The 72,089-nt window shown below is 45.1% G+C and overlaps 2 long non-coding RNA genes across 9 annotated transcripts; both read right to left on the bottom strand.

Annotated features, from left to right (window-relative positions):
* Positions 1–5,253: 5,253 nt before the first annotated feature.
* On the bottom strand, positions 5,254–6,774 carry LOC118239565. The gene is made up of 2 exons (XR_004772046.1): positions 5,887–6,774; positions 5,254–5,508 (listed from the first exon to the last, which is right to left on the bottom strand). It is a non-coding gene; the product is annotated as an uncharacterized LOC118239565 (long non-coding RNA).
* Positions 6,775–13,115: 6,341 nt separating this feature from the next.
* LOC103163417 lies at positions 13,116–54,747 on the bottom strand. Of its 8 annotated transcripts, none has more exons than XR_004771641.1 (6): positions 50,532–54,747; positions 28,435–28,666; positions 22,579–25,709; positions 15,816–15,930; positions 14,122–14,425; positions 13,116–13,826 (listed from the first exon to the last, which is right to left on the bottom strand). It is a non-coding gene; the product is annotated as an uncharacterized LOC103163417 (long non-coding RNA). The 8 variants fall into 8 exon arrangements; XR_003480641.2 differs by lacking the exon at positions 22,579–25,709 and having other exon boundaries at positions 15,816–15,933; positions 50,532–50,822; positions 50,977–54,747; XR_004771642.1 differs by lacking the exon at positions 22,579–25,709 and having other exon boundaries at positions 15,816–15,933; positions 50,532–51,054; positions 52,208–54,747.
* Positions 54,748–72,089: the final 17,342 nt, after the last annotated feature.

Genomic DNA, 72,089 nt, shown 5'->3' with positions numbered 1-72,089 from the left:
CTCATAACCTCCTACAAGTCCGGCTGCAGGGTGTCTGATGCTGCCCTCTTCTGGACTCTGAGTGCAGTACTCTCATCTGTGCATACACGCACATTCACATAACTTACAAAATAAATCTTAGCAAAAAGAAAGTGTACTTGAATATATGTGGCATGAGAGCAGAGAGGAGGCTATTTGAGGGAGGGAAGGGGTCCCACAAGCAGGAAAGAGGCAGAGTGGGGAGATGGAGGGGGAATAAGAACAAGCATGGTGACAGGTATGTATGAGGATACCGAAATGAGCCTATCACTTTGTTTAAAAAAAAAATGTTCTGATTTGAAAATAAGCACATGATTTTTCTCCCTCTTCAGTTGCCTATCTCAGATACTTTTGTCTCAGCAGCAGAAAGATGACTAATAGTTTAAGCTTGACTTAGTGACATAGAGCCAGGGACAAGTAGTCTGATGAGCAGGCAGTGGCCCTGTTAAGAGATTGGCAAGGGTGGGGGTTCTCAGTGGTGGGTGCTGGGCAGGGCTTGGGCTGAGCCCTTTGGCTCCAGTTTCTCTGTCTTTCCAGGTCTGCCAGCTCTCTGGAATCTATTTCATTCAGTGTTCGTGCCTGAATCACCCAGATGCTGCCGACTTGTGTGAGGACTCCAGGTGACTCCCGCTGCTGCAGAGGGAAAGCTTGTACTTAGAAGCAACCTGCTGTAGCTTTGAAGCAGATAAAGTCAGGAATTTCAAAGACTCCTTTGGATTGGTGCAGAGACACTGATAAGACTTTGGCTCTTCATGCTCCAACATCAGCATCTCTAGGAGCCACCAAATGTGGGTGAAAAGCATTTGAAAACTAAAATCCCATCTGTACTAACATGTACACATGCTTTTCCTGTCATCACTCCCCAGGCAGCACAGCACAGTCACTACTTGCTTATCATTATGTTGAGAATTGTAAGTGACTCAGAGGTGATTAAAGTACATGAGGGAATTGCATAGGTTTTTAGGCAAATATATACTGTTACATATGGGACTGAACACCTGTAGGTTTGGGTCTCAGAGTGGCTCCTGGAACCCAGCATCCATAGATGCACATAGGGCACCAGCACTCTTAGAAGCAGCACAAACTTCTGACTCAGCACTTTCTGTAGGAGGAGTTCATCTCCGGCAACAATACCATAGGATGAAGTTACATGGTGGCCCTGAGAGATGTTGAAATGGAGACAGGTGCACCGTCCTGAAGAGGGAGTTTTTCTGAGTTGAGGGGTGGGGATCAAAGGTAATATTAAGGATAATATCAAGGATAATGTTAAGTATGAATTGCTTCTGAAGCAATGGAGGTACCAAACCCGTATTTGGATGGTTTGCAAGTTGGGAGGTCAGAGATATCCAACTGAAGGAGTAGATTATCAAGTCTTCAGCAAGTGGATGCCCTTTCAATCCGGGGACATAAACTCCAAGAAAAATAAATGACTAGGGAAGAATGTGGGTTGGTGTGGAGATTATGGGGAGGGTGACCCCCATGACAATGGCTGGTTACAAGTGTTTGCTGGGATAGGAGGGAAATCATGACATTTGTTGAATCACAGACCAGTGAGGAGAAAGACTGGAGGAAAGGGAGTGGGGAGATGTATTTCACCTTACAGGTGGAGACCACGAGTGACATCGGGTTTGACCACACGGAAGTCATAGATAACCACGACAAAGGAACTTGAGATGGACGGTGAAGCCAGAAGCCAGACATGGAACCGAAGAGCAGATGAAAAGAGTGGGACGTAGGTACAGGAGAGAGGCAATGATAGCATGCTCTAGACTAGCCTGGAGAACTTTGCTCTGAAGCAGTGTAGAGCATGGGAGGAGGGGCAGGGGCTGGGGCAAGCATAGGCAGACTTTGTTTACATGGACGATTCCGCATATAGATAATGTTAGTAACGATAGCCCCATAGAGGAGATATCGAAGACAGAATGAAGAGACATAAATGGAAGAAGAAAATTCTTAATTTGGTAAACATTTCATGCTTACCCTGTAGGGGGCATCGTTGTGGGCATGAATCCAGAGCATCAATGGCCCCCATGGCCCTCGAGTGGTTGCCACTCACCTGGGCTATCATTTTGAGGGATGGGTTTTTCAAGGAGCAGATGCTTGTAGTGTGACAAGACAGGTAGCGATGGGAATTTGGCAGTGGGAGTGCAGGTGGGAAGGGAATTGAGTTGCACCTTGATGGCATGCATTTTCTCAACTGTGTGTGAAGCAGAACAGCAGTCATCTTTGTGGGGGATTGGAAGGAAAAGTACAAAACCTCTGACGGGAAAAGAGACTCATAATGGAAATGCCTGAGTAGCGAGGTCACATCCATTGGAGACTTGTGGTTGTGAACTGGAAGTGAAGTCGCTCACCCAACCATGTGACTTGTTGGGGACAATTACCTCAAGGGCAGCTGGAGGCACTTTCCCCAATATCACTGCTCCACCACAGGCTGAGTAAGCAATGGGCCAAGAGAACGGGCACTGAAAACTCCAAGGCTGAGTCCAGATCAGTCTTTGCACCTTCTGCAGTTAATTCTCTCAGGCGTTTTTGTCAGTAACCAGAAACAGTTAGAAAGTGTTTAAATCAGAGTTTTAAATTATGACAAAATTAGAAATGTGCCCTTTGCATTAAAAAAAAATTAGACTCTTAGCTGTGAATGGTTGTGTTCATGTTTGTGTGTATGGGGGTACACACGTGAATTTGTACATGTACAGGCCAGAGGCCAACCTTGGGCTTCATCCACCTAGTTTTCTGAGACAGGGTTTCTCTCTAGCCTGGAACTCACCGATTAGTCTCGTCTGGTTGGCCAGCAAGTTGTAGGGATCTACCCGTCTATATCCCCACTACTGCGATCACAGTCATGCATCTCTGGCTGCCCTTTAAAAAATAAAGTATGAGAGCTAAACACTGTTCTCCGTGCTTACAAGGCAAGTGATTTAGAAATAGAGCCATTTCCTGGATCCTCCAACACAATGGTTTTGCTGTTGTTTATGGGTTTTGACAGGGTCTCACTACGTATATGTGATTGGTTGACCTTCAGTGATAATGACTTCAGGAAGCCAGGGAGTGAGGAAACCTATCAGGCAGTAGCCACAGAAGTGGATCTGGTAGTCAGAATGGGTAAAGAGTACACTGACAAGGGAGGAGGAGATGGATTCACCGAAGAGAGCGACATGGCCCATCGGAGGAGCTCTTGGGATAGGGTCTTAGAGTACAGGAGAACTGGTGTGGTGGTTTGAAAGAAAAGGGCCCCCAAAGGGTGTGGCACTATTAGGAGTTGTGGCCTTATTGGAGTAGGTGTGGTCTCATTGGAAGAAGTGTGTCACTGTGGGCACCGACTTTGAGGTCTCATATAGTTCAAGCTATGTCCAGTGAGACAGTCCACTTCCTGTTGCCTTCTGATGAAGATGTGGCCAGCACCACGTCTGCCTGCACACCAGCATGCTCCCTGCCACGATGATAATGACTAAACCTCTAAAACCTCAAGCCACCACCTCAATTAAATGTTTTCCTTTATAAGTGTTGCCATGGTCATGGTGTCTCTTCACAGCAGTAGGAACCCTGACTAAGACAGGGGAGATGATAATTGTGACAGGATCCATGATGGCATGACACTGGAGTGGCAGAGGAAGGAAGCTGGATAAAGCACACAGCGGGCCAAAAAGTTCCACCTTGGAACTGTGACTATGATCTTTACTCGGAGAAAGGAATATTTGCAGATAGAATTAGGCGAAAGATCTGGAAATGTCATCGGCCTGGACTGTCCAGGTGGGCCTTTGCTACAGTTTGCATCTTGAGTGTTCCTTAGAGACCTGTGTGCTACAGATTTGTTCTCTAGCTTGGGGCACTATCAGAAGGTGGTCAAATCTCAGGCAGGGTAAGGTGGGAGTTAGGTCACTTGAGTTATTCCCTTGAAGGGGACACTGGTACCCTCGTTCCTTTCTCTCTCTTTTAATCCCAGCTGCCACACGAGACCAGGCCTCCTCCACGCACTCCATCCATGGTGTGCTGCCTCAGCACAGGCCTGAAGCAGTAGGCTAAGACACAGGGACTGAAGCCCCACCTCAGTTAAGGTGATTGTCTCATGTAGCCTGTCACGTAGCAGAAAGCTAGCCAACAATTTCTAAATTAAACAGTTATAAATCTGGCCCCCCTCCACCCCCACAACACACACCCAGTCTTTGGAGATGAAGTATCTTGATTGGCCTTGAAGTCATCATCCTTCTACTTCAGCTTCCTACACGCTAATATCATACCATCATATTGTATATTAAAGTCCTTAGGTTAAAAAAGCAAGGCCCATAAGAGAAGGCCCCTGAAGAGACAGGCATTTCTCAGCCACAGCCCAGGCTGGGTGGATGAGACAGACAGGATTTTCCCCAAGTTGCCAGCAGGACTGCGCATGTCTTGATTATGGCCTTCCAGTGTATGCAACTGAGAGAGAACAGATTTTTAAGGCACCCAATTTGAAGGAATTTCTTATAGTAGCCTCTAAGAAACCAACTCAGGAACAGAGAAGTGCTGGTGTGGACTGGCCTCTTCACGTGGCTGTGAAATGTGCCAGCCGGACCAGTCAGATCCAGGCTTATTTGTTTTTAATAAGCTGTTGGTAAAGGAGGAAGGCTGGGGCTGGTAGACCAGAGCTAGACCACACAGCTTCAATAAGCTGTGGGTGTTAAAAAGGGAAAAGGCCGAGATAGCCAAGTGGTAAGGCACGTGTTTCACATATAGAAGGGCCTCGGTTCCACTCTGGGTCCCCAAAATAAGAAAATGAAATAATAAAGCAAGAAAAAATAGAATTTGGAAACAGCAGCCGGAGAGGGTGTGCCTAGGCAAGCACCGTCCTGGGGTGAGTTTGTTCCTGTCACCACAAACATGGAAGGGGTGTGCAGAGAAGACACCAAAGGCATGGCATTCTTTTGAGGACTCGGCGTGGGGGGGGGGCAGTGGTACCCCTGGGGACAATCTAAGCATGAGGACAACTGCCAAGAAATTCAGATGGAACTGAGGGGTTGAGTGGCTCAGCACACAGCCTCAATGTTGATGGCCTCAGGGGACCGCTCCTCCTGACAGCTGAGCAAGCTGTTGGAGACCTGTCACCTGGCACACCTGCTCTGGCGCCTGGGGACTGCTCCTGCATGCAGCTGGCTCCTGACAGAGTACCTCAGGGCAGAGGTTTGTCTAGAATAATGTCCAGATTGAATCTCAGGATTTATATTCATATGTGTTGAACGACACGGGTCTGCTATATAAATTATAAAACAACTTGTAGTGGAACGCTGAACAGCCATGACACCTTATAAGGCTGAGGAATGTGGGTGAATCTCCACAAGACACAATGTCTGGCTCACTCAAACTACTATAATAAGGCACCATGGGCTGAGAGGCTTCAGAACAACTGGAATTTTTTTCTCAGCTTTGAGAACTGAAGAAATCCAAGGTCCACATATCCAGTACCTGGTGAGAGCTACTTCCTGGTTTGGGCAGCCATCATCCTCTGGAGTCCTGCTGTGGCAGAAGAGAAACACTGAGGGTACCAACCCATGGAACTCCCAAAGGGTACTTCCACAGGGCCACCTTGCTGTTGGGTTTCCGTGTGTGTTAAGGGATCACCCAAGCATCCGGGCAACAGCAGATCAAAAACACCCACTACATGGTGTGGACACACATGAACAATCTTCATTTTCTTCCTTCTCTGCTATATTTTCCCAAAATGACAACAAACACTTGTCACTTTTGTGACTTGAAGGCAACAAGAAGGAAAATCGGCTCTGGCACACTTCTCCAACCCTTCTTTCCCCCTCCCTGTGTGAGGGTTAGTTAGGAAATTTCCATGGCTTTCTTTGGCTTAGAGTAAGTGGGAAAATCTTCCCTTGGCCTCACCTTTAGGGGCTCATCCTTTCCAGGCTCTCACCACCTTGCCTCCTGTGTGACTTTGTGCTTCTGTGACACCATCCTTGAGTGTCCTTCTGACATGTAGTGAAAGGGAATTGGGATAAAATTATAGAAGTGTTAGTCAGCCCAGCCTGAGTTTGGATGTTCTCTACTCTGTCCTATACAAGGGGACGCTGGACAAGTCTGTCCTGGTAAACATGGGGCATCTTCTGAGTGCAGTGACCAACCCAGCTTCCCTTTCCAGGGGCTCCTCTTCCCTCCAGCTCCCCAGATCTTGCTAGCCTTGAACATGTATGCTCCTCTGGCCCTGTACCTGGCCTGGTCAGCTTCTGTCTCCCTCTGTGCCGCCCCTTCCAACCCCCATTGGGTACCCAGCGTTTCCTGAGACTCTTAGGGCTGCCTGTCTCTCTCACCTCCTCCTTAGTGGGATTGGGGAGGGAGGTTGGTTCATGGGGAAGGGGAGATGAGGCAATAAATTAGACCCTTTTGATGTAGCTCCAGAAATTTGCTTTAGGTTAAATCTAGGTTACAAATATTCTCGAATTTCCTTTCAAGCCATTTACACATATGATTTGCGTGTCACCTCTGTCCCTTTTAGAGAAATCAATGAGCCTGTTGAATGGGTCAGTACCCAGTCCTAGAGTAAGCCTCCAGAAAATTCCTGTGAGACTCATAGGACACAGCAGTAGTCGTAACTGATTTATCTAATGTCTACAATTCAACATTTCCTCTATAGCAAGGCCAAGCTTATGGTCTCACTGAAATCCCACCACAACACCTCAGCTCCCACCCTGCAGCCCAGGACCCTCCACAGTCACTGCTGAGCCAGCCAGTGCCATTCCTGTGCTCCGCCAGTGAGGGTGGTGACCATGCCAGTCTCCCAGGCTGCATGGATGATGTATGTGCGGCACTGTGTGGCTCGTAATTCATGCGTGTCACCCAAATGGTGGTGGCAAGCAATTGAAGCCTTTCCAAGACAAGCTGGAGAGTCTGGAATGACTTGTTTTTGGTAATCTATATTCCTCCCAGTGATCACGACTTCATACTCAGTTGTCACAAATCATCCACATACTGACCTGTTCTAGAATCTCCCTAGAAGTTTACATCACACTCAATAACCTCTAGTTCATAACAGGGACCTTCCTTCCTCTTTTGAAAATTGAAGAAAAAAAAAAAAGACTGATATAGGAAATGCATCCTTAAAAATCAGTAAGCAAGGGGACAACCCAATAGGAAAAAAAAAAAAAAAACTGACAAAGACATGAATAATGGATTCAGAAAAGAGGAACTCTGAAAAGCCTATAAAGAGATGCTCCGCCTCTTTTGTAATCAGTGACATGTACATTTAATTCCCAGCCTGAGACCATTTCCAGCTATTCAGATTAGGAGACATGCTAACCTTCCAATTCTAAGCCCTATGATGCTGTGGAGGAGACAGGCAAACCTTCCCTTTCAGAGCCCCATGAGGCTGTGGAGGAGAGCAACTTTCACATCCTGCTTTGCAGGCAGAACAGGGCTCTGGTGAGCCACAGGGTAAGGCTGTGCTAGGCCAGAGATGGTGCACTCACCCTCAGTGAGCCTCTGGTCTGCAGTCCTGCAGCACTGTGAAGAATGTGCAAACTACTCCAAGGTTCACCAGCAAGTAAAGTGAGTAAAATTGCAATGTGCTCATACAGTGGGATACTGTTTTGCAATGAAAATGAATGATCATGGGATAGGCTATGAGGGAGGCATCTAAATCCTGGCATTGGTCTGTTGGTGAATATCCATTTCATTTCATTAGAGTTGCAAAGTTGTTTTAGAATAGCATTCAGTTTAGATTTACTCCTATTTTTATTTTTTTGGTCTTGGTTTTCAGACAGGGTGTCGTGTAGCCCAGGTTAGTCTCCAACTTGCAATGTAGTCAAGGATTATTATGTTAGGGATCTTGATGAGTTTCATTTTCTCTACCAGTTCAAGAACTAAAAGGCGCTCAAAAAACAAAACAAACAAAAAAAGAATTAAAAGGCAGGGGAAATCTCCAGGAAACAGGTAAAGGAGGGGTGGGGGCAGGGGCAGGGGGTGGGGCATAGGGGGCAGGAAGTTTGGAGAGAAACCTGAATTAGAGGTGAAGAAACTTACAGCAAAGCAAACACAGAGAAAGACCCTCTGTGGAGCAGGGTGGGGATGCAGGAAGCCAAGCCTGCTCTCTCCTCGAGGGACTGAGTTTTTAAGGGACTTCTTCCCCCAGGTTAGTGGGGTGGGGGTTGGTGTGTCCACAACTTTTGTAGATATGTTCTTGTCACCAGCAGGGGACTGGGGACAAGAGCCCACCAGTCCTTCGTTTTAAGCTGTCAGGTTTTTGTCTCATGTCAGGAAGATATTGAAGAAGCCAGCCGCCTTGGAAGTGCTCTGTTCGCTATCTGTCTGCCTATCAGGGAACCTACCTTCTAGTCCCTCAGGGTGACACTGAACTTCCTATCCTCCTGCCTCTGTCGTCTGAGTTTTGGGATTACAGGCATACTCATTGACTCCCAGTTTGTACAAAGCTGGAGGAACTAAACCCAGGCCTTGGCGAGTCCAGGAAAACACACTCTCAACAGAGCCCCATCTTCACCCCCAGTTATTTTCCTTGGGCTGTGAGATGGTTATACTAGCTGAGCACTCCACAGAGTCCTTGAGCTGAACTTGCAGATCTGTGGGCCTTCTTGATTAGATATTATGCTTCAATAATACGGGCAGGGCTGGACATGAAGCTCAGTGGTAGAAGGCTTGCCAAGCATGCTTGCACAAGGCCCCGGGCTCCATCCCTTGCACTAAACAAATAAAAAGATGAATGGCAGGAGGCAGGAGTTGAGTATAGCAGTGCACACTGCCAGCTCGCTGGGAGCTGAGGCTGGAATGAATGGAGCTTGTGTGCTCTGGACTCTGAGCACATTCTATTAAATTCCCTTGTCTCAAAACCCAAAACCTCCACAACAACAAAAACAAAATAAAAATAATGAATATGAGCTATGTGTATCAACAGAGATCTCTCCCTCAGGCTCAGACACAAGGTTAAAAAGAAAATGACAGATGTTTCTGAGGGTCACGTAAGTATAGTGCTGTTTAAATTAAGTTTTAGAACTCACCCATCTGTATGATATGGTACACACAGATAACATGGATGTGACAACAAAAATATATATCCACACAGGTGAGGAGGAAATGAAGAGCCAAGTAGGGCATACCTGAGGGGTGTGTGTGTGGGGTCTCTGCTTGGTTAGTCAGGTGGAGAGTATGTAGGTGAATCACTGTATTATAGTTTCTACTTATGTATTAACACACACACACACTTGCACACATTTGGTTTTTTGAGACAAGATTTTTCTGGAACTCACTCTGTAGACTGGGCTGCCCTCGAACTCGAGATCCTCATGCCTCTGCCTCCTGAGTGCTAGGTTTAAAAGAATGCTCCACCACAGTCCCACTTGCACTAGAATAGTTTAGTATAAACTTTTTGTTTAAAAGATCAGGACATGTTACATCTCTCTCCAACCTTCTGGTTCCTCTTTCTCCAGGGCTCCCACAGTTAACATCCAAAGCTGAGAGCCCAGTTTTCCTCAGGGTTAGCTCAGAGTCCCTTCTTCCCTCTTTAAATGCTAGCCTTTGTAGGGAGTGTCTGCCCATGAGGGTTCAAAGAAGCCACTTGATGAAGTTTAATTATTCATCTAAAATCCCCTGTGAACCCTGGCCCTTGTGATTCGGACAGGCCAGAGCCACCACTCCCACCTTGGTAAGGACAGGTCCTGCTAATCATTCTAGAGGCCCAGGGAGACTTGCAGGAGGACCTGAGCTGGAGGATTGCCAGCTAGTATTGTGTGAGGTGTGAGCATGGCTGCTCTCCTCCTGAGGTATTTGGAGCCTCATACTTTTTCATCTGCGTGTGTGTGTGTGTGTGTGTGTGTGTGTGTGTGTGTGTGTGTGTGTGTGTGTGTGTAGGGAGACACCCTAGCTCCGCCCCAGGTAACCTGGACAGGTGCCAGGTGTATCAGGACATGCCCATGAGGGTGGGGTGAAGGGAAGTCAGGTTGACATAAGGGAAGTTTCTTAAGGGCTGCACATGGAGATCCCGGCCCTTCTCTCTTCTGCTCCCCCAGCTACCTGCGCTGGTTCCAGCTCCCTCCCTCTCGCTTGATTGGTGTATCTCATAAAGAAAACCTTAGCACTATCTGCTGCGGGCTGTTAACTCTTCGTGTGTGTGTGTGTGTGTGTGTGTGTGTGTGTGTGTGTGTGTGTGTGAGAGAGAGAGAGAGAGAGAGAGAGAGAGAGAGAGAGAGAGAGAGAGAGAGCCTTGTCTAGTTTCTATATTTTTTTGCTGTGATTTTTAATAAAAATCACAAGGGTTTCAAATATAGGCTTGTAGTGGTGGTAAGAAAAAAGATGAGCCAGGTATACTGGCTGGTTTGAAGTCAATTTGACACAGCTAGTATCATTTGAGAGGAGGGAATCTCAATTGAGAAAATGCCTCCATACAATCAGGCTGTAGGCACAAGCCTGTAGTACATTTTCTTATTTAGTGATTTATGTGGGAAGGTCCAGAACATTGTGGGTAGGTCATCCCTGGGCTGGTGGTCCTGGGTTCTATAAGAAAGCAGGCTGAGCAAGCCATGGGTAGCAAGCCAGGAAACAGTACCTCTCCATGGCCTTTGTATCAGCTCCTACTTCCAGTTTCTGCCCTGTTTGAGCTCCTACCTTGGCTTCCCTTGGTTGAGTGTGATGTGAAAGTGAAATATCCCTTTCCTCCCCAAGCTGCTTTTGATCATGGTGTTTCCTCACAGTGATAAAAACCCTAACTGTGACACCAGGTATTGTAGCATGCTAATAGCCTGAGGTAGGTAAATCACTTGAACACAGGAACATAGTGAATGGAACCCTGTCTCAAAGACAGAAATAGCTTTTTAAGGTTTTGTTTGTTTGTTTTTGAGTAGGGGTCAATGAGATGATTGAAAGCCAGAGTGTAATGATTTCACTAGACCCAAGATGAATGATAAATGGGTATATATTGGGGGAACACTTACACAGAAAAACACAAAGAACCACAGGAGCTTCTCTGCCCTTCCTACCGGATCAGCTGACCCAAGAGAAAGACCCTTGCAAGCAAGACCACGCCTTATGTTTCTCTCTTTCCTCTTCCTTACACCTGAAGCCACACCCAAAGGGGTGTGTAGGCAGACAAGATGCCTACAGATGATTTAGCAGGTAAAAGTGTTTGCAGGGTGGTCTTGGGGACATGAGTTGGACTCTGGAAGCCACATAAAAGTGAAGAGTGTGAAAGACCCTCAGAGGCTCAGGCCCCCAGTCTCTCAGCCCAGGACTGCAGCGACCCCAATCACTCACGGAGGTGGAAAGCTTGATGCAAACAGCAAAAGGATTTATTGCAGTTGTTTAAGGAGCTAACCCCATTAGCTCAGGCCTTTCACCCATCCAACACGGCGGATGGCTGGGAAAAGACCCTGAGAAACCATGGGACAGAGATCTTATAGGAAAGCATAAGGGGAGTGTCTAAGGGTACGCACAGGCTCAGGATTGGTGTGCCTTCAGGATTGGAGGACTTGCCCTGTGTTGATTGGCCAGTTGGCTGTCATGGCACATAGGCCCTCCCAGGGCTATGCTCTGCACGTCATTGCTGCGCACTTGTCTGTAAAGCACACCCATAGCCGTAAAGCATAGCACCACCATCTAACTTCTGTTTGGTTCCTTGCCATGAGGCAGGCATCTGACCTCCTAGTGACCAAGGCAAGGTCAGGCAAGCACTTGTTAGGCTGTTATGGCTGCCAAAACGGGGAGCTGATCCCTTCATTCCCCCATTTTCTTTTTGGAGATTCCAATTATGGAATTGCTGTCTCTCCAGCGTCCCCATCAGAGAGTGAGTGATATTGGCATCCCCTATGTAAGGGAGTTTATTTTGATTTAGTATTTCAACTAGAGAAAATGGGCTATGTATTCTTTCCCATGCTACTTCCTGCCGACTTTGGGATGAAGTTAGGGACCCAAAAAGGCTGAAATGCTAGTCAAAAGCAAAAAGGGAATTCAGGCAATGGGGAAGCAGCTGGTTGGCAGACTCTGTTGAAGAGATAGGGGGTGTCCACCTCAGCTGGACTGGTTCACATCCACAGCAAGTCCAGGGCTCGCAGTTCTTTAGGGGCAGGCTGTAGTCAACAACTGATACTCAGTTGTGTCTGCCAGAAGTAGAAACCTGTTTAAGACATGTTGAAACTGGGAACAGAAGTTAAAACTTATTTATTGAAACCCACAGTGCAAAAAAAACCAGTTATCTGTTCAAACAGCAGGAACATATATTTTGAGTCCTGGCAAAAACTATAAATTTGGGCTAGAAACGTGTACATTTGTCTTCTGTCCAGAGAGCCAGGTATGGATTGGACAGAGGTACCTTTGGCCTGATGAAAAGCCCTTTAAGTTTATACTTAGATGACAACCAAAATAAACCTAAAAACCTTGAGCTTGTGCCTGAACAGTAGGCAGTCATTACTTTATCAGCTACCAAGCCAACTATAGTCTGTAGTGGATCTGACTGCCTGACGCTGTCAAGCTGACAACCATTAATACTTTCAGAGATCTGAGAAGGGTAAATTTTATACAGTTTCAGAGTCTATTAAAAAGTGACAGGGGCCAGTCCATATACAGTTAGCCAAGTCTCCACCAGCATTGGAGGCAGGAGTCTCAAAGAACAGCAGTCTTCACCAGGCCTATAAGGTGAGAGTTTTTTTCTCTCTGTGGAAGAGGGACATGGAAAAGACTGACCTTGTTTTGTCTAGGCATAGGGGCTGCAATCAATTTTTCAGTGTCTAGCAGTTTTGTCCACAGTCTTGGTCAAGTCCTGGCAGGCAGTAGGTATTGCATCTGAGCATCTTGCTCACTGGTCAGCGTCGTTGTCATCATCCAGGTGCAGGAACTGGGGTGCCTCATAATCTTCTTTGGAGACTATGGGTCATTGTCAGGATTTGTTGGTCTGTCTGATATTATAAACTTTTAAAACAACTTTTAAATGCCATATTCTGCAGGTCTCTGAAGCATTAGAGGTCTGTCTGTTTAGTTACTTGCCTTAAGCACATAGATGGCTAGGTAAGGCCTTATTTCTGTAATTAATTAATTTTCAGTCTGACCGTAACTGGTTTTAACTTAGTAAAATATCTGAAACCTAGCACAGTTGAATTTAAATTGCATATAGAGTTACCTTATATTCTTTAAACAGTAGCTACATGTACACATTTTAGTTGCTTGCTTAAGCTTAACTTCTGAAAACATAAAAACTGTATTAATTTATATTTTTAACATCTTACAATAGGTTAGCAGATTTTATAAAACTAGAACTTTACATTGTCAGGTTTAGCTTTAAAAATAATGCCATTAGCATCTTGAATCAAACTAGCCCAGCCCCAAAGGGGCGCACTAGGGCAATGCATGACGGTCCTTCTCTAGAATTGCTATAGACGTGTCAACCCCCGCACATTCACACAGCAAAGTTTTAAGTCCCATTTTATTTCCTAGCTTTGTTTTCTTTGTCCTGGTCTAATTGAAGAAATTCCCAAGAGTCTTCAGAATTTTTCACCTTGAAGTAATCTGTTGTGACTTCTGTTCTGAAAATTAGATGCAAATGAGGTTTGACTTGCAAATCTTCACTGGGCTGCAGAGTGTATCACACAGAGAGCCCCTGCTTCTTCACCACGGCTCCTTCCTGTAAAGCTCTACAAACTCCAAAGGCATTTTTTAAAAACCCAGCAACACTCACTTCAAAAGCAGTAACCTTGAGTTTCTTTCATTACAATCATCCAGTAACCACTGTTAAATCTCTCTACAACAGCACTCCGTTGCACAGTTACCAGTCTAAGACAGCCTGTTTTGATGTTCAGTTTCTCCTCCAATGCTTTTTACATGTTTTCTACTTCCTGCAAGGAAATTTACATTACATTTAAGCTATTTCATTGTCTGGTTTTAAAAAACTAGATACTGTCAGAATTCTCAGCTATATGCTTTAATCTTACCATTGGCAACTGCAAAGCAGGCTTTGCAGGGTGAGAGGCCTGAGCCAGCCTCTCTGTTCACCTGCGGCGGGGGGTGGGGGGGGTGGGGGTGGGGATGGGGGGGTGTGAGGGGTGGCTCCAGAGTCCAGACTGTAGCTACCCCACCTGAGACTTATTATTTGGAGAAAATTTCCAGAAGGAAATGACAACAGTCACAAACCTGGTGGGGAAAGGGCCTTCCTGTCAATGGAGGAAGTCCTGTCAGTGGAGGAGGTGACGTCTCACACAGGCAGCCAGTCGGAAGGAAACCAGGTGAGCTTGCTGAGTGGGTTTGCGGAGCATGTTTTACTTCAGCCTGTTCCACATCAGCTCCCAGGAAGAATGTGACAACACAGTCATCTCATCAGAGGTGGAAGGTGGAGAAACAATGGAGCCAGAGCCCCCTTCACCTGAGTGAGGCTCAGACTGAGAAGCATCAGAAGCCAGGTGTAGTGGTGCATGCCCCAGGTAGTAGCAGGTGGAACCTGAAGCAGAAGAATTGTAAGTTCGAGACCAGCCTGGGCAACTCAGAAAGAGCTTGTCTTAAAATAAAATTCTTTCATTTGCCTTTTTTTTTTTTTTTTTTGAACACTATCCCAGCAAGCGTTTGGCCATGAATTCAACCCCCAGTATAACAAATCAATAGAAAAGGCACCTAGACCTATGGACTATCCTATTGAAACACCTTGCAGATCCCACCTTAGACCCTGAGAGCACGTCTTCCCATGGCGCTGCAGCTACAGTGTATTCCAACACACTCTGATGGCATTCAGGGTTGCTGAGAACACCCCCGCTCCAAGACCACAGTTGCTCTCCAATACCAATTATGAATTGGTGCACAGAGAGAAGCTCAGTGCTCTGGAGCAAATGTCCACTGAGAGGGAGCTCTTGCCCTGCCTACACTGAATTAGCACAGTGCAAATTGAAAAATCTAGTGACCTGGGGCAGATGCTGAAAGTGACATTCCTGGATGCCATCTTCCCTAGACCTCACTTTAGGGAAGGTGGCATCCCTTGTATCTCATCTGTGATTGACACCAAGTCAGGCCTTTGTCACTGATCTTGCAACTTACTGAAAGAAACCCCTGCTCCTTTTCTCAGCCACCAGGTAGGTATCTTACTATCACTATGGCTAATCTAAGCTATGACTGTGCTAAAAGCTGCTGTTGCTGGAGATGGCTCAGCAGTTAAGCATACTTGTTGCTTTTGTAGAGGACCCAGGTTCAACTCTCAGCACTACATAGTGGCTCACGATCACCCATCTCCACTTCCACAGGTGCCAGGCAGGCACGTGGTGCATATACATGCAGGCAAAACTCATATACATAAAAATAAAACATAAAAATCTTGGTGTTTTTTAGGTTTCTTCTTCATGGAAATATGACACACTTTAGAGTAAGGTAAAGAGCTGCTATCTGCCCCTATGTCCTTCCAAGTGTGGTACTGCCTGCTTCTCCCAGCCTCCTGCATATGCCTTGCCTTGACCCCCAGAATCAGACCCTGGGTCCTCCTATTTCAAGATTTTCCCAAGAAGCCTTTTGGCTGACTCCATCTCACCTTCCTCGTCTACCTCATCTAGTTGTCTTCCAACTGTGTTTCTGAATCAGTACATGCCGAACCATTCCTAAATTTTCAGAACCCTACTTTGGCCAGGACAGGCCTCTGCCAGGAAGCTGGTGTCACTGTGGGGAGTGAACTGCTTGGTGTAGACGGTACCAGGATGTCGATGGCACAGATTGTGGAACTCCTTAGGCAAGCCTATGCGCTGTTTGTCAGCATTTGGCATAGTGCCTGGTACAGATGGTATTCTCAACAAATACTAATGGATTAAATGAGTGCATCCATGGCCTAGGAAAAAGAGAGTGAAGAAAACTACCCATGCTGCTGCTGTAGGCCATGGAGCTGTCTTCTTGCCCTCTCTGCACACCCATTTCACCTTCATTTTCTTCTCTTCTTCCTCAGTGCTCTACAGATCCAGCATAGAAGGATGTCTGCTGAAAAACATGGTGGTGGGGGCAGGGGGGTGTTCTCAAAGGCACAATTGTTTGTCTCCCCATTCATTCCCCCTAAGTGTCTAAAACTCCAAGCATGTTGGATACTGTGTCATACACACCCTAAGAACAAGGAGAAGGATTTTTTTTTAATGTGTGCATGTGTGTGACAGTTAAAAAATAGTGCCAAATTGGGTATGATAGTGCATGTCTATAACTGCCAGGATTCTGAAGGCAGAGGCAAAGAGATCAGGAGTTCAAGGCTAACCTCAGCTATATAGAAAATTTGTGACCAGCTTGGGCTACATGAGACCCCATCCTCCAAACCCGAAACAAATAAAAGAAAATAGTACCAGAAAAATACAAGCATCGCAGGAGGCCATAAAGAACATCTCCAACCTGAGTACAGATAGTATTTGTCTGCCAGCTTCCTCTGCACACCCACACAGAGCTATCAGATCTGCGAGATTGTCTGCATTTCCTCTCAGACCCATTTTGCCCTGATCTGTGCCCTGTGAGGCTGGCATCTACTGATGCTTGGTTTAGGCTCTTACTCCTTGACCTGGACCAGACACTCAGAATGTCTCAACTAGCGAACAGGAGAAGAGGTGGAATAGAGTGTTTGCTTCCAGACTTCAGGTCAACAGAGTTCCTGGCCAGATCACAAAGGATTGGAAATATTCAAGCCTCCTTGAAGGCTATAGTCTTTATAGCTCTGAGAAAGTGGTCTTTCTAAATGTCAATATTACAAAACCAGAGGAAGCTGCAGAAGAGTCTAGACTGTGGGGGTTCCAGTGGGTCTCTTGGGAGCCAGGTGAGACTTTCTGTCTGCCCCCACCAGCCTCTTTACTCTGGGACACAAGTCCCATGCTCAGGTCCCCTTCCTCTTTCACTCAGCCTGTTTAGTCCATGGCAATGAATTTGACCCATGATGGCTCCCAAAACCCCTTTCATTAACGCCAAACACCTGTCTGCCTGCTGTTTTCTTCTTCCATGCTGTCTGGGGTGCTTCACTCTCTTATTTTGAAACCTAAACAACTAATTTGAATACTGTCGTCCCTAAGAAAAATTGTCAATACAAATCATCAGCTGCCGGATAAAGAATGTTCTAGCAGTATGCTTCATACGGGGGTCAGACAAAGTGCTAAGCACTTCCACATGCACTGCCTCATTTAATCTTCTTTAAAAACCCTGAGGTGGTGAGCATTATGCTCCTTATTTGATAGATAAGGAAACTGATTAGTGAGAAGTTTCGAAATTTGCCCAAGGTTACACTCATTCTTGCCTGCCAAGGCGGGATTTAGACTAGAAGACGCCAAGATACTTGCTCTTAACCTCCAGACTCTACTACTGTGAGAACTCAGTCAAATCTGTCATCCCCTTTAATTCTGAATTTCTTTCAAAGAAAATCAGAGGGCAAGATGAAATCCTTGAAAAGTCCTTGTTGCCCTAAAGGTGCACCCGTCTCCTAAAGAGTCGGTTTACCTCCACCTACCAGCAGATGGCGCACAGCCAGTCGTACCATCAGCTTGCAGGCGCTCCAGGGGGAAGCCCAATTTCCCCGCAGCCCTGCCTGACTGGCGTGGGAATGAAATGGAAAAGTGTTCCCAGTGGTAAAATGGTGCAAACCCTTACAGCTTCCACGTGGCAAAGCTAAGAGCTTAGCCGGTAGGTTTGACTCCTAAGGGCACAGTATTGCCATAGCCACTGCTCAATTGATAGGAGACCCTGGGTCTACTCAGCGGTTCTAATCAGTTCTTTCCTTGAAAAGAGACAGAACGGGCACCCAAAACAATTATAAGAAGTAGATACTTGCCACACCAGTATGGATTTTTTTTTCCGAGACAGGGCTTCTCTGTATAGTTTTGGAGCCTGTCTTGGCACTCACTCTGTAGACCAGGCAGGCCTCGAACTCACAAAGATCTGTCTGCCTCTGCCTCCTGAGGGCCGGGATTAAAGGCGTGCACCACCAACGCCCAGCCAGCATGGATTTTTTTAAATCAATGCCAGAGACAGTTGTTACCCATTCAAACCCCCTTTTAAAGACTCTGGGGGAAGCCTTGGATAGACAGCCTCATGCCCATTACTGAAAATAAACTGGGCGTGGCTTGTTCAGATAGACTCCTAATTGTGACAGCTGCCTTCCTACAGACTCAGGCTTTGGGCTTCCACATAGGCTTTTCAAGGAGAACCAGTCGGAAGCACAGATGAGCTCACAACAGGCATGTCGGGAAATCCCGGGGCCCTGAGAAGTCACAGAGTTGTCCTCAGTGAATGACTCTTAGCTATAGCTAGCTTAAGAGACATGCTGGTCACACTAACGATGCCTGCCACATCTCCATGCTTTGAGACAAACCCTGGAGAGTGGAAATGGGACTCTGATGCCTGGAGACTTGGGAAGTGAAGGGGAAGTAGTGGAGACAAAAATTCTTCCATCTTAACGTCTAAGGGGCATGTGAGTGCAGGTAAGAAAGCAGTGTAACATTTACACATCATCGACTTCCAAGGAGGAAAAGCCGAGTCCAAGGAGGCAAATGGAACTGTTTCACCAGAGAACAGAATCTCAAACTGCAAGGTCATTGTTAACCCTGCCCCCACTGCACTTAGAGACTCATATTCATCTGGAAGCATCTGGGAGCAGGTCTGCTCACTCTCTCCAGTAACACCACCCCTGCAATAACACAGATTCCCCCTCCTTCAGTAACACCACCCCCCTTCAGGAACACCACTCCGCCCCCTTCAGTCAGAGTTCCCCAACTCTCCCTCCCCCATAGGCAGAGTAAGAAATTGAGCCTGTAATCTGGGCCAGCTTCTGTCTTTGAGAAAAACAGTAAGAAGTACATTGTCCCAGTCACCAAGCTCTTTTGTAAGTCTTCCAACTTAAATTCCTGCTTTATACTGAAAGAGAAACAAGTCCTATCAGCTGTTGAAAAGCAATTTTAAAACTCAAATGATTCATCAGGGCATTGTGGCACATGCCTAAAACCCCAATACTTGGGAGGCTGAGACAGGGGGACTGCTAGGAGTTCAAATAGGTGAAATCCTGTCTTAAGAGAAAAAGGGAGAAGAGAAATAAAAACGTGTTTTGAAAGTCATTGAGGTTTATGTAAGATTGAGGAGTTCTCGGTCCCTCTTCAGCGACTTTGCCCAGACGCTCTGAATCCAGCATCGACATGCCAGTGGGGAGCAATTAGCCCTGAGTCAGGTTTGCATGTCGGGAGCCGATAGGGCTTTAATGGCTGCATCCCACTGTGTGAAGAAATCTGCTCTTCCATTAACTCCTGGCCAATGGCTGTGTCTTTCCTGTGTTTATGAGCCTGGAGTCTTGTCAGACTGATTAAATAAAATGATAACTTGTGGCTCCTGGGGTCCCACCATCTCCCCTGGAATTGACTGTTCTTCCCAAAGAAATGTTATAATGTCTGCTCTCAACAAGAGAGTAAAGCCGAGCAGAATATAGCTTGAGGAGAACCAAGACACCATCTGGTGGCCATCTCCTATAAATCTTCACCTCAGATGCAAATGCCTTGCACACAGGAAACTGGTTTTGTGATTTGGAGACTGCAGGGAACCAGGCTGTGTGACCACATCCTAGTCAAGTCTCAGAATATGCAGATTTATGGAGTGCCTTATTATTGGTTGATTTAAAGTCCTCACTCATGTTTGTTTCATTTCGGGGGTGATGGTATTTTAATTCAGGGCCTTGTGTATGCTAAGTAGGGCTTTACCAGGGACCTACACCCCTGAATTTTGTATCAGCAGCTGAAACAGAAAGCACTAAGTTAACTCCCCTCGGAGGACTTTCTCAGAATGAAACAAAGACTCTTTGGATGGCCACGTGTCACCCTCAGGTCGTGAGGCTTCTTAGAAGGCAAATGTACCCAGGAAATCCTGATACACACACATTTTTCTTTCCATGACTGTGTTGCGGTAAAGCAGAGAAGACATTAAGACCCTTTGCACCAGGTTCCTCTTCTCAGGGAAAGCCGGTTCCACTCACTGAAGTCCGTTTTTATGGGAGCATCATCACAGACATCCCTCCTCCACACCCAGCCTCTTGCCTTGGGCTCCCTGGCCACAGAATGGCCTTTGTCCTTGTTGGCAGACGGCAGTGACTAAAGTGACCTCAAGTTGACATTTTTTGATCAGTAGCCACAGAGCAAGGCTGTCCTCGGGGCAGAATTCCCAAGCAAGTGAAGTCCCTCTCTGGGGGTCCCTTTGTCCCTCATCCCAGCTGCCTGACCCTTCCCTCTGCCCACTCCTCTCTAGCTCCACACTGCTCCTGTGTCCACACAAGGTGTGAAGGGCATACCCTCTGGAAAGCCCTGCTTGCTACGAGAGAATGCTGTCTTGGTGACTGTTCTGTAAAACCTACATGAGCAAAGGCTAGAACTTGTGTGGGTGATTCAGGAAGCGAATGAGAAGCTGGGACAAGCGACAAAGGGCAGGTGATACTTCTAGAAGCCCTTCTCTCTAATGTTGGAGCCCCTGGATCCATGAGCCAAGTCTCCCCTCCAATCCTTTTTCCTCCTGTAGTTGGTAGGCCTGTGTTTAGACTTGTCTGCTCTGAACTAAATAGCCGGGCACTTCTCAGCACCAGGTACTTCGTGTTAATTAACAGGAAGAAGATGAAACAGGAACTAGCTCAAAAAGTTTACTCATGGCTGGGGGAGGGGTGGGGAATAGGGGTGCAAAGTGGGGCGCTGTGGAGCAGGGAGAAGGCTTCTCAGCACACATAGACTTGGTTTTTCTTGTCTGGGGCCATGAAGGGGAGAAGAGAGGGAGGCTCCCCATCGCTCACTTGCTTGGGGGATGTAATTAAAGCAAGCAGGGTCATCCATATACCCCAGTTGCAAAGCCCAAGTCAGGAGCATCAGTTCACTGCTTCAAAAAGTGAAAGTCACCTGAATCCAGCGAGACGGTGTCACAGTCTCATGATGCTCTTTTTAACTAAAATAAGCAGGGAACATCCAAAGGAGAGTCATGCTCAGAGACACCAGCCGCCCTACAGCTGTGCTGTGGTTCAGGCCTGGAATGTTCCCCGAGTTCCATGTGTTAGAAGCTTGGCCCCAGCCTATGGTGCTATCAGATGACAGTGAAACTTCTGGGAGATGGGACCTAATGTAAGGATTCAGGCATTATGCTGGCCTGCCCCTGTCACCTGGCAGAATGCACTCAGGCAGTACCCTGGTCAGCCCAGGGTTCCATGATTGTGTAGTCTGCACGAAGGTGCAAAGGACCTTTTAAAAGAAAGACCCCCACCCACTTATGCTCTCTTTCCCTCTCTTTCTGCTCTCTTCTCTTTCCTGCTCTCTCTTCCCTGTGGTTCCCTTGGGGCAGACAGGACTTTTCCTGTCTCCCCCTTCTCTTCTGTCCTCTCTCTGTCTCTGTGTCTCTTTACCTCTTTTCTCTTTCCTTCCCCCTCCCTCCCCTTTCTAATAAAACTTTTCACTTAAGCTCTGTCTGCCTGGGGTGTTTGTCCCCCATGGAATCCACCAAGGTCCCCCTCAAGATTTATCATAATACCTAGTAGAAGAAAGATAGGTCATCAAAGACATGGCCTTGAGAGGGATATTAGGACCCTGGGGCTACTCTCTCTCTCTCTCTCTCTCTCTCTCTCTCTCTCTCTCTCTCTCTCTCTCTCCTTTCAGCCTCCTGCACCATTGCAGTTCACCACGATATTCTGTCTTGCTATAGGACCAAGAGCATGGGACTGTAGATTGAAACCACAAGCCAAACAAACTTTCCTCCTTGTAAGTTGCTTATTTGGGGGTATTTTGTCATAGTGACAGAAAGTCGCCAAAACAAACATCCTTGTGGGACAGTTGTCATAGCCACAAACTACTCAGAGTTCAGCTGAGGAGACCTGAAGAAAGAAGACCTCTACTGGGGCACTTCATAGCCTTGAGGGGCTCAGAACTCCTTCCGGCCTTCAGCAGCCAGTAGCTTTAAGATCTTGAGGGAGAGAAAGCCCAGGTCTTTGGTCTCATGATGCCTCCCATTTCAAGATCTTCCCATAAGCTATAGATGGCAGTCTGTCGGATGTATTCAGACACTGAAAAGACTTGAAGGAAAAGTGATGATGTGTCAGTACCAGGTTGGGAAACCAGAGCATCATGGCCGGATCTGTGCCATACCCACACCCCCTTGATCTGGATTGATGTCCACTGTGCCTCAGTACCTCAGAAAGCGAGTTTATTTGGATATCTGGTCTTTACAGATGTGATCGAATCACAATGAAGTCACCAGGGTAGGCCCTAATCAGATTAGGCTGGGTATCTGTATCCAAGGGGGTAGTTGGGACACAGAGACACACCTAGGAAATGTCACATGAACATTAAGATGTCCACCCTGAGCCAATGAGAGAAGACATCTTCGAAGGCACTGTTTTCTGGGGCAGGCAAACCGGGGGGTGGGGGGGAGGTGAGAGCTGCTACCCGGCTCTGAAGTGTTGTTTAATATAGGACATAGCTGCACTTTGAAACATGTTTTGAGACTAAGCCAGTAAACAGATTAAAGAGACTTTCTACCATCCCCTCTAATCCTTGATCTTCCTCCTGCCCTGCTTGCCTTCCAGTTCAGTCTGTGTTATTCTTTCATGTTATTATTGGATTGTAGCAATGAAGAAGCCCACGCCTCAGAACCCACCTTGTTAACCACATTCTCTCTTCATGCCTCTTTCCCACAGTTTCTGCCATCAATTTTGTTGGGTTTGCATGGGAATGTGCGTGTGTCGGGTGAACTTTGAGTGTGTTTGCCTTGCAGGTGGAGGCTTGTTGGAGGAGGAGGCGTAGGAGGGGTGTGTCCAGGGTGGAGATCATGGTTGGCTTCATGTGAGCAAGCTGGGGAGGGTCTATGGACTCTTGAAAGAGCCTCGACCTAAGAACATTGTGTTTTCTCCTTTGCAATCCTTGTGTGAAACACACAGCACTTGTGGAAGACCAGTCTGAAGTTTACAGGTCAGTGGAATAGCTTTGGACCACTGAACACCAGCATTGGAAGGACCATTCCAAGAACAGGTCTAATTGGAAGGCATCTCAACAGGGGTCTCATGTGTGACTGCTCACACCTGTGGAAGGAACACAGAAGGTAGATCCTGGGCACAGAAAGGCACACTGGAGGTTGACCTAATGTGATGTCACATTCTTGTTGGGTGTGTAGGGGAAGGGTGGCCTCTCATGGAGGGGGGGGCAGTCTCCTTTGAGGTCCCATTTGTGCTGAGTGACTAAAGTGAGGGTGATGTAATGTAGACTTGCAGCTGCTGTAACACTGTGTGAATAATTCTGATAATGGCCCTTTACTCAGTGAGGGTGGCAGCCAGATAAGCAGATTGCCACAGCTCTCTGTCAGCTTAAGTTAACAGCTCCTTCGATTGCCATCTGACATGACGTAACACAGCACTGTGACAGACACGTCCCTGTGGGACCTGCCAGGCAGAGGAGAAAATGATGAAACAGGAGCCCGTCTTGATGGAAAGCTTCCTTAGGAAGAAGGGCTGGACCTATTTTCATCCTCTCTCTGGCAGTTCTGTCATCTGTCCCCAGGCCAGCAGCAAGGACAGATGGACAGGGGCTTCAATCTCCAAGGGTGCTTCAGGGGCTTCTTTCTTATAAGGGGTCTTGTGCAGAGGGAGGAAGGGCTGTCCTGACAAAATGGCTACACCTTGGTTTATCAGCCAATCTCACAGTCATCATGCCCGGTGTTCCCCACACAATGCATGAGATTTTTTCAGTCAGGTTTCCAAATTTTCCTTTCTCATTGTGGTAAGTGCACTCCAGAGTTCTTGGGTGAGCTGGCCATCTCTGTGCTTCCAGCCTGTGTGTTTTGGCAGGCTTCACCCACACTTCCTGTTCTACAGGAGAGTTCATAGCCCAGGCCTGGCTCAGGAGAGTGCTACCCAACCAGGTGTAGAAAGGCTCTGAGCTAGTCACAGACACTGAAGGACTTTTGTCCCAGCCATGGCAAAGAGGCTTCTTTTTGTTGGTTAATATAGAATTGCTCAGGAGGGACTCTTGCTTCCTTGGGAGAAGAGGCTAGCCAAAACAAGGTCAACACAGTAAAAAGTCGAGCAGAGCTGGGGGTGGAGGGCATACGAAGAATGAAAATATACATTAGACCAAATATATGTGTGTGTGATATACTTGTATAATATATATTATATGCATATATTTTTATGTGTATACTATATACAGACATGTATATACAATTGAAAAATATGGAATCATTTCAAATAAAGTTGTGTCTAGATGCTTGAATGGATGCCAAAAACTGAGGATCATTCCCCTCTCCACTCCCCAGTCCCTCTTGGGTTGTGCCTGCATCATTTATAACTGTCAAGAATGGTGTCAGAGTGCAGGAGCCACCAATGCCTCTCATATGCAGCACTCTGGCCTTTAAGTCATGGTGGACGGGCCGCTTCTCACAGAAGGCCCCTAGTCTGCCCCTGTGCTGTCAATCTCCTCACATAGCCCCTCTTTGTCTCTCTCTACCTCTCCCATGGCTTTCTCTTTTTTTCCTTTCTTTGGCTAAATGTTGTTTTGTCATACACTGAGTGAGAACTTTAAACATGATAGGGGGCAAGTACAAGAACAGAGGAGGGGGCTTCTACCAGCCAGTCCTGGAGCAACTTAAGCACCAACATGGGGAGGGAAGAAGTGAATTCTAAGCCATTGAAAAAACATGTCTAGAATTGTGGTGGCACCTGTGGCAGATCAGGACTCAGTGCAAGCACCACAGGACACTGGTCTTCTGAGGCTCTGAGGGCTCTCCACTGTCCTTTGCTGGGCTGTCTCTGAGCACTTGTTGAGGAACATTTGTGTGATGGCAGTAGTATTTAATAAGGAAATTGTTCCTGTAGAGAAACTCATCACTGATGGGGTAAGAGAGTCCGTATCAAAGCCAGACATTAGGGAACCTGCTGCTACTGCCCCAGAGTAGTAGCAAGAGCTGAGCAGAGCTTCTCCTACCTTCAAATTTGAAAACTTAAAGTTTGAAGTCACTGAGAAACGGTAGTCTTAAAGAAATAATATAAAATCTGCCCGGTAACTTACCATGAGTTAATTGTACAACTAATTTGAAAAATTCCAATAAACATTTGTTTCACAATTTAAAAAAAAATCTGTGAGTTCATACTCCAGAAGTGGATGAATTAACAATGCAGCAAACAGGAGAAGAAAGGTTTTTACTGACAGAGACGTGTGGGACATCGGCTAGTAAATGTGTGGGAAATCATTGTTGAAAATTTGGCGGCTAGGAAGGTGGCTCGTGGGTAAGAGTTTTGGATCCTTAGAACCCACATGTACCAGCTGGATTCAGTAGCACGCATGTGTGACCCGGCACTCCTATGGTGAGGTGGGGGGCTGAGACAGGGGAACCACCCCCTCTGAAAGCTCAATGGCCAGTTAGCCTGAAGTAGTCACTACAGTTCACAAACAGAAGAGTTTCTGCCTCCAACAAGGTGGGTTATGAGAACTGACCCCTGAAAGTTGACCTCTGATCTTTATAAAACCTTTATAAAACCTGAAGCAAGCAGGTGCTCACACACACAAGCACATGCATACATACACACCCAAAATATTTTTAATTAAATTAAATAAAAAATAAAAAATAACTAGAGCCTGAAGGGATGACTCAGCGGTTAAGAGTTTGTGCTGCTCTTCCAGAGGACCTGAGTTTAGTTCTTGACATCGACATCAGGTGGCTCACAACTGTAACTCCAGCTCCAGGGGACCCAAAGTCTCTGGCTGCATGCTCACATACCCGCATGTAGACATAGACACCTACACAAAATTAAAACTCATAAAACAGCAAATTAAAGAAAGAAAGAAAAACCATCATTTTTAAACCACGATAGTAAGGATTTTTGTCAGCAACGACACTGTTTGTAGATCACTTTGTGTAGTATGGACATTTTAATAGCATCGATGCTTTCGACTCAATAGCAGCGTTACCTTCCTGCTGTGTCTTCTTTAATTTCTCACAGCGATATTTGGATTATAAATTAGGCACCATCTAAATATACTGAATCTCTAATGGCTTGGGGGGAAATCAAGAGTGGAAAAGAGATGGAGGGAGGTGGACAAGGAGTCAATGAAACACACAAGGAAATAAAGTTGCTTGTTAATTGAGGTTAAGGGTGGGTTCCTCTCCATCATCCCAGTAGGCCTGCCATGATGCCCAGCTTCTTGTGATTGGTTTTAAGAGCCTGACTTCAGGAGCAGGGCTGTTTTCACTGGTCCGGGGACAGCAGTTCCCCCAGCCGTGGCCTCCCTGAGCCCCTGGTGTAGTGTAATTGGCACATGAGACTTCTTTCCACATGCATCAATGATTTTGTCAAATGAAATTTAATCCTTCCAAAGCAGGAGGGTTATTTGGGGTTAGCCATTAAAGTTGTTAATTAAAACGTTAATGTCCCATTGTTGTTACTCTGTTTAAAGGAATTCTCCAGGAGCCTGGTATTTGGTGCCTCTTTGCTCTGCTCCTGTCTAACTCAGGTAAAACCCAGGACTACAGCTTTGCTTGCATTTCTTTTCAGCCATGAGGGACCCTCCAATGTGGGTGCAAGTCTTAAGAAAAGAAACGTCGTTTAAAGGCACGTCCATGTTCATAAGACATTGGATAATATGGACTAAATATTTCTGATTACTTCTAACATGTGCAAAGTAGCTTTGGCAAAATATAAACTATGACTACTGTATCATCCAGAAATGAAAACACCAGAAAACGTTACAAAATCCTAGAAGGTATGTTTTCATATTTCCACAAAAAAACATGTCACTACACAATGAAAATTGTGAATTGGTGGAATGGGAGGTGAGGACCACACCTGTTCACACAGTAAAGGTCCTTGGGGACAGAGCAGACTATGGGGACTTCATATGTCCTGCATATGCTAGAAGGTGTAGCCACAACCCTGGCTCCAACACACTAGGTAGTGCTTCCCACTGTACTAGCCAGAATGATTGCTAAATGTGCCCTGGAGGGCAACCTTGATGGAGAAATGCAGCCCCTATCTGAGAGGCCTGTGTGAGAATGTGAGTGTTTGGGGAATAAAGAGGTGTCTGTGTTTGTTCATCTAAAAATGTGTTCCTTGGAACAGTGGCATCTTGTGAGATAAGTGGTGGCCCCTTAAATGGGATTCATATTCAAACAGTGTTGAGAAATAGCATATAATTTTCCTCTCAATTGAAGGCTCTCACACACACACACACACACACACACACACACACACACACACACACACACACACACACATATATTTCAGAATAGTAAAGGCTTTGAGAGGTTGTGCAAGAGAACTACTTGCCTTTGGTTAAATTCAATTACCACAGTACATTTTTATCAAGGGACAGTATTCACTTCCTGAAGGTCACTATTGTGTTGCAGGACACAGCTTGAAAAATGGCAGTGTGTGTAACTGAGACACAGGGTATGTGATTGAATTAAAGCCAGGGAGTACAGAATCTCAAGCCAGAGTCAAAGGACTTGGATTCAGATAAGAGCTCTGAATTTCACAGTCAACAATCTCAAAGTAACCAGCAGGTAGTTTTACTAAATCTGGCTTAGTTCTTCTGTTGGTAGATACTAAGCAACATTAGCCTAGTGTCAGTGAGGCAAACAAATTAAAGGGTGTAGAAACAAAAACCCAAGGGCCAACAAGATGATAACATGGGTAAAGGTACTAAGCACTACAAATAAGACAAAAATAAAAGAAAAAATATCTATGCAAGTGTACATGGCGGTGGTGTTCAGTCAATGATGAGTCCTAACAGTTGCTGTGGGCCTATATTACCCAGGTATAATAATATGGTGATCTTTGTCAAGAGCATTCAGAATGAAAGAAAAACAAGTGTGAAGAGAGAGATGTTAGCATCACTTAGGTTAGACACTGGTGACCAGAGATGGGACAAGTAATGACATCATTAAAACAGAATCTACAGAAGAAGTAACAAACTCAAGTTTAAAAGTTGAAGATGAAAGGGGGAGGGGTTGGTGGCACAAACACTTTACTGCTGGCATTCCAGAGGCAGGGGCAGGTGGAACTTTGTGAGTTTCAGATCAGCCAGCCAGGGCTATATCTTGAGAACTTAGATAGATAGACAGACAGACAGACAGACAGACAGACAGACAGACAGATAGACAGATGATAGATAGACAGACAGACAGATAGATGAGTAAAATAAGATGGACTCTTATTTGAAGATATCAAAGAGCTACAAAGTCATAAAATCAGGAAATGCAGAAGTCAGATCAAGAGGTTTGATGAACTCAGCATTCCCTTAAGTTTCCCTCTCAATGGATATTGCTGGTCAGAGGGAGTGTGAACAATTGGAAGACAGACTAGCTGGGTTTAGCTTTCAGCACCTCATGGGCTGAGAAAGCAGAAATTGGTGTTCAAGGGTCCTTTGGAAGACAGAACTTGAAGCCATATCGAAAGCTAATAAAAAAAAAAAAAAAAAAAAAAAAGGAAGAGAATTCAGCCTGAAAGTCTGAGTGGCTTTTTACCTGCAGATGTTTGTGACATTTTAAGCAGTATAAACCTTGAAGGTAGGGAGGCTTAGTAGTAAGTGGCAGTTGGGGGCAGGAGCAGAGTCACTGACAGCCTCATTGGGTCTTGATGTTGGAGAGCTGTGTGAAGATCCTGGGTTCTCACTGGACCGCTGGGAGGCTTCAACTTTGGATTAGGACAAATCAGAAGTGGGCAAGATTTTGCAAAGACTAGAACCCAACCTGAAACCTGAAACAGATTGATCTTGAATTAGATTATCAAGAGGTTGTATTGCTTCCTTGTCCATTGTGTGATAAAAACACCACGACCAAAGGCAACTCTAGGAAGAAAGGGTTTATTTCTGTTTACAGTCCTAGAGGAATAGAGATCATTATGGCAGGGAAGAGGAGGAAGCATGGAGGCAGCAGGAAGCTGACAGGAAGTAGAGAAAAAGAACCGGAAGTGGGGCCAGACTATGAACTTCAAAGCCAGTTCCTTAGTAATATGCTTCCCTCAGCAAGGCTCCACCTCTTCAAGGTTCTACAACCTCCCCAAATAGCACCGCCAGCAGAAACCAATTGTTCAAATATGTGAGCCTAAGGGGGACATTCTTATTCAAACCGCATTAAAGCCTTTTTCCCTTTACCCAGAAGAAGCTAAGCAAATCATCTTTGGAAACACTGACATCACTAAGAGCTTGCACCATTTTGCACACACAAGGTGTGGTTGTAAACTTGATTACATCTGGAGTCAACTAGAACTCAAGCAGTTGGGCATGCTTTTGAGGGAGTCTCTTGATTGGATCTTTCGAGGTGGGAAGTCCCACCCTAAGTCTGGGAAACAATAAGATTCTTGCTATGAAGTCAATCATTTTTCTTTCATAATAGTCACAACAAATCATTGGGAAATTAAATTTGAAAGTTGATAACATTTTAGATAGACTTAAATAAAATAAAATATTATCAAGCAATGTAGAAAGCAACAAACTATTTGAAAACAATAAAGAAAATTTGAAATCCAAGGATTATCTGAATCATTGCAGGATATAATATGGGAAAAATATCAGTTTCTCCCCAAACCATTCCGCAGATTCAATGCAGATCACAAACATCATCCCTATCAGGTGATCTGGGCTTTGTTCTCCTTTGTTTGCACATGAAAATGACAGGCTGACCCTCAGAAAGTTGTCTGTGGGAACAGTCTGAGGCATGAACACTCCTGAGAAAGAGGACTGGAACAGAATGGAGACTGTAGAAACCAGCCAGGCCCCTTGGCTGATGACAAACAAGGTGCTGTGGAAAAACTATATGGTAAAAGAGCCAAAATAAACAAAAATAAACAAATGAACCCTCTTCATCTCTTCTCCAAAATCATTAAAGACAAACAAACACAGCAAGCCCCAAACTGGTCATGTTGTACACCTGTAATATGATCTACCACAGAGATGAAAGCAAGAGGATCACTACAGTCCAGAAGTTAGAGGCCAGCCTGGCCAATGTAGCAAGACCCTGTCTCAACAACATTTCCCCCCCCCCCAATTCATCTAGGGCCAGAAAGATGCCTTAGTGGGTAAAGGCTCTGGGGGCCAGGCCTGAAGCCCTGGGTTAGGTCACCAGGCCTCACAGGGTGGAAGGAGGGAGCTGACTCTGGGTAGTTGTCCTCTGACCTCCACAACTGCACACCATGGTATGCACCTGTGCACACAAGCATGCATATAGACTAATAAATACATGTAAAATAAATATCCACATGGGTTTGTCGATGTAAAACAGGAAAAGGAGGTTGATTATGTTTTCAAACAGAACACAGGAGTGTCTCAGCAATAGTGGAGGCTATGAGACTCTTAAATGTATGTGAGAACCATAACAAAAATTCATAAATTAGAATCCATTAAGAAGAAGAATGTCTGCCTACTGGAAGAAGCCATTGTAAGAGTGGAGAGCCAGCCATGATGACAGAAACTCATGGTTCTGACAAAGGACTCATTCACACAGAGGAGAGGAGAGGCCCTTTAAGTTGCCAAGGAAAAAATGGGGAACACTATTTAAAACAACAACAACAACAACAACAACTTAGCACACACCGCCAGAGAATATACAAATAGCCAACACGCAACTGAAATAGGGTCAGCTCCACTCCAGTGCAAAGTGCCCACCCGCAGAAGAGTTCATTGTGGATGAGTATATAGGATTCCCATACAGTCTGGGAAGCTGTGCAAAGCCTGTGACTTCAGAAAACTACATATACATACCTATGACTGAGTAATTATATTCCAAGATATACTCAATAGAAAAGCTTTCTTTCGTGAAAGCTAAAATGATGTGTGGGTTGGCTCACTGGGTAAAGGAGCTTGCTTCCAGGCTTGACAAACTGAGTTAGATCCCCTGGATCTACATGGTAGAAGGAGAGAACTCATTCAAGAGGATTGCGTTCTGACCTCCACATGGGCACAGCGCCATACACATGCACTTGAGTGTACACACACATACACACAGTACACATACACCACACACACACACACACAGACACAGACACACACACACACACACACACACACACACACACACACACACACACACACAGGAATTATTCACCCTTTAAAAAAAAGGGAAGAACTTCTGATACTACAACATGGATAAATCTAAGGAAATTGTGCTAAGTGAAAAGATTCAGCCTCAAACTACACAAACACTGTCTGGTTTTGCTTAGACGCAATGCCAGAGGAGTCAAATTCTGAGCTAGAAGGTAGAATGGTTCCCACCAGGGGTAGAAGAAAGGGCCTGGGCAGTTATTGTTCAGTGGGCTTATAGTTCTAGTTTGACAAGATGAATATGTCCTAAGGAATTGTTTCACAAGAATGTGAGTGTATCCCCATGACTTAACTGCATTCACAGAGGGGTAATGTGAGTGGTGTCCCCACTGCTGAACTATGCATTATGGAAGGGTAAGGTCTGAGGGTACAGCTCAGTGGTACTTCACTTGCCTAGCAGACCCAAGGCCTTGGGTCACACTCAATACTGCCAAAAAATAAGTAAAAATATATGTTTGTTTTTTTTTTAAAGAATTAAAGTTCTTTCACAAGTGAGAAATGAAACAAGAATGCCCTTTCAGAAAAGATTCAAAAAGGACACAAGAAGAGATGTGGCCAATGGATATAAGAACGGTGCCCAATTTCCCAAGTCATCAAAAACAACAGATAAAGGCTCCTATGTATACTGGTTCACCAGATTGGCAAAGTTTAAAAAGAATCTCCTAGCCCAGTGTTGGCAAGCATTTGGGGAAGTAGACACTTCTGTGTGCTGATGCTGAAGTTAAACTCTTCAGGACAGAATAAAACACAACCTACATCGAAATTAAAAATAAAATTTCCCTCTATCTTGGTTAGGGTTTCTATTGCTGTGAAGAGACACATGACCACAGCAACTCTTATAAAGGAAAACATTTAATTGGGGTCTTGCTTACGGTGTCAGAGGTTCAGTCCATTATCATCGTGGCAGGGAGCACAGCAGCATATAGGCCAACATGGTGCTGGCTACATCTTGATCAGAAGGCAACGACAGGAAGGGGGACTCTGTATCACACTGAGTGAAACTTAAGCGTATATGAGACCTCAAAGCCAGCCTCCACAGTGACACACTTTCTCCAACAAAGCCACACCTCCCAATAGTGCCACTTCCTTTGGGAGCCATTTTCCTCCAAACTACCACACCCTCTAACCCAACATTCTAAGTTCTAGGAATCTCTCTTCAAGTAGATAATCAGTCACATACCCAAAAGATATTGCTAGGGTTGAAATATGAACTGTCCCCATGGGGCCATGTGTCAAGGTCTTGGTTTCCAGCTGGTGGCACTGTTTGTGGAGATGGTGGAAACATTAGGGAGCTCACTAGAGAAGGCAGGCCACTGGGGTGTACCTCTGACCACTACAGCTGTCTCTGCCTCTAGCTCAGCACCAGTAGCCTCTCGACACCATGATGTTCTGAGTCATACAGCTCCAGAACCTACAGAGCCAGGGTTATGGGCTGAAATCTCTGAAACCAAGTGTCAAACTAAATCCCTTTTTCCTTCTATTGTTCTCAGTCCTTTTTGTCACAGCTCTGAACCCGTGCTGTGGAGTCTAGAATAGTGAAATAGCAGAAACAAAGCCTCATTTATATCAAATGGGAACTGCTAATAAAGTATAACATTCACGGTGAGCATGTAATTCAGTGGTCTACCATACCTAAGGCCCTGGGATCCATCCCCAGTACAACCTCCCCAACAAACAAACAAAAAAAAATATGAACATATGCATGTGTGTAACGATAAGTCTTTACTCCATCCGCCTGAACCCCGCTGCCACGAGGGCACCCAGAATAACACACAGAGTCTTATATTAGTTTACAATGCCCTGGCCAATTGACTAGGATTTCTTATATGCTAGCTCAGTCTTAATTATCATAAATCTATATATTTTATAAGACTTATCTTATCAAGGATGCCTTCCACTGGTGTCCTCTTCCCAGGACCACATGGTGGCTCTGTAGAGAAGAGAGCAGGAGGAAGAGGAAGAGCAAACGGACGATTTCCTTCTTGTCCCTTCTTATATTCTGAGTCTGCCTGCTATGTCACTTCCTGCCTGGATCTCAAGACTTCTTTTTACTACATTTCCCAGTATACTCCTTGACTCCTAGTCCCATATCTTGCTTTCCTATTGGCCAACAGTAGTTTATTTATCAACCAATAAGACAAACATATATACAGAAGGACTTCCCGCATCACATGTGTGATATACATGTGCGTATGATATGCATATATACACATATGCATATAATATGATACCACACTCATCTCCATAGTAGACACACTATTTTTCATTCTCACATAGAACACTGGAGTTGCAATGCTCACACATCTTTGCTGACACTACTTAGTTTCTGAGGCTTTGGGGTGGAATTTTTTGGTTTGGTTTGGTTTTAGTTTTTTTTTTTTTTTTTGGTTGTTGTTTTGCTTTTTCCTTCTTTTTTCTTCCTTCCTTCCTTCCTTCTTTTTTTCTGCCTTCCTTCCTTCCTTCCTTCCTTCCTTCCTTCCTTCCTTCCTTCCTTCCTTTCTATGGTGTTGCTTTACATTGTTTTGTCTTATTTGAGATGGGGGTCTCACCTAGGCTGGCTGTCCTAAAAACATAGTTGTTCTTTTTTTTTAATTCCCTCAGTGTTAATCAGTTTATAATCACAAACATGTATTGCTTTGTGCTGAGTTCAGCCCTCGGAGTCCTAGTCTACACTGCCTCAGAACGGGACTCCAGGAGACAGGGTCTTTAGAGGCTGTTCACATGAAGTCATTAGGTTGCCACTGACCCAATATGAAGTGTCTGTAAAATGAGGGAATCAGAAGAGGCACTCACTAAGGGCCTGCTATGTGGAGACACAGGGAGGATACCCCTTTGCAAGTTATAGAGTCCTCAGGAGAAACCAACCCTGCTCACACGTTAATCTTACAGGTCAATCTTGCCTCACACTATGAGTGGCATTTCACAGTTTCAGGTCTCAGCAGTGCAACTGTGCTCTGGTGGCCTAAAAAACAAATACACAGGTGTCTGGGGAAACAGCCACTAAATGTCAATAGCAGCTATCTCGGAGTGGTAGGTTCAAATTTCTTTTTAATGCATTTTCCAATGTTTACATTTTTTCTCCAAGTAACATACATCATTTTTATGACAGAAATCTACTGTTAGGCTCTTTTGAAATGCAAATGGATGGGGCTGGAGAGATGGCTCAGCAGTTAAGAGCACAGGCTGCTCTTCCAGAGGACCTGGATTCAATTCCCAGCAACCACATGGCAGCTCACAACTGTCTATAATTCCTGTTCTGGGAGATCCAACACCTTCACACAGACGTATATACAGGCAAAACACCAATGTACATAAAATACAAATAAGTTATTTTAAAAACAAGAAGAGACGTGGATGGCCAAGGAACAGTAGCCTGGTCACGTCGCAACCTCCCATTCAAACAGCAAGTCAGACAAAAGACTGAAGGGGAGCAGATTCCTTGGGGCTCACAGTGAGTTTCTGCTGACCTTTAAGTGAGTGGCACTTGTTTCTCTGTAGCTTTGGAGCCTGTCCTGGAACTCGATCTGTAGACCAGGCTGGCCTCAAACTCTCAGGGATCCTTCTGCCTCTGCCTCCTAAATAATGGAATTAAAGGTGGGTGCCACAACTGCCCAGCTGTGAGTGGCACTTTTAATGGGACCCTATGGGCCTGGGGATTGGCTCAGTGGCTCAACTCTCACCTGACATGTGTGAGGGTCCAGGTTGAGTTCTCAGTATAAATAGGGAAAGGGGATACTATCAGAGTGGCAGGGAAAGTCCTGCACTTGATGTTTCCCTTGGATTGCAAAATTCCTGTGCTCCCCATGTGCTGGGGCTGTCTTTCTCTGTACTCTAAGAAGGCAAAGAAGCAAGAATGCCTAATGGACCTCTGTGTTTGGAGGAACTTGCCTGGCTGGTGTTTTGTGGTTCTACAGCCTTTCACTGGGAATTTTAGGGAAAGGAGTCAGAGAGGTTCCTGGGAAGCTGGAAGGCCAAGCTAATCTGTGTTTTAGAGGAAACGTGATAGTTCACCTTCATCAGGGTACTTGAATGTGTGTGTGTGTGTGTGTGTGTGTGTGTGTGTGTGTGTGTGTGTGTGTTGGATCAGATGTGTATAGACATTTATACATACATATCTATTAGGTTATGAATATTTATAAATAAATATCTTGTTAGCTCAGATGATGGAGGAGGTTCAAGTCCAAAGCCTTCGGGGTGGGTGGGAGCTGGATACCCTGGGAAGAGTTTCAGTCAGAGCCCTGCTGTATAGTAATTTCCTTCCAATTGAAACTTCCCATTCAGAAGGGAGGCTCCTTCAGACTCAGGAAATTAACAAAACTTACAAGGTTGAGGAAGCAAACAACTCAAAATTCTCAGAATGTGCCTGAAACTTAAAAGATAAGGTTATATAAGCAGTCATTGCTGGGGAGAAGTTGGGCAGGGAGCTCCAGGGCTATGTCTTGTGTTGTGGGGAGCTTTTCGGTGGTGCAGATGCCTTTGAGTCAGCCATGCTTCAGTAAGTAGCGCCTTACCAATACTCCTGTAAGTAACGATAACAAACTCCAAGCTGGACTTCAGTGGAAGCATTGTTTTGGTCAGTTGTCAGTGCCCTATCTAAATTAATAGACATTGGTTCACATTTCCCCAGGAAAAGTCACACAACTCCAAAGCAGTCTTCAGGCAGAGTTCCTCCTTAGAGCTTTGTTCTGCTAAAGCCTGCAACTGATTGGAAGAGACCCACCCATGCTATAAACAACAAACAGAGTTTTACATCAAGTCCAACAATTTAAATGTTAGTATCATCCCAAACAAAATGAAATAAAACAGCCCAAATTTATCTTTATAGACACACCCAGAATGAGCTTAAACCAAACATCTGGACACCTTGGCCAAGACGCCATGTAAAATGAATCACCACACACAGAGGTTTGGAATGTCTGGTGGACACATCATCTCCCTCTCACCATATCAAAACCCCAACAGAAGGAGCCAGAGCACTGGTATTCATCAGTGGCTAGAAGGAGATAGACAACAGGAAGGGGAGGCCTTCGGGACCTGAGCTCTACCACACACTGCTTCCAGGAACCACAGAGCTCCTGTCCAGACAGTGTTGAACCACCATTTACATGAGACCTTGAATAACTGGAATGTTTTATTTTCTTTTAAGTAGTTCCTACCAATGCATGGGTCTTTTTTTTTTTTTTTTTTTTTTTTTTTTTTCTCATCTAACTTTAGATGGCTCCAGCTTGAGAACTGACAATGACTGCTGGTCTGAATTCTTCTGGGTCAGGAATCATACTCTGCCTGCTAGATATTATCTTCTGACCCACAACACAGACAGGCCCTTCCTTACAGGGCAGCCCCTACCAGACCCAGGAAGCACCACGGTCACATGGCTCTGCCCATGCCAACTCCCAACTTGCACAGGAAACCTCCAGCTAATCTGGAAGTCTGGTGGCTAGCCAAGGGGAAGGGTTACATAACTCTGAAAGTTTAAGCTTGAGAAAACGCACACGCGCACCTATAAACAAGAGCCCAGGTACAGCTGAAAGCCATTGAGCAGGGTTCTGTTTCCTATCTCATCGCCCTGTGAAGCAGTAAGATGTACTAATGATTATAGTCTCATCCAAATCGCCGTGGTGTCATCAGCCTAAGTAGCAAGTACCTTCTGCATCTCGGGGTTTCCAGTGTCATCCCCTGCCTGCAAATAAACACGGTCAAGGTCTTCTGTGATCACCTATGTGTGTCTTCCTTTTGGCCCAGGTCTTGACTGGATGCATGTTTGTCTTAGAGGGGTCCAGGTCAGGGGTTCTACCCGGCATCAGCAATACCTTCTTTGGGCTGGATGGGCCAAAAGTTGCTGCTGTGTCAGGGAAAGCAGAGGGATCTACTTGCAGGGCCCAGCCTCCAGAGGTCAGTCCTGGGGTCAGTCACTACCTCGGTTTCCCTAGGCTCCACTCCAGAAAGCTTTGTGGAACTCTACAGGTTGGGTGGGGCCTTCCCAAGAGAGTGCAGAGGGCCGGCAGTGGCTCTCACATCCAGGAAGGGAGAAAGCTGCCCGGCAATAATCCCTGTGAGAGCCTGCTTCAGGGAGAGCAGGGCAGGAAGCCAGCTGCAGAACCAGGCTGCCCACAGGAGAGCTGGTGCCACTGTAGGCATGGGGTCATGAGACAGCTGGCAACGGGGCTGGGAGCTTTCATTGCAATCACTTTCTTGAACTTGTCCCCCAACCCCAACACACACACACACACACACACACACACACACACACACACACACACACACACACACAGTGATTCGGCTTCTCTGACTTCTGGGAGGAGGGGCAGCTGGTTTAGCTCAGTGCTGATCAGTGCATTTTGATTTGAAAGGATGTGAAACCCAGGACTATGATTTTCCTGAAACTACAGTGGTTCTCTTTGTTCTCAGGGGCATGGTCCCAGTAGATGGCTAGAACCACAGAGGGTCTCAACCCTCTGTATGCCGTTTTCCCATGAAAGTACATACTGGGGTAAAAAAATAACTAGTAAAGTAAAAGGATGATGACAATTGTCATATTTAGTGAGATGTCAACTTGATGCATCCTTGAGTCACCTGGAAGAGGCTCCAGGAAGGATTGTTTGTATTGGGTCACATGTGGGCATGTCTGCACAGGGTCGTCTTAATTAAGTTAATTGAGGAGGAAACACTAAGCCCAGTGTTGATGGTACCATTCCCTAGGCAGGGGGTCCAGAACTGTGTAAGAGTGGAGAAACAGAACTGGGCACAGCAAGTGAGCATGTGAACATTTCCTCTGCTTCTGATGTGGATGTGCTGTGACTAGCTGAAGTGTTTGCCTTGACTTTCCCACAACGATGGGCTGTGACCTATGAGCTGAAATAAACCTCTTTCTCCCCAGAGCTGCTTTTCCCCAGGGTATCTTATTATAAAAGAAATGAAACTAAGAAAACAATAAAGCAATAGTTACATGGACTCTCTCTCTCTCTCTCTCTCTCTCTCTCTCTCTCTCTCTCTCTCTCAATATCTTATGATTCTGGACTTGGTAGCAAATGTCTTTAATCTCAGCACTCAGGAGGCAGGGGCAGGCAGATCTCTGAGTTCAAGGCCAGCCTGGTCGACAGTGCAAGGTAGCCAGAGTCTCACAATGAAACCTGGCTAGAACTATTTGTTTGTTTACAATCTTATTGTGCCTTAGCATTTTCACTTCCCAGGCTCTCTTTGGCAGATCTGAGTCACTGGCAACATTAGTTATGCACTCTGGGTCGTCACGGGGTACATTAAGAATGCCCTGAGCACAGGTACCCAGAGACCAGGCCATCTAGCTGATGGAGGCGTGTGCCAAGTGGCTAGCAGGCAGGTGGCACTTGCAGCATGGGCACACTGACAAGGGGCCATTCACATCCTGTGCAGGACAGTAGGCTGGTACAAGACCTCATCCCATTATTCAGTACAGAATGCAATCTGAAATGTATGAATATTTTGTTTCTATAATCTACTATTTAGGGCTGGAGAGATGGCGCAGAGGTTAAGAGCACCGGCTGCTCTTCCAGAGGTCCTGAGTTCAATTCCCAGCAACCACATGGTGGCTCACAACCATCTGTTATGAGATCTGGTGCCTTCTTCTGGTGTCCAGATATACATGGAAGCAGAATGTTGTATACATAATAAATAAATAAAATCTTTAAAAAACCTACTATTTAATATTTTTTACCATAGTTGAACATGTCAGGAAATGAAAACCCAAACTTCAAAGGAGAAAAAATAACATCCCTAGGGATGGATGTTGACCAGTTTTTTGTTTGTTTCTTTGTTTGTTTGTTTTTCCTTATGAGTACTTAATCTCTGTCTTATTTTATACTATGAATTCCCAATTTTCATTTACTTTAGTCATTCAACAAACACTAGGTTATGGTTCTAATCTGAAGTGGTCCTCACAGGCTCCCATATTTGAATCTGGTCCCCAGCTGCTGGTGCTGTTTTGGGAAGTTGAGAGGCCTGGCTGGTGGAGGTGTGTCACAAGGGAAGGACCACGTGACTTGTGTCTGGTCCCTTTCTCCTGTTTCTGGTCCAGTGTCCTATAAGTAGTTCTGCTCCCATCTCTTGCAACCATGAGGGATAAAACCATGACATCAGTCAAAGTAAATCTTTCTCCCTTTAATTGCTTCTGTTGGCCAGGTGGTGGTGGTGCATGCCTTTAATCCCAGCACTTGGGAAGCAGACGCCAGGTGGATCTCTGTGAGTTCGAGGCCAGCCTTGTCTACAAAGCAAGTTCCAGGACAGCCAGGACTGTTACACAGAGAAACCCTGTCTCAGAAAGAAAGAAATCGCTTCTTTCAGATGTTATGTCCCAGAGAAGAAAAAGAAACCAATATGCTAAACACCTACTGTGCGCTAGATACAGCTACTGTGTGTTGGATAAAGACTTCATTGAAATAAGATGTTTACTTACAGATGTAAGAGATTTTTAATATTTCATAAATGAGCAACCTAAAGGTAAGTGTGTTTCATACATATCTACAATGTAGCTAACCCTGACAACAATTGCGGCTTGGCCACAAGTATTAACCTGTCAGCCCCCTAAACAGGTCTTTCTTTTTTTATCTGTGCTACAATATCACAGATCACGGCCTGACTGCTATTTCCTAGACTCATCCCTTGGAGTTCCCACACATTGCCACCTTACACAGGGACCAGGGTTCCAGTACACAGGCATGCCTTATCCAAACATGAAGCTCACAGCAGCCTTACCTCACACTCACAATGTGACTGTGTGTTACTGTGATACAGAGACTGGCTCTGAAGATCCAGAAAGGAGTGGGATGGCTGACACACTCACTTACACTCTCTCTCTCTCTCTCTCTCTCTCTCTCTCTCTCTCACACACACACACACACACACACACACATACACACACACACACAGAGCCATCCTAGTTCCCTGCAGATGTCTCCAGCCCTTCCCCTCACAGAAGACAAACTTGCTTTCACCATCCCTGCCCTTCCTCATGGTGCTGTGACAATCCTGTTATTCTTCCTTCTCTAAATAGAATCCTGTTCTAAATGCATGAGGGGAGTTCACTAACTAAAGAAAGCCTATGGCCTATCCTCGTGTCAACAGATAACATAATTGCTCACTCTGGTATTTTGACTAAGCACAGATTTTTCTGTGTACCTGACGTTTGCTTCAGTTTCAAGAGCACCTAAGCATGGCTTTGCAGTCTTAAGACTGCCAGGTGTAACTGCCAAGAGGCAAGGAGGTGGTGACAGCTATATCCAGGTCATTGATTCCTGGCTTCTGCCAGGGCCCATCCTGCAGGATCTGTCAGCACCTGGGATTCAGTCTGTCTTCCCTCCCTGGAGGGCAGCCTCTGTGGGCCCATGAGGCACCCCAGTGGGCCCCTCCTCAGGGTTTGTGGCTTCCCAGGCTCTGGATCCAGAATCTCTTCTTCCTCCTAGACTCTGGGGCTCGTCCTTTCTCAGTAGAAGCCTGATTCCAATTCCAAATCCAGAAGAGTCCTTCAGGCTATGTGTATAATACTGGCATGAAAGGCAGAGTAGGAGGGGATGTCCTGCCTTCCCTTTGACAGGGTCCGGGTTAGCACACAGAAATGCAGGGCACCCAGTTACCATAGTCTCTCAGATGTAACACGAAGTTTTTAAAAACCATCCTAATTAATAAATAAGACCTCCTGAAACTGAGAAGCTTTTGTAAGGCAAAGGACACAGTCAGCAAGATAAAACGGCAGTCCACAGAATGGGAAAAGATATTCACCAACCCCACATTTGACAGAGGGTTGATCTTCAAAATTTGCAAAGAATTCAAGAAGCTAGTCTCCAAAACACCAAATAATCCAATTAAAAAGTGGGTACAGAACTAAATAGACAATTCTCAATAGAGGAATCTAAAATGGCTGAAAGGCACATAAGAAAGTGTTCAATATCCTTAGCCATCAGGGAAATGCAAATCAAAACAACTCTGAGATACCATCTTACTGCTGTCAGATTGGCCAAAATCAAAAACACCAATTACAGTTTGTGCTGGAGAGGATGTGGAGAAAGGGGAACACTCCTCCACAGCTGATGGGAGTGCCAACTCGTACAGCCACTTTGGAAATCAGTATGGCGATTCCTCAGGAAAATGGGAATGAATCTACCACAAGATCCAGCAATTCCACTCCTAGGCATATACCCCAAAGAAGCACATTCATGCAACAAGGACATCTGCTCAACGATGTTCATAGCAGCATTATTTGTAATAGCCAGAACCTGGAAGCAACCTAGATGTCCCTAAACTGAAGAATGGATAGAGAAAATGTGGTACATTTACACAATGGAGTACTACTCAGTGGGGGAAAAAACAATGGAATCTTGAAATTCACAGGTAAATGGATGGAATTAGAAGAAACCATTCTGAGTGAGGTAACCCAGTCACAAAAAGACAAACATGGTATGTACTCACTCATATATGGATTTTAGACATAGAGCAAAGGATTACCAGCCCACAATCCACACTGCCAGAGAAGCTAGGAAACAGGAGGCCCCTAAGAGAGACATACATGGTCCCCTGGAGAAGGGGAAAGGGACAAGATCTCCTGAGCAAATTGGGAGCATGAGGGGAGGAAAGAGAGAGCTGGAGAATGAGAAAGGGAGAAGAGGAGGGGTGAGGAGGACATGAGGGAGCAGGAAGTTTGAGTTGGGGGAAAGAGGAGAGCAAGATAAGAGATACCATAATACAGGGAGCCATTATAGGTTTAAAGAGAAATTCAGGCACTAGGGAAATGTCTGTAGATCTACAATGATGATACAACTAACATTCTAAGCAACAGAGGAGAGGCTACCTTAAATGCCCTCCCTTGATAATGAGATTGATGACTGATTTATATGCCATCCTATAGCCTTCATCCAGCAGCTGGGGTAAGTAGAAGCAGACAGCCACAGCTAAACACTGAACTGAACTGGAATCCAGTTGCAGAGAAGGAGGACTGATGAGCAAAGGAATCAAAACCAGGCTGGTGAAACCCACAGAAACAGCTGACCTGAACAAGGGGGAACTCTTGGTTCCAGACTGATAGCTGGGAAACCAGCACAGGACTGATCCAGACCCCATGAATGTGGGTGTCAGTGAGGAGACCTCGGAAATCTACGGGGCCTCTTGTAGTAGATCAGTACTTATCCCTAGCAGAGGAATAGAATTTGGGAGCCCATTCCATATAAAGAGATACTCCCTGAGTCTAGACACAGGGAGTGGGCCTAGGCCCTATCCCAAAGGATATGACAGACTCTGAAGACCCCTACAGAAGGCCTCACCATCCCTGGAGAGCAGAAAGGGTATGTGATAGGTAGGGTGTTAGTTGGGGTGGGGGGGCAGGGGAGAGGGCAGGGGAGAAGGAGAGGCAGAGGGAACTGGGATTGGCATGTAAAATAATCTTGTTTCTAATTTAAATAAAAATGGAGAGAAAGAAAAAAATAAAACCATCCTAACTGCTTTTAATTAGAATTCATTATAAATATACATATATATACATTATATATACGTGTGTGTGTGTGTGTGTGTGTGTGTGTGTGTGTGTGTGTGTGTCTGTGTCTGTGTGTGTCTGTGTGTGCATATGCAGGTGTGGCACAGCATCTGTGCAGAGGTCAGAGGACAACTTTCAGGAGTTGATTGTCTCTCTACCATGTGGTTTCAGGGATCAATCTCAAGTTGTCAGGTTTGGCAACAAGAGTCTTTACCTGCTGAACTATCACACTGGCTCACCTTAACTATTTTTAAGTGTACAGTTATATAGACTTATATAATAATAATATTTAGCTTAAGTATATCCTAGACAATAGTTGAGACATAAGTATGTTAAAAAATAACTATTTGTTTATTTGAAATACAGATTTAACTGGATGTGTGGCAGCCTATTCCTATTCCTATTCCTATTCCTATTCCTATTCCTATTCCTATTCCTATTCCTATTCCTATTCCTATTCCTATTCCTATTCCTATTCCTATTCCTATGCCTGGCTTGTTTTTTTTACCAGTTAAAACCTTATTTTTAAAATGTCACAATTGGTCAAATACATTTATAGCGTGCAGCTCAGTCTTCTTTCTCCTTGCAGAGGTATATGAGTACATTTTTTAGTCCCACAGTGAGCAGAGGGTTAGTGGAAAAGCTATACTTTCCGCTCTCTTTCCTCCCAGCTGATCTGCATGTTCATGAATGGAACCAAGGCTTGCTTACTGCCTCCCAGGTCTCCTCTTACCTTCTTGCCAGTTGCAGAATTCTCAGAATATGTAAGAAATGCATATGGTATCATATAGAGCACGTTTTAGAGGCCGAGTTTACAGAGAAATTACACGCTGAAATTACAGCTGTGCTCACAGCTGACGAGCACAGTTATTGTTTTCTCCTGATAGTAATAAGGTAAAAAAAAAAATGTGTCCCCAGTGGTATTAGTTGACTTGTGTGGTGATCACACAAGCAGAACAGAGCTGCATTGTTCCTCTGAGGGGAAATCTCTCTGCTACTCCTTTCCTGGGATGTGCTGCTAGAGATTGGCTTGGTTCTTCTCATGGGTGATGCTTTGAGGGTCTAAAGTCCAAATTTGCCAGCCTGCCTATGCCTGGCTTATTATATTATTCATTTATGTTACCAGTCCCTTGTTGTCTTCAAAGAGAAAAAAAGTCCTTGTGGAACCAAGGCTGTCCTGCCCCATGGCTTTGCAGGAAGGGCATTGGCAGGTAGGACACATGAACCAGGAGCTTTGAAAGCAACTCTGAACAATCAAGATGCTGAGTAAGATCACAAGGCAGGAGGTAGTGCATCCCTGACCCTGCCCTTCTCTCTGTGGTGTCTACTCATCAGGCTGCCCGTCCTCCTCTAAGTATTAGCCCAGCCCAGTCCTTGCCTCCAGGGCAAGCTGTTAACTGCAGATAAGTGTGACATGTGAGCTCTTCTCCCCAATTCTAAAATGATAAGAAAGAGGGTGCAACAGACAGTACCAGCCATCACTTGCTGAGGGGGGTGCCTTGCCCAGTATTGGCAACAAAGAGCCCACAGTGAACACCTCTGCCAGGACTCTATGCCTTGCAGTTCTGAGAGGAAGAAGGTGTTGGTAAAATTTCTCAAGTTCTTCTATTTCATGGCAATTTCAGGCCCCTTGGTGTTCTGTTTAGATAATTCTAGAATCCCAGAGGGGAGCTGTCCAGAAGGAAATTCACAATGAGAAAACATTTCAAGAATGAAGAGCTCTGGTCCTGGTTGCTTTCTATTGATGCGATATACACCATGGCCAAAAGCAACCTAGGGAAGGAAGGGTTTATTTCATCTTACAGTTAATAGTCCACCGTGACGGGAAGTCACAGCAGGAAGTCAAGGCCGGAACCTGGAAGCAGAAACTGAAGCATAGGCAATGGAGGAGTACTGCTTGCTAGCTTGCCTTCCACAGCTCACTCAGCTTGCTTGCTCATTCCACCCAGGGCCACTTGGCCAGCAGTAGCTCTTTCTACAAACGATAGGGCTCTTCCCCATCAGTTACCAATCAAGAAACTGCCCAGCAGAGTTGCCTACAGGCTAATTTGTTGGAGGCAATTTCTCAGTTGAGACTCTTTCTTCCCAAGTGTGTCAAATTGATAAGAATTAAGCAACATAGTCCATGTCTAATTTGTGGGAGATATCTGCAAGCCAGGTGCACGGGCAGATGCAGGGCAGGCTTTCTCCTCACTCGTGCCTGGGATTCCTGGCTAGCTTCACAAATGCCTGCACAGCTTGTGAGGTTCCAGCAATGATGGACAAGGTGTCGGGGACATTAAATTACACATGTGATCCATACATACAAATGATTCTTACCTGCAGAGACTTTTAGGATAATCAATTTTCACAATTCCAAAATAAGCCACCCCAACGTTTCTAAGAACGATTCAGTTCAATTTTTATTTGTTACTCCCGAGTGCTGGACCACTTCATAGAAGCTGGAGCAGAAAGTCAACTAGTAAGACCTGCCGAGGGATACTGATGGTTAGGTGGCAAAGAGTAAAAATAGAACCGCCAAGCACAGCACAGAGTGGTTTGAGTGGTAATAGATATTGTGCACAGGCTTCGGGAATGCAGAAGAGGGCATCATGAGACAGGAGGGAGGATCAGAAGTCCAGAGGAAACAGACTGGAGGAGATGGATCTTTAGCAAGTTCTTAAAGAACAAGTGGAAATTTAGTGTTTTGAATCATTTTATGTGTTTAGGTGTTTAGCCTGTCATGTACAAGCCATGTATGTATCTGATGCTCCTGCAGGCCAGGAGAGAGCCTTCAATCCCCTGTAACTAGGGTTAAGACAGTTGTGAGCCACTATTTTAATGCTAGGAATCAAACCCAGGTCCTCTAGAAGAGGACTGAGCCATCTCTCCAGACTCACAAATATCAATTTAAACAAATGCATCCCTCCCTTGGTGGAGAGGATTCAACAAAATCCTAACCCCCTCTTCCTTGCTATTCTGCCCCCACAGTTTCTATTGAGAATACTTTAGAGCCCACCAGGGAAGTAGGGAAGATGTGCAAGGCCCTTCCTAGAACTTTCTATGCATTCATTTCACCCAAACACTATTTGGGGAGACTCTTGGAGTGGTTCCAGCACTTCCATCTGGACCCCAAAGAATGCAAAGCTTCCCAGAAAGGAGATTGCTCTCCAGAGGGTTCACATTGAGGCTTTCTCCCCTGAACCCTGAATGGTGACCTTTGTGGCCAGCAACCTAGGCGGGGTGTCAGCTGTCTGTTGTTCTCTGTTGTTTTTGCAGCTCCGCTGTAACTAAGGATTCTGGCTACCAGCTGGGCTTTCAACACTGCTTCTGCTCAAGGACTGAGTCACACAAGCTGTTGTTGACTCCAAGAGACCTGTCCTACCTTCACTCCAATAGCCACTTTCTCTGACAGTCATGTTGGCATTCATTTCATTCACCAACTCAGTTCACCTTGGAGGGTGCTACAGCAAAGCAAAAATCTGAAACCGGGTCATCGCTGTGATTTCTGGGGTAGGGTTGCCACTTATGTTCACTGCTTGTCTCTTATGAAGGACCCCACCAAAGATCAATGTCATGGAGGAGATATGAAGCCAAGGGCTCTCAGTCCAAGGAAGAGAAAGTTAGTGATAAGTCATACACTTGAGATCCAAGGATCCCCTTTGGATGAGGGATCCTGAAGTCACTGTACTGCCCTGCCCGCAAGTTAACAGTAATAACTAGATACATGTAAGGTTAAGGAGGATGGCCAGTAGCAGCCTGGACTGACATACAGTGTCTAGAGTCTGCAGAGACATGCTGCAATGTGGGCTATGACCATAGCAGTGTCATTCTGGGCCTCAAGTGTCACGGGTCCTGTAGTACCACCATTAAATAACCTATCTCTTGGCCTGTGTCCTGCACCTCTCTGCTTCCTCCCTCTTCTCTGCCTTCTCTGCTTTCCTGTTTGGCTGTTCCCTCTTCTCCCCACCCTGTCTCATATTTTTTATGACTCACATTTTACCACATATCCTAGTTGGCTCTTTGTTGCTGTGATAAAATACCAAAAACACCTGGGGAAGGAAAGGGATAATTTCATCCTACACTTCCAAGTGATCGTCCATCACTGAGGGAATTCGAGGCAGGAAGTGCCTCGAAAGAAAGGGTCAAGAGAACTCTAGAAAAGAAAGAGTTTAGTGAAAATTATCCTATAGTAAAAGAACTTCTTAATCAAGAACGTAACTGCTTTATAATCCCCAGAATGACATGGCAAAGCAGGACAGAAGGACAAGAGAGCAGGTCAGATGGACAGGTGAGCAGGACAGGTGGGCAGGCAAAGAGATAAAATCTTAGCTCCAGGCTGAGGTCCACACTCCAGTGTCTTCTCTGTAATCAGTATCATTCTGTCTCTTGTGTCCCTGTCAGATTTTCAGTCAGGAAGTAGAGTCCTCTGCTTTACTTCATGCCATATTCTCTCCTCTCTTGCAGGTTGAGAACTCTGTCCCCGCAGGGGACTCAGGACAGGAGCCCATGTTCATCCCTATTCTTTTTTCTCCTTCACAGTGATCAGTGGTCTTTGCTGCTCCTCCAGAGAATTTCTCTTGACTTCTGTGTCTAAATCATTCTCTGTTTCTATGGCTACTTCCCAACACACACACACACACACACCCATGCACACACGCACGCACGAATGCACGCATGGACACACATATACACAGACATAACACACACACATACACACACATGCACACACACACACTTAAAAATACAAACCAAACAAATAAATAAATGATTTCCTGAGGAAAACATCCAACATGTACTGATTACAGAGAGGAGAGATAAAAAGCATACAAGAAAATGTAAGAGACCAGGAATCTATAATAAAAGGCTCTCAAAAGCTCCAAGAGAGAGACTACAAGAGAGATGATGGTTAAGGAGCTGAGAACCTTCAGTGCTGAAGGATAAGCACATTCAACTTGAAAGAATCTCTCTGTTATGAACTGGATCAACAACAACAAAAATCTCTCATGAAGACATATGGTATTGAAATCTTTGGATAGATACAAATAAAATTATAAAAGCTACTGGAGAGTTAAGACAGAGAATTAAGTAAAGACGAGTATGAGGATAGGTTATGGCTCACGGTAAAGCTCTTGCCTACCAGGTACAAGTCTCTGGCTTTAATGAAAGCACTGAAAAAAAAAAAAAAAAAGATCAACTAGACTATATTAACATGAAAAAAGCCTCGTCTTTACTAGGAGCATTAGGAGAGGGAAGAAGCATGTCACAGAGAAAAGATGCTCACACCTGGTGATGGGTTAGTGCCGGGGTATGTAGTAAAAGCTGAGACAAGTAACACAGATAAAACAATCTGCCCTTTTCCAGTGAGTGAAACATTCAAGCAGGCACCTTGCTAAACAAGATCTCCAAGTGGCCAATGGCATATAAAAGTCACTTAACACACTATTCATCAGGAGATACAAATTAAAATAACAATGAAATACTATTACACACCCACCCAAATGACTAAAATTAAGAGTAACAAGAGGAAGTGTTGACAAGGCCATTGAGTAATAACCCACTCATACCTTACTGGTAGGAGTATAAGTTAGTGCAATATTTTGGAACATATTTTGGCAATATCTACTATGGCTAACCTATGTGTGCCCTGGGAGCTGTCAATTATATTGCTGGGTATACAGCCAAGAGAATGTGTGAACATGAATCATGTATGTGAATGTCCGTAGAAAGCTAATTCCAAACAGCTCCCAAATGCAAACTGCCCAAATGCCTATAAGTAGTAGAATTAAAAATGAAATATTCATGCACCAGACTAACACACAGCAATTGAAACTTGCTGATATACACAACATGAAGACCTTCATAGACATGTACTAAGTCACACACATGTGACTGAGTGTGTATTACCTGGTCCCATTCAGGTGTTTTTAAAAACAGGGGGAAAAAAAAAACCAACCTGTGTTGATAAAGTTCTCAAAGTTGTGTGTGAGGGGATGCTACATTAACAGAGAAGGAGCATGGGGGAACTTGTGGGACACTGAAAATGCTTTGTATCACAACCTGAGAAGTAAGATTGTATAAGCTTTTATATGTACATGTGTGTGTTTATGTATAGTTATGCATGTGTGTGAGAAGTGCAACATTTCACTGGACTATAGTCTTGAAATCTGTGTTCCTTATTATATATCTTATATGTAACCTCAATAAAAGTTCAAAACGCCAGGCGTTGGTGGCGCACGCCTTTAATCCCAGTACTGGGGAGGCAGAGGCAGGCGGATCTCTGTGAGTTCGAGGCCAGCCTGGTCTCTAGAGCGAGTGACAGGATAGGCTCCAAAGCTACACAGAGAAACCCTATCTCAAAAAACCAAAGTTCAAAACAAGTTTTTGAGATAGGAAATTTAAAAATATTCTTTTAGGTTTAGTGTGTGTGTGTGTGTGTGTGTGTGTGTGTGTTGGTTAGTTGGTTTTTTAATTTTTTTTTCATAACTTGACATTGTTGGTATGCTGGTTAGGTTTTTTGTTTGTTTTTGTTTGTTATTTAAACAACTTGATGCAAGCTGGAATCATGTGGGAAGAATGAGCTGAAATTGGATGGGCCTGTAGGTGTCTTGATTAACAATCGATATGGGATGCTCAACAGGGCCCAGCCATAGCAGGCGTTATTACCCTGGGCAGGTGGTCCTGGGTTGTATGAGAAAGTTAGGGAGCAAACCAGTGAGCAGCACTCCTCCATGGCCTCTGTATCAGTTCCTGCCTCCAGGTTCCTGCCTTGAGTTCCTGCTCTGGCTTGCCTGTTCCAACTTCCCTGCTTCGCTCTCTGTCTGCTTCTTCTTCGCTCTCTCTCTGCTCTTCTCCTCTCTCTGTTTGCTTCTGCTTCTCTTCTCTCTCTCTCTCTCTCTGTCTCTCTCTCTCTCTCTCTCTCTCTCTCTATGGCGACCGGCCATGGCGCTCAGCCATTAACTCTGTTTCTCTTCTCTCTTACTCCTTCTACTCTGCTGGGCCCATAATAAATTGGTTAATATGTCTCACCTTGTGCCTCCTCTTTTTCTTTATATCTAATTTAAACAAAAACATAACAGCCTGAACGATGGAGTGTGATGTGGAAGTGCAAGCCAAACAAACCTTTTTTCCTCCCCAAGTTGCTTTTGGTCAGAATGTCTTATCAAACTAGGACAGTTTGTTTATTTGCTTTTTGTTTTGTTTTGTTTTGTTTTTAGATATGGGCTCACTGTGTAGCTCTGACTGGCCTAGAACTCACTATATAAACCAGACTGTCCTGGAACTCACAGAGATCACTTGCCTGTGCTTTCTGAGTGCTGGGATTAAAGGAATGCACCACCATAAATGGGGGAGGATAAAAAGAAGAAGAAAACAAAAACAAAAAATACTTTGAGCTGGAAATGTGTGTCAGTCCCATCAACACACAGGAAAGTTTAGAAGGAAGAATGGAGAGAGCTTCTGGGGAAATGTGGGGGGAGGAGGAGGGAAGGCTCAGAAAATGCAGCTTCATGCATGTAACTCATCTTGGGCAGTTGCTTACACAGGCACAGTTCCAGAGTTTGTAGAGGCCACCTGTGAGCTGCCCTGCAGCCACAAACAGCAGTGTTTCCACAGTGAAACTCCAGCACAGAGAGGGTGGGGCCAAAGACACAGCCAGCTTTCATGGAAACTGGGCTGGGGGCACTCAGGGGACCAGATATAGTCTTCATCCTCTCTAAAATCAGAGCACTGCTGGAGCCAAGGTGCTGGTCAGAGGCATCAATGGGCATTCAATGAGAGCAAGGCACCTTGGAACAAGCTTTTAGGCTATAGAAATAAGGAAAAGGAATACAGTAAGACGGTGAGGGATACGATGAAGGAGTTGAGTTCTTCAGGTCAGCGGGAGAAACACAAGCATGCCAGCAAGGATGCCAGGCTATGATAGCCTTGCTGCCAGTGTGGAGTATTAGGGTCCAGACTGGACTTGAGGCAGGGCTCTCCCCTGGACAAGGTCTTAGGACGTCATCAAAGCATCCTGGTGGGGCGGGGCTGTGAGTCTTCAGCATACTCACCATAATCATAGTTATCAAAAGCTAACTGTGGCAGGGCTTGACATTCATTTCCCATTGAATGTGCAATAGTCCTCCATACAGGAAACAATACGATTATTGTCCTCATTACACAGAAGAGGAAACACAGATTTAAAGAAGTGAAGAAATTTGTTCTAGGTCAAGGCATCTAGGAACACCAGAACTCCCTGCTGATTGTAGTCTCTGATTCCTCATCCCAATCCACTCCTAGGAGTTGGTCCAGTACTTGAGAGGTGTGGCTCTTCGGGGTGGCTGCAGGTCAGGATCCTGGGACTGAGAAAGGACAGTGACACTGGCAGAGAGTGAGGACAAGTTCCTGTGCTTTATTGTAAGCAGTTGCGTTAGTCAGCTTTCTGCCACTGTAACAAAGTACCCGAGGCAATCAAGGACACAAGTTTATTTTGGCTCACAGTCTCTGCTCACTTACCGGACTGCACTTGGGTCTGTAGTGAGGCAGTAAATATAGTGGGGGCACAGGGCAGAGGAAGCTGCTCGCTCCTGGTGGCTGGAAGCAGAGAGACAAACAGGGACTGTGGTCCTAATACCCAGTGCCCTGTCCCGTCCCTCCCACCCTGCCTCTCCCTGACACACACACCAAAAAATGAAAAGACAGTTAAGAATAGAGATTCCACTACACTGCTTAATTTTTTTTAAAAAATCCATTGCTTTAGTTTTAGGTTCACAGCAAAATGAAGAGGAGATGCATTCTCCACATCTCTCCTGCTCCCACAGGCACACACCTTCCCTATCAACACCCTGTCTGGAACACTGTGTTTATTACACTCGAGGGACCTAGACTGACACACTGTGGCTGCTCAGAGCCCATAGTTTAAAGCTCACTTTTGGTGTTGAGGTTTGGACAAATGTATAATGTGTCCTCCATTGTCACCTCTATCATGCATGGTGGCTTCTCTGTCTCAGCACTCTCTGTGATCTGCCCCTGTGTCCCTCTTTCCTCTCCAGCTGTAGTAACCACTGGTTCACTGACACGCCCGTGCTTTTGCCATCTGTAGACCCTTAGCTCACTGACGTCATGGGAGACTGTAGCATGTGAAGATAGCTTCTTTCCCTGGGTGTGCTTGAAAGGTTCCTTGTGTCTTTTTCCTGTCATAAAACCTCAGCCTCATATCTTTGTAACACTGGATAGCCTTCTATAATCTGGATGTACCAATGTTTCTTCCACCATCCACCTATCAAAGTATATAGCGTGGCTATTGCCACATTTTGACAATTGAGAATGAAGCCCTATGAGCATTACATGCAGATCTCTGCGTAGACTTGAGTTTTCAGTTACTTTGGGTAAAAACCAAAGTGTGTGATTTCCAGGTCACAGGATAAGAGTATGTTTAATTTTTATCTTTTTAAGCATTTGTCAAACTGTCTTCTGAAGCAGTCCTACCATCTCACATTCCTGCTTATCCTGTGGACCCTTCTGCTTGCTTGCTGGGGCCTGTACATGTTTATTGAAATAATGGTGTTTAGCTGGGCATGGTGGTGCATGCCTGTAATCACAGTACTTGGGTGGGGGCTGGGGGTGGAGGCAAGAGGATCAGTTAAAGGACAGCCTCAGCTACAAAGCAAGCTAGAGGCCAGCCTGGGCTGCATGAGGCTCTGACTCAAAGAGATCAGTAACAGCAAACCCATTTTCACATTCCTACCGCGGTGAATGTCGACTCTGCTGCTCCACATCCTTGCGGATGTGTGGTGCTGTCAGTGTTCTGGAGTTTTGCTGTTGTGATAGGCAAGCGGTGGTATCTTGCAGCTTTAATTTTTGTTTCCATGATGACACATTACTGTGGAGCCTGCCTCCATTTGCTTACTTGCCAATCGTATGTCTGTCTTTCTTGGTGAGGTGTCTGTTCAAGTCCTTGTTCCGTTTTTTAATTGGGTTGTTTGTTTTCTTACTGTTGAGTTTTTCGAGTTCTTCGTATACTTTGGACACTAGTCCTTTATCACGTTGTCTTTTGCAAACATTTCTCCCAGCTGTGGTTTGACCTTTTATTCTCCTTAAACACATCTTACTAATGTTTGACTCTGACAGCAGATGCAGCCTTAACTTCTTGTTAAAGTGAAGGTAAGAAAAGAAGAAACACTTAGCGATTTAACTTGTTGGCTTTTTGTTTATTTTGTGCTTTTGTAATTACATGCACTCTATTGTAAGGTAATTCAGAGCTGTGAAGCTGCTCTTGTTCCAAAGGCTCCCCTGGGATCAGCAGGAACCCAAGAAGGGAAGCAAGCAGATCCCAAAGCCCTCCTTCTTTCTCCAAGCCTCTTCCCTCCAGTCTAAGTCTCACCATTCCTGGCCACAGTTCCATCCCCACAACCAATGGAAATGAAGGACAAGAGAAGGTTGAATGCAATGCACCTAGTGGATTGGGTGAGGTGGACTTGCTGTCTGTTTGTTACTTCAGTCTTAAAAAATTGAATTGCTGTCAAGTTTCTAATCATGCGGCATCTGAGTGCAGATGTGCACACAGTGGTCACCGGAGTCAAAGCCTCAGGATTCAAACCTGAACTTGGCTGTCTAGACCTGAATTAGTCCCTTCACCTCTCTGAGCCTGTGTTGCCTTATCACTAGTCCAAGATTGACCAATGTGGACCAGTGTGTCCAGAGCTCAGTGGCCAGCCTGGTCCGTGGTGGACTTCAGCCAATGGTAGCACAGCAGGAAACAGCGTAGGCTTTCTTGATAGCTGAGCTGGTCAGCTTGGGTGGCTTCTGGGCTTTGGCCTCATGGTTAGAGTCATCTGGGAAGCTATGAAGAGCCAGATGCCCAGGCCACTTGCGGGCGTCAGCCCTTAAGGAGCACTGGGTGCCACCCAGGCAGCGGCTTTTTAAATGCTTTCCTTTTGGATTGGGGCCAAGAGGAGCCTGCCAACGAAACTGAAGGAGTTACTGCCCAGAGCACCTTTCCATTCATCAACCTCCAGAGACCCTCAGAAACTAAAATTGTAGAGGCCACAGAGAAAAACAACATTTAGCCCAGAGGGACCAGGCCCAAATGCAAACATCTCTGGCCTCACAGGCACTCAGCAGGTCTATTCCATCCCTAAGTCCTCACTTTTTGGAGGGTTTTCTTTTGGCCAGGTTTTGGAAGCTCTGGCCCGCTCTTGGAAGCTCTGCCAGTGACAGCACCTGGTTTCAGCAGGGAGTGGCAAGCAGACCGAAGGCCTGGTCACGGATGCCTTCCTGTGCCGGGTTTCTATTTAAAAATTATTCTTTGGCTTCCATGAATAACTCCAGGGAAACACTGAGTATGTCCAGGTGCAATCTGCCTCCCCTCAGGAAACAGACAGAGAGGTCAACAGACTCGGTATCCGCCAGTCCCCAAAGGCCAATCACACAGTTGACACTATTAAAAAGAAAAAAAAAATCTAGACTGCAGAGAAATTCAAGGGATTTTCCAGAGGACTCCAGTGCCATGCCCTCCCACCATCTGATGCCAGACTTTTTCACTCTGACCCACACACATCTACGGGGAATTTCTTGGCATGGGATTTGGGCTGCTGTCTCTCAGCCCTGTAGCAGAATGTTGAAGGAGATTAGCCATTGGAAAATGGGTAGGAGCAGAAAAAGAACATCCTAAAAAACACAAAGAAGAGCATTTTGACCAATAGGATAAATCTGTGAAAGGGAACATGGAAAATTAACTAAAGGGGGAAATACTGTGGATAACAAAACAAAAACACAAAAGGGGGGTGCCGGATGATATTTTACTGTAGAGTATTAGAACAATGGATGACATTTTCCTGTTAAACGCTTATTTGGTGAACATAGATTTTTAATAGATTAAACTTTATTTATTTATTAGTAGGGGGTCAACAGCACCATGGCCCGTGTGTTAGCAATTTTGTGGAGACAGTTGTCTCCCACACACCTTTATATGGGTTCTGGGGACCAAACTTAGTGCTCTAGGGTCTTGAGATAAGCACCTTTTCCTGTTGTGTTTTTAAGTGACATAAATATGACTTTAGGAGGATTATGAGTTTTGGGACACCAGCACTTCAACCATTTCGCTGGCAGGTGCTAATGCTCACCTACTACATGGACAGAGCGTTCCTAAAGACACTGGCCGCTTGATCAGAGCCTAGGCATGCCAAGTATCTGTCAACATGAGAACTGACTGAGCACTGTGGCACCCAGAGGACTAAATAGCAGTTACAAGTAAGCTGTGCTGTATGAACAACCAAACGAACCTCATAGGCAGCAACAAGAGAGCACAGAAGGGAACACAGCTGCATAGTGTTAATGCAAAGGTATAGAAAAGGCAGACACAAAGCAAGAAGGAGAATAATGTGTATTACCTGTGGAAGGAGGGGGGAAGAGAAGCCGCCAGGACAGGACTGAGGGATATAATTGGGACATTCTATATGCTGGCTGCAATGTGTTGACCTTATTCTTATTTCAAATGGTACGTATGCACCGTGTAGCCCTCTTTTATGTGTGGTGCAGTTTATAGTAATAGAAAGCCTCAGGGTGAAAGATGACGAAGTTGCAAAGGAAGAAAGCACCCAGAAAGAAGCAGTGAGAAAGAGAGCTTCAGCGTGGTGGTAGCCTGAGAGCCATTGCAGAGTAGCTGTGATGACCCGGGTTCTGTCCTTGGCTTTCTGCTCCCTCCTAACTGGTATTCTCCTTAGGTGACTAACCATCTTCATGGGTTTGATGGTCACTGGCACGCCTGTCACAGCCAAAGCTTTGCCTCTGAACAAATCATTGCCTCTGAGAGCTGGTGTCTGATTCCTCCATCTCATTGCTTACGGGCCGTCTGAACTTGGCAGTCCACCCAGACACCCGAAGTCAACAGACATGACAGCAAGCACTGTCTCGCTTCTCCTCCACTTTCCTCTGTGATCTCCCACCATCAGTGGCCCTACTACCAACAGGGATTAGAACTGTGGGTGTTGTATATTTCTTTCCACGCGCACTGTCACCCCCTCAGATAATCGTAACCGATCTTTAGCTAGACACCCAGCCTGCAGGCTGGATGAGCTGGCTTCCTCTACCAGCTACTGGAATGATAGGGCTGGAATAGAAATTCGGCCACGTGACTCCCCTGCTTAAAACGGAGCGCGTGCTTCCCACCTATATAATGAGCTCACAATCCTCGCCCTTCAGGTCAAAGTCTGACAAAGTCTGACCCATTTTGACCCCTCCAAGAAAATCTTTGCTTCTCTTGACTCAGAATTTACACTCCTGCCTCACAGAACCAGTTACACACACACACACACACACACACACACACACACACACACACACACACACACATTTGCTCACATACACTCTCCTCTGAAACTTTCCACTCTATTTCTCATGTCTCTTCCTTGATTACCAGCCACTGATCCATTCACCATCATGTCAGAACACCCTAAAGAGGTAACTAACTGTTCTACAGATTAACAGCTCTTGGTGAAAGCCATAACACTGGCAGAGAATTACCAGATACTCCATTTTCCTAAGAGAAGCCAGAAGTTCCAGTTTTCACAAGAATCTACCATGGTTTTTGTTTGTTTTGTAGTATTTGTTATTTGTTGGTCTCACTTTTGCTTTTCACCTGATCTCACTAGCCCTTGTTGGCTAGAACTTACTTTGTGGATCAGGATGGCTTCAAACTCAGAGAGATCCGGCCTCTGTCTCCCAAGTGCTGAAATTAAGGGCACACACCACTAACAATTCTACGTGTTTTGATGTGGCATTTTCCCATTTTCAACATTGCTTCAAGTGTTCTCTGCAAATCAGAAAAGCACAGTGGGGTCCTGAATTCAGACTGTGAGCCACAGACAAGCTTCGGCTGAAGTGTCTAGCCTGTCACCCGGGGCCACGTTATGGCCAGCCAGTGTCACAGGCTCCACACATATTGAAACAACAGACATAGCAGAAGCCAGACAGCCCCCCATTTTCAGAAGAAAATATATATCTTAAAACCTAATGTAATGTTCTACTATTTAGAACTATACTGACCTTAGTTGTTTATATGAACAATCTATTATCTGTTAGAATTCTCTAGAATGTTTCAAACCATGCAAATTTAAGTGGTTAGAAATAAAAGGAATAACAATTTGGTTCAAATGTTTCTTAACACGACCTTAATCCTGGGAAGTCAGGAGTTCAGAAAGTAATAGGAAGTCAAATCATATAGGTTGTGTTCTCATAGTTCTCTTGGATCTATTATACCATGACTTTACCACCCTGTTCTGTTTTTTTAGTGTGTGTGTGTGTGTGTGTGTGTGTGTGTGTGTGTGTGTGTGTGTGTGTGTGTTACGTGCCACAGTGTGTGTGTGGCTATCAGAGGGCAGCTTGTAGATGCGAGTTTTCTACTTTTACAATATGGGTTCTGGGAATCAAATTCAGGTCATCAGACATGACAACAAATGCCATTTACCTCCTAGCCAATCTCCCTGACCTGAACATTGCTTTTTAAGGACAGGATTTCACTATTTAGCCCAGGCTGATCTGTAACTCTTGAACCCCTAGTCTCCATCTCCCAAGTACCAAAATTGTAGATGTGCACCACTGTACTAGGCTATAGTTATTTTTTCAAGTATATGTCTTCTTTGAAAGGTTGTAAACTCTTGGCAGTGACTAATCAATAGCACAGTATGGGGTTTGGAGTAGACTCAGTGATGTGATATATGGGAAGCCATAGAAAGCAGTGCCTGACATTTAATAGGGCATGCAGAAGTGTGCCTTAAAGCATTATTTTCTACAGAGCCACAGGTAAGTAGATATTTTTTGTAGTCTAGCATTGTATATACTTTATAGTAGTTATAATTCTGAGTGGGGAAAAAATGGAACGAATGAGATTAACCTGGGCTGGAGTCTACTTGCTGAGATTTATATCCCTCTTGGTGACAGTCATAAACCATGGGAGCAGTAAAATCCTCCATTTATATATTGCTCAGGGATTCCCAAACACAAATCAAACCTCATTATAGCAAACCCAAGCACTGTATAATTGCTGCTGTTAAGGAGACCACCAGTTGGGTCTTGGAAATGTTTTGTTATACAGGAGTCTTTATTGTTGCTGGCACTGTGAATTGAGATGTATGTAATTTAACTAAGAGCTTTCTTTGTTGGTGTTTTTTTTTGGGTGTTTTGTTTTGTTTTGTTTTTTGAGACAGGCTTTCTCTTTGTAGCTTTGGAGCCTGTCCTGGAACTTGCTCTGTAGACCAAACTGGTCTTGAACTCAAAGAGATTCACCTGTGTCTGCCTCCTGAGTGCTGGGATTAAAGGTGTGCACCACCACCACCCAGCTAACTAAGAGCTTTTTAAAGCAGGTTTGCACTCCCCAAGCATATGAGAATGGAGAAAAATGGGTAGGACAACAATCACATGCCCATAGTTTTCTGTCGATAGAACCACAGTTCATGTGGCAATTTCTAAGATGTCTCAAGGGACTGGAACGTTTGGCCTCTGGCCTGACACAATACCCGGAGGACAATTTCTGGATTTTAGGACTGGCTTTTCAGATCATATTTACTTTGGGGCTCACCTCAGCACCTTGGGCTTTAAAGTGCTCAATCTTTATTACCATCCTAACGGGCTAGAGTCACCTAGGAGACCCACCACCAAATAGCTCTGTAAGTGTGTTTCCAGAAAAATTTACCAACAGAGATGGCCTATCCTAAATGTGGACAGCATTATCCCCTGGTTGGAGTCCCAGACTGAACAGAAAGGGGAGAGCAAGCTGAACACCAACATTTGCCTGTTTTCCTTCCCAACTCAGGAGACAATGTGACCCAGCTGCTATGCATTCCCCACCATGGCAAACTGGATCCACTCCAACTGTAAACCAAAATTAACCCGTAGATACTTGTGTCAGGGATTCCATCGCAAAGAGAAAAGAAGCTAATACAGGCCTGAATTCAGACCCCAAGGAAAGGGAGGTGTTAGAGAACTGTTTCACTTCAGAAGCCTTAGTTTTGACAAACGAAACTAAGAATAATGTAGGAGACCCAGAAAATGTGGTATTGTACATGGCTGAATGTTCCCCTTATGGCATCCCAGGTATGTTCCATAGAATTCTAGAATAGCCTGGAATGTCGAGTTCTTATCTAACTGCAAAGCAATGCTCACTGGCTGAATGTTATGCAACAAGCAGCTGTGGAGACACCATAGTGACGACCTCCAAGGGGCTCACAGGTAAACACCTGTACCTAACCTCCCTCAAGCCAAACTCAAGAAAATGAAGTCACACCTATTGGCTATAATTATAAATGAAAACCTACTGTGATCTCTGTAGGAGTTTTGCACAAATCATAGCTCAGATTTACCAAGAATGTTTCACAACAATATATAACCTGCCCTGCTTCCCTTACCACCAGAACATGGGGTGTTTGTATGGGGGGGGTAATCCCACTACTCAGGTGACTAAGGTAGGGGGATCATGAGTTTTAAACAGCTGGAGCTATACAGGCAAGCATGGTCTCAAAAACAGCAGGAAGAAATAACAAAGGGGCCCCGCCATCTTAGAGGCAGTGTCTTCCTGATTTGCACTGCTGACCATTAACTACAGCAAAGCAAATGGATTGCGAAACCTGCCCTAGGCTCCCTGCTTGGACTGGTGTCTGGTCTTGTTTCCCCCTGGCTCATTTATCGCCTATGATGATAACTTGTGGCAGTGAGCTCTCCTGGGATACTATTCACTCTGAAAGGGAAAGAGAGCCCTAGTTCATTGGTTTGGCTTTGCAGGGAGCCATTGTGCCCCATTCTGGGAAAAGCTGAGTGTGGGGAGCTGAAGGGGCCAGACATTGCTCTGTGGGGGATTTCTGGCACCCAGTTCCCATTCTGCTTTCCTGCACAATCATTTCTACCATTCAACATCTCCAGCTGATGGGAGAAAATAAAGTTTCTTTCACAGCACTGGACCCGTCACCTAGTGGGCCTGTATGCTGGTAAGATAGACCTCTTTGAAGACACCCTTTTGTATCACAGCACACAGGCTGGTGTGGACCTCACAGGAGGTAACAGAGAGCCAACACTTGTTAGTACTTCTCCTAAGGGGGCCAATCATTTTCTTTACCCAGGCTCAGGGGTGTTTTGAAAGGGTTTTGGCAACCTATTAACACATCAGTGCATTGACCCTGCACCTGAAGGTCTTCAATTGAGAACTCTAGAGCAATGGTTCTAAAAGAAGAGCCCAGGAACCCACACTGCTTCAGGGGTTCCACAAGACTGAAAGTCAATAGACAAAGGGATTTTTATATAGCATACATAGAAGTTTCACTAGAAGTTTCACATGGCAGTTTGTGACTCATATTGGAAGAGAAGTGTCCCTTCAACAAAGCTGTCACTTTTAACATTTATATATACATATATGTGTGTGTGTGTATATATCTGTGAGTACCTAAAAAGGCTAATCAACATTCTTCTATTTTCCAAGCTACATCTTCATGTGAAGGTGGTTTCTTATCTCCACAAACTTCAACAAAAACAATGTATTGCAAAAGACAGAATATGGAAGCTATCAAGAGAATTCTACTCACCTCAGCTAAGTGAGGCATTAGATCTGAAAGACACAAAACACTGTCACATTTCTCACTTGTTTTCCTCTGTTTGGGAAGTTAATTTTGTATGCATACTATTTGTGTTATACACACAGATGTGGTATGTTACTTTCATTTTAAGTTATCACTTTTGTCTTCGATAGGAAACAAATTTAAGCATTCTCCTTACTGTCTTCAGTAATAAGCAGGTGATTATTGTAGTGTCATATGTAGTTGTAACGAACAGCCCAAAAGGCTATCCAGTACCCTTTACTCAGTGTCCTCAGCAACTGTGGTACCATCATACAAAACTACCATGAGATACCACAAGCAGAATGTGGAACCACCCATCACAGTGAATATCCATCATGTTACTCTTATGACTACAGCACAGCTGTTTTCTCTCCTTCCTTACCCCCTTCTCCAGCTCTCTAGTTCTATAATTTTGTCACTTCTAGGTTATTACATAAATAAAACCATACCCTATGAAACCTTCTGGAGTGGTTCTTTCTCCTGGAGATTCATCCAGGGTCTCTCATATGTCAATAGCTGTTCCATTGTTCTATAGCACCCCATGCGCTACGGATAGGCCAAAGTTTATTTAGATAGTAATTCATTGAGGGACATGTGGGTTGTCACCATGTTTTGGCTAATAAAAATAAGGCTACCATACCCATTTTCTTTCTTCTTTTCCTTCCTTCCTTCCTTCCTTCCTTCCTTCCTTCCTTCCTTCCTTCCTTTCTGACAACTGAAATGTATTTTCCCACATTTCTAGAGGCTGAAAGTCCTAGATCACTTATGGTATCAACAGAGTGGCTTTTATTTCCAGGTTTTTCAAGATATGGTTTGATTGTGTATCCCTGGATGTCCTGGAACTCAACTCTGTAGACCAGAGATGCACCTGCCTCTGCCTCCCTCCTGAGTGTTGAGATTACAGGCTTGCACCACCACTGCCCAGGTCAGAGGGACTTCTAGAGGGGATTGCTGTCTTGTCTCTGTGTCTCACATGATAATAGAAAGACAGCAATGTTGTACAATATTATTTTAAGATGTATTACATTCATTTATGGTGTGGAATATTTGTTTAATGATGCAAGGATATGTGGTATTGTTTGATGTTTCATTTGTTTAACTTTGTAAAGCTGTGTTACTTTCCCTGCCTAAAACACCTGATTGGTCTAATAAAGAGCTGAACAGCCAGTACCTAGGCAGGAGAGAGAAACTGGCAGGGCTGGCAGGCAGAGAAAATAAATAGGAGGAGAAATCTAGAGAAGAGGGAGGAGCGAAAAAGGAGAAGGAGAGGAGGACTCCAGGGGCCAGGACCAACCACACAGCCAGCCATGGAGTAAGAAGGGAAGAAAGATAATATTGAATAAAGGTAAAAAGACCAGAGGCAAAATGTAGATGAAGAGAAATGAGATAATTTTAAATTAGAATAGCTGGCCAGAAACAAGACAAGCTAAGGCTAGGCATTCATAAGTAAGAATAAGTCTCCATGTATTTATCTGGGAGCTGGGTGGCAGCCCCCAAACAGAGGGGAAAAAAGAAGAAGACCAACTACAGAGCAAGCTCACTTGTATCCCTTCTTATAGAACATCAGTCCCCCACACAGCTCTGTCCTCACCTAAGCCATATTACCTCCAAAGGCCTTCATATCAACAAGTGAATTGGGGGTGAGACACCCACAATTCATTCCATAGCACCCCACACTTGCTTCTCCTCACTCTTATCCTTGCAGGCAAAATACATTCATTCCACCCCAAACAGTCCAGAGACTTATCTCATTCCAGTCTTGACTCCAAAGCTTGAAGTTCAAAGTCTTATTAAGTATCATCAGATATGGATGAGGCTCAAGGTATAATCATCCTCAGGTAAAATTCCTTTCTGGCTGCAAGCCTTTGAAGCAGACAAGTCATCTATGCTGGGATGGCCATAGGGCAGACATTCCTCATTTCAAAGGACAAAATCTCAAAGGAGGAAAGAGGTGACCATTTCTAAGCAAGCCCAAAACTAGTAAGATGATCAGTATATTTAAAGACAGGGAGTCGGGCATGGTGGTGGACACCTGTAATCTGCACACTAAGGAGCAGGGGGACCATGAGTTCCAGTCTCACACACAAAAAAAAGAGTCTTGTGTCTTCAGACTCCAGCTCTGCGGGGAGCTGGCCCTTGAGCTCTCCAGAGCTGAGTCATGTCCAAGGCTCTGGCAGAGACTTCCGTTCTGTGGAAGCCAATGTGCAAGGGAAACTCGAGTCTATGGAAGCCCGTCTGTGTGTGGGGGGGTGGAGTGGGGGGATGACACTTTATGATGGGACCAATGTGAGTGGACGGGGACCCCAGTCTACAGACAACAATGTGGAGGGCAAGAGCTCAGGTCTGTGGGAAGCAATGTGTCATCCTATTGATCTCATATTGCCTTCAGAACCATCATTCCTTCTTTTTGGAGAATAGTATGTTTGGAGAATAGTATGAGCTTGTCACTAAATCATCTTATCCTGTCAAATCCAATGCCCTTCCTTCATCCCGTCCCTGCCTCTGTCCCATTCCTTTCTAACCAGCGGCTTTTCTGCTTATATAGTCCTGTAGGTATCCAACACAAGGAGGCTTCAAGCTCTGGTTCCTTTTTCTTCTTTTATTCACTGCTCCTTGCATATTTTACTGAGCCAAGCCACACCTTCAACACTGTACTCTGAAATCTCCTCTGTTAAATATTCAGGTTTTTACCACCCGTGAGTTCTATCTGTCACAAAACCCTAGAGTGTGAGTTCAGCCAAATTCATTGCACAGGTTGCTTTCTCTCCACACCCAAAACCATGTTCCCTGTTTCCATCTGAGACCCCACCAGAGTGGCCTCCACCGACTCTGTTTCTACCACATACTTCAAGACTCTCCTAGTGACTACCCATCATCCAGGTCCAAGGGTGCTACCACTTGGTAGGTATTTGCTACAGTAGCACCTCCCCCGCTCTCAGTAGGATAAAGTGTCTTATCTCAGGCTGTCATTGCATAATATCATAGAGTGGTGACTTGAATAAGGGAAATAATAATAATAATAATAATAATAATAATAATAATAATAATAATAATAATTACTATTCTAGAGGCCTGACCTTCCAGATCAAGTTGCTAGTAGGGACAGTTTCCAGTGAGGACTCTCCTCTGGGCATGCAGATGGCATGTTCTTACTGTGTTCTCATATAGCGACCAAGGAGGGAGGGAATAGAGGGCTAAGTGAAAGGAGGTGGAAGAGGGGGAAAGGGAGGGAGAGGGGGGAAGGAAGGAGTGAAGGAAAAGGAATGGGATGGAGGGAGAGACTGGGGTGGGGTGCCCTCTGGTATCTTCTCTAACGAGGACACTGATATTCTGAGACTGATGACCCATCCCCAGATATCACAGCAGGGCTCAGCAAACACTTTGGAAGAGGACATTATTCGTGGCCAGACAGCTCAGTGTGTCTTTGGGTAGCAGACCACACCAGTTTTCCCCAGCAGGAGCAGACTGGCTACGGAAGAGAGACACAGCTGACGGGAGCCACCAGATCGGTTCTCAATGGAGCAGCACACTCAGCTGGGCAAGAGGGGGCTCTACTGTGCTACCTCCACACCAGTCTAGACAGAGGCACCATACATGTTCTTGTACACACATTTGTAAGAATGTAAGCCTTCATTCCTCAGGGTTTAACATCCAGGAGTATAGTCCTGGGTCACATATGGTATTTAAATTTTGTTTTTTGTTGTAGGACAGGGTCTCGTTATTTAGCCTAGGCTGGCCTCAAACTCGTGATTCTCCTGCCTCAGCCTCCTGAGTGGTGGGATTACAGGTGTGTGCTACCAAATGTAACTTGCAAGTTTCAAGAAACCATAATCTAGAATGACCATGACCATTTATGTTTCAATTGTGTGAGTGGGAGGGTGGTTCCATGTGCTCGTGTTCAGAGAGGCCAGAAAAGAATATCTGGTATCCTTGTTTGTTACTCTGCCTCATTGAGACAGTTCTCTCACTGTATCTGGTGTGTGTCATTATTTCTTTTCAGCTAGACTGACTGACCAGCAAGCTCCAGCGATCCTCCTGTCTCTGCCTCTCTCTGGCTCCAGTACTGGGATCATATATCTATATGGTGATATTTATGATTTATTAAAGGTTGCCCAGAAAGCAAAGTCGGCCTCAAGCTATAGAGATCTGACAGTGGTAATACACACCTTTAATCCTAGGACTCAGGAGAAAGGCAGATGGATCTCTGAGTCAAAGACCACCCTGGGCTACTAGAGAGTGAATCAGAGCTCACGACTTGAAGCCCAGGATTTGAGAGGTATAAAAGGTAGAGGCACTCAGTCTGAGAGTCTAGCCACGTTGAGGACAACATAGCAGTCTGATTGAATCTGAGCAGTGAAGTCAAAAGCAGTGTGAGGACCGCCCCTTTAGTCTGAGCTGAGGTAGAGGTAAGAGCTAGTGGCCTGGCTGCTTTGCTTTTCTGATTTTCAGCTTGAAACTTGAACCCCAATAGCAGTCTCTGTGTCTTTCATTTTTTGTGTCACAGATCTATGTGGCTATGCTTGGCTTCTTACATGGGTGCCGGGGATCTGAACTCAGGTCCTTACGCTTGTGCAGCAAGCACTCTTGTCAGCTGGTCCATCTCCCCAGGTTGGTTATACTATTGTAGGTTTCCACCAGCACTGTTCACACCACCCAATTCTCCCGCCCTGTACCTCCATCCACATTTGTTGTTAGGAGGTTTCCATTGTCCACTGTGGGATACTTGTAGTGATGGCTCATTGTGCATTTGGTTTGCATTTCCCCAGTGGCTTTGATCTTTGGTAAAATGTCTATTCACATCTGCCCAGGTAGTAATTGGACTGAACACTTGCTTACTGTTGTGTTTTCAGAGTTGTTATGCATTACTGATATTAGCATGCTGTTAGATGTGTGGCTCATAAATATTTTCCCTCGCTCTGTAGCTGGTCCTTTCAACGTGTGTGTTTTCCTTAATAACATCTTTCTCAGAGCAAAAGTTTAATTTTGGGTTAATCCTAATTGGTTAATCTTTTCCTTTATGGATTATGCCTTTGGTGTTAAATCTTATGACACCCCCCTAAAATAAATCCTCAAGTTTTTCCCTTGAGATGTTTTTTTCTAAAATTTCTATGTCTTCATGTTTTACACTTATATCCACTATCCATCTTGAGTTTGAGTTAACATCCATTGAGTGTCATTGTTAGCATTCAGTCACAGCTGTTTATGTGAGTGTACTTGGTGCTGTCTAGAATGTCCCACTGAGCTGTGTGCTTATTCCTGCATCAATAGCAAGCATAGCACTTAACATTTCTGTATAGTAAGTCTAGAGAGATCAGAAATCTAAACCTTACCATCTTATTCTTCTTTTATAAATACGTTTTACCTGCTCTGTTTCTTACCCAAAACTGTAAAATCATCTTGCCTATGTATACAAGAGCACCTGCTGGAATACTGAACCACTGCTTGGCTTTCCCTGGAGTGTCTGTTTCTATTTGTTCCAACTGAGAGGACAGTGAGAGATCAAAGAGAAGTTCCCCCAAGTCTATACTTGATGAAACATTAAGTTTGACTGTGGTTTCCTTCTGGTTCAACTGGGGGAGGGGTGACTTATAAGAGCATGGGTGACTTCGGGCAGCTAGGCAATTGAAAAAGAGTGTTCCAGCAATTGATAACTATCTGTGTATGTGTGTGAGGGAGGCTGTATACATACATACATATATGTGTGTGTACATATACATACATACACAAATATGTGTGTACATATACATATACACATACATATATGTGTGTATACATATATACATACATGCATACCTACATATAAATTTGGGGTGGCAATCACAGCTGATCACATTCCAAGACAACAACAGCTAGATCATGCCCAGAATGAGATCACCACAACAGCCCATTGTGCTAACTGCTGAATAAATTTACAGAGAATTTACCCCTTTGTTATTTTTGGTCTTCCAATCCTTGAACAGTATATGTTACGATAAATCTTTCCACCAAAAGCTTCCTGAGCCCCACTGCCACGTGTGAGCTTTACGACAGCCGCCTGCCCGAGTTAGGCCCAAATGAATACACAGAGAGACTTGTATTAGTTACAATGCTGCTTGGCCAATGACTAGGATTCTCATCTGTTAGCTCAGTCTCAATTATCATATATCTATATATTTTATAAGACTTATCTTATTGGATGCCTTATTGGCGTCCCTCCTAGCTGATGGATCACATCGTGCCCCTGAAGCAGGAGCCGAGGGGAAAAGAGGGCCCTTCCTGGTTCTCTTTCGCTTAAATATGAGTCTCCTTACTATGTCACTTCCTGCCTGGATCAGCACTTCTCTACTACATTTCCCAGAATCCTCTTTGACTCCTACTTCTGTCTAACTTGCTGTCTCATTGGCCAAACAGTATTTTATTCAATAATCAATAAGATAAACATACACAGTAGTACATTCCCCATCAAGTATATCTCTCCATTTTTCAGATCTTTATTTTTTCCCTCCAATACACTGAATTCTCAGTATATAAATCCTACAGAGGTTTAAAGGTTTAAACTTAACCTTGACCTGAGCTATTTAAAGGGTAGCACATTGAAATGCAGATTAGACATCTCTCATTTCACATCTTAAATCCCAAAACCCTAAAGCATCTTGTAGTTTAGATTATTTTTTCACAGTTTTGGAGTATTTGTATGAGCTTAAGAAGACATCCTGAGGATAGGACACAAATCAAAACATGGTATCCATTTGTGTTATATGTGAACTTCACACAGTATTTTCAGTAATTTTGTGCATGGAGCAGTGCCTTGTGAATAGAATTTCCTATTTGCAGCTTCATATCAGTACTCAAACAGTTGGAGTTTTGGATTTTCAGATTAGGGACGACCAACCTGTTCTACAGGCTGTGTCCTGCCATCTTGCAGGATGAACTCCAGATTTTTGATGGACTCCTTGGGAATTTCTATGTAGACAACTGTATCATTTGCAGTTACAGTTGTCCTTCTGCTATGAAGTCTATATATATTGTCTGTTTCTCTCCATTGTCTTATCACTGCCTAGGATTCCAGCACAGCACTGAACAGTGTGGAGAGAGGGCACGATTGTCAATACTAAGTACTTTAGCACTCCTGTGCCACACCCTTGGCTTGCCCTCCGTTCCCTCTATACCTCTCTACTTCCATCTCAGCCCCTCTCCCCAGTTCCCTCTCTTTTCCTCCTTCCCCCTCCCCTGTGCTTTCTTTTTCTCCTGCCCTAGTCCATCTCATCTTCTCTTCCCTACCCTTCCCTCCTTCCTTTTTCTTTTTACTTCCTTCCCCTCCCTTGCTGACCTTGCAGCCTGCAGAACCTGTGTCTCCAGCCCTCTTTTCTTTCTTGATATCGGCTTCTCCACCTCCTCCACTTTCATCTTGTCAGCCATTTGTCAACTGTGGGACCTTTTCAAAGACCTATCTCTCCATTATTGAATTTCCTTTATTTGAACACAGATTTTCTGTTTTCACTTTCCTAATCTTTGCTTTTACTTTAGTACCCTCGTTCTTGTGATTGTTTGAGGGGCAGTATTTTGGTCTTTTGCTAAGTTTTTAAAGAATGTGCTTTAATTTACTTCTTTGACACCCTGTCACTTCTCTAACGAATGCACTCAGAGTCCCTTCTCAGCACTCCTTCTCAGCCCACAGGCTGTGGTGTCTGTATTTTCATTTGTTTCCATGTTCTTTTATGCTCTTCGGGACTTCCTCTTTGACTCACAGACTATTCAGAAGTCATGGACCCTCGAACCTTGAGGCAGGAAAAATGGGTTGTATGTTCTACTGCACAAAATGAGCCACAGCAAGTCAGAAAGTACCTAACTTTCATCAAAACCATTTTTTGTCTTGTCCAGTGTGGGATGCCTGTTGGGTTCTCCTGGCAGGTAAAATGACAGCTATAACCAAGGTGGCTATAGTGAGAGCATCCTGGACCCTCTTACATGGAGTCTGGGCTTTTCTTCCTTCCTTCCTTCCTTCCTTCCTTCCTTCCTTCCTTCCTTCCTTCCTTCCTTCCTTCCTTTTTTTCTTCTTTCATCATGTTATGAGACTTTGGATTTTATGCTTTTCACTGGATTTCTCTGGCAAGGAATCCTGGAAAGTCTCACCTCACCAGTCATGTAAGAAATCAAGTTTCCGGGAAGCGTCAGTGAAGGCCAAGTTCAGATGATCATCATCCCTGCAGAGAAGGAATGAGTTCTGTCTCCAGTGACACTGAGCAGAAAGCAATGTTACCCTGCCAACAGTAGATGTCTGCTGCCTTAGTGAGCTTTCTGGGATGCCCCGCAAAGAGGAAGGACAGCTTCAGCCTCTTTCCTGCCAGGTCTATGGTAGAAGTTTATATGCCACTTGTGGTCCCCACCTACCCATGGGTGTGTTTGTGTGTGTCACTGTAGGGTGTCGTGGATGCCCCATTGCAGCTGCATGGGGGTAGGGTAGGGGTCTTGACTCCTGACTCAGCCTATGTTGATGTGGGTTTTCAGGAGACCATGGCTCGGAATTAGAGTAGAATAGCTGTTATTTAAATGTTTTTCTGTCTGGGTAAGATATCCCTTTCTTGGCCTTTGGCTAGAGAGAGGGGGGCTTCATTAGAGGTTTTTTTTTTTTTTTTTTTTTTTTTTTTTTTTTTTTTTTTTTTTTTTCTTGTCTGTGGCTACTGGTGTTTCTGAGTCATTACTTTCTTCAAAGTTGAGACACAATGCAAAAAGTAAACCCCAAAATTTACCTTGTCAGTCCTTGGATCTTGAATTGTACTTTTAAACTGGGAATTGAACCCAGGGCCTCCCTCAGACTAGCCATTGCTCTACCATTGAGAGGTAGGTACCCCAGCCTGTTTTCTATATGGTGCCAGGGATGCCAGCTGTGCTTAGTGGGAAGAACATGGCCAAGTTTGTCTAATCCACCCCCCAAACACGAAAGACTCCTCAGTAATTGAAAACGTGAAGAGTTCTGAGTTGGAGAATCTCTGCCCCAGAGAAAACAAAGAGCATTTGGGACCTTGCTTTGGAGGACTTAGATCTTGCTGTGAATGCGAGTTGGTAGATAGTTTTAAAAATTCTCCTCTAATGTTAAACTATGCATTAAAAAGTCCGTGCCCCCTACCCCCGTTTTAAGTGGTTGAAGAGAAAAATCTTCTTGCTTCCTTCCACTGCTGTTTTAGAGGCTCTCCACCTCAGGAGAACTCCTGCTGCCCCAGAACACAGTGGTAGCAGAGAGGGAAACAGTCTGTATTAGCATATGCCACAAATATTTACACAGTGCTCTCATGTGCATTATGACATCTGATCTTCATTACAGCTGCATGTGGCCAGCAGGAGAGGTACTCTCATGACCAGGGCTGTCACCATCTGGCATACAAGGACACAGGTGTACAGGCCGCCAAAATATTAAAACAGTTCTATGAAAGCTGCTTACCTGGGACCCTGAGCATCCCTGTCTCTGCCTCCTGGAAGACCTAGGTGCATCAGATTGGAGAGTTATGTTTCGAGCACCATCTTTCACTCATGGACCACTGGGCTCCAGAATAAGTTGCCTGTTCACATGGAAACAAAGATCTTGATTCCTTTTGATCCAAAGAGTAGGCACAGGCTTTGGGATTGTAGGCTTGGTACTGGCTTAGGAAGCCTCTGCAACCTTAGCCATGCCACTGTCTCCTCTCAGTTCACCTTCAGAGCACCTGGGAGCAGGCACTCACTAGCATTTGGAGAGTGAAATGGGCAGCGGCTCTGTAATGAACCACACAAGCAACTTTTGTCTTTTCCCCAGAGACCATGAGGAAAACAACTATATTGTAAAATGCTAGGTCATCTGGTGGTGTGATGCACCAAATGTGTTTTCCATATCCCCAGACAAACACTGAGTGACAGGGAGAGCACAGACATGGGTGGACAGGAAGATAGACACGACTCCCTGTTCCCATCCTTCTCTGCTCCCCACCCACAGAGTCAGGCCCATGCGCAGACCAGTGGAAGGTTTTCAGGAAAATCAGGCAGTCTAGAGCCAAGCACTAGATGTGAGGTGACCAGATGGCTCCTAGCTTTGATCTCAGTGACTCAAGGAGAGATGCACGAGGCTGCACTGCATTGGAGACTCATATGCAAGGGAGGAGCTGGGCATGGGGCCCCACACGCTTAGGTCCACCTGGTGCCCTACTTCTTCTCAGCCTCTTCTTGCTCTGCCACAGGCCATACTTTCAAAGGGCTTTGAGGAGAAAGTATCTATCCTACTTGGGGTTCAGAAGCCACCTGTGAGTGGCAAGGACACATTTTCCCTCCACACCGAGGGAAGCTGGAAAGTCAGACAAGATGAGGAAGAGGGAGGTGAAAAGAAAGGTCTCAGGACTGACAGAGCTAGGCCTTATCACCCTGCAGCCTGTTGGAACAGAGGGTCTGTCAGGAGCGCACAGACAACGCTGGGTGCATACACAGGGTGGCTCAGCGGCGTGTGGCAGGACTGGTGTCTACCTTTGCTGTTCTTAAGCCTCCGGGCAAGAAATGACGTGAGGCTAGAAACTTGCTGTCCCTCAATGCTGTGAGGATGGAACTGCTCACCAATACTAGAGACTGAAAAATACCTCAGTCCTTAGGTGAGGCAGCCTAAGGATAGGAATGCCTGTTCCCCCATCCCCACCCCCACCCACCCCCACTCCCAGCTCCTTCCCAGACAGACAACCAAACAGAGACCAGAAGAAAGGTTAAGGAAACGTCTAAGGAAACCAATGTGCCAAGCAAAGGTTGTTCACCTTGTAAGAAAGTGGGGAGGTGGGGGGGTGGGGTGGGGATGAATGGGTTCCATTGAGCTTTTCACTGGAGTGGACCTGAAGGTTGTGTTTTGTCCAGGATGACGTGAGCCTTGGGTGTAAAGACCACGCTCCACCTCCTTGGGCCACAGATGGGTGTCTGTGATAGAGACAATAGCTCACTGAATTATCCCAAGCTTACCTTTCAGCTCTCGTTCACTTTGCAGCAGTAGTTAATTATGTTTACTTCAGCCTTCAGGTCTGTGGCTCTTGTGGTTCATCTTTAACTAAGGGGGTGTGGGAGCAGGCAGTTTAGGGATCGTTTGATAAAATGTCAGGGTTTGAAAGTTTGAAGCTGTTTCTTTGAGAGTTCGCCTCTTCCAACTTCCCTCACCCACCCCAGCAAGAAGATACTGGTTCTACAGCAGGGCTGGGGCAGCAAGATGGTCCTGAGTGGTCAGGAATTCCCAGGTGTCCAAGGACCCAACTTCTATTATTAACCACCCTGCAGTCTTAGTGTCTCCCCCTCAGCACACTTGCACACACACACACACACACACACACACACACTCTCGCATACACACGCATGAATACACATATACTTACACATGCACACACTTGTGGATGAATACACACACTCACACACACATGCATACACTCTCCCACAAGCACACACACACATGCATGCATGAATACATACACAGGAATACACACTCTCACACACAGGCTCACACACATGTGGGCTCATACACACACATCCCCACTCAAAGGAGAGAGGCTCTGAGCCTCCTTCCCTCTGGGGATTTATGCTGCTTGAAGGTGTGAGGTTGAGCAATTGGCTGAACTTGGAAGCAAACCTCAGTGCTCCTCGAAGCTGGGCTATCTCTGCACCTTTTTTCTAAAGCTAGGCCTTGCCCCAGCAGCTCATCCCAGTGCAGCAAGTGCAGCAGACTGCTGGCTTCCTGTCCTCATCCTACAAACAGGCCTGGGCCTCTCCCTTCCCTGCTCAAGACTCTCCTTTAGTCCTTTGTCCTGTGGGCTCTAGCTAGGAGGATGCTGTTTTCCATAACTACCATTGTGGGTGGGTGGCTCCAGTGCCTCAAGAAAAATAAACAAGCTGAAACCGCCTGCAGTTTTCCCCACTGTGGACATTTTGTCCCCCAAGGGGCGGACAAACTATGAGAATAGTTTTCTTTAAGATAATTGCCTCTTTAAGAAATTGTGCCTGAATTTGCAATGCCCAGGGAGTTGTTTACTTTGTTGAGGACACACCCACTGTTTCATT

This window comes from Cricetulus griseus, assembly GCF_003668045.3.
Source record: "Cricetulus griseus strain 17A/GY chromosome 1 unlocalized genomic scaffold, alternate assembly CriGri-PICRH-1.0 chr1_0, whole genome shotgun sequence".
Classification (NCBI taxonomy): Eukaryota; Metazoa; Chordata; class Mammalia; order Rodentia; family Cricetidae; genus Cricetulus; species Cricetulus griseus.
This window is presented reverse-complemented; position numbering and strand designations above follow the sequence as displayed.